The sequence below is a fragment of the Canis aureus genome, chromosome 26 (assembly GCF_053574225.1).
Source record: "Canis aureus isolate CA01 chromosome 26, VMU_Caureus_v.1.0, whole genome shotgun sequence".
In the NCBI taxonomy this organism is placed as follows: Eukaryota; Metazoa; Chordata; class Mammalia; order Carnivora; family Canidae; genus Canis; species Canis aureus.
The window spans coordinates 17080984-17141931 of NC_135636.1; the positions used below are offsets into that span (position 1 = coordinate 17080984).

The 60948-nt window shown below is 49.0% G+C and overlaps 1 protein-coding gene across 1 annotated transcript; it reads left to right on the top strand.

Annotated features, from left to right (window-relative positions):
• Positions 1 to 20333: 20333 nt before the first annotated feature.
• Positions 20334 to 56483, top strand: JAG1 (jagged canonical Notch ligand 1). The gene is made up of 26 exons (XM_077872204.1): positions 20334 to 20941; positions 21375 to 21680; positions 30319 to 30370; positions 36077 to 36331; positions 38061 to 38121; positions 41971 to 42101; positions 42396 to 42515; positions 42949 to 43062; positions 44681 to 44794; positions 45391 to 45504; positions 45923 to 45969; positions 46314 to 46487; positions 46881 to 47031; positions 47848 to 48012; positions 48488 to 48601; positions 49122 to 49235; positions 49342 to 49455; positions 49598 to 49714; positions 50212 to 50239; positions 50719 to 50804; positions 51893 to 52006; positions 52550 to 52659; positions 52761 to 52994; positions 53181 to 53312; positions 53494 to 53644; positions 54475 to 56483. Exons 1-26 carry the CDS (start codon positions 20861 to 20863, stop codon positions 54930 to 54932), a joined length of 3657 nt encoding a protein of 1218 aa, XP_077728330.1. The 5' UTR covers positions 20334 to 20860; the 3' UTR covers positions 54933 to 56483.
• Positions 56484 to 60948: the final 4465 nt, after the last annotated feature.

The following is a 60948-nucleotide window of genomic DNA, read 5'->3' on the forward strand; positions in this document are numbered from 1 at the left end:
CCAGAGTGGACTAATTATTCTGTCCACTTTATACCAAGAAAGAGAAAGGCAAAGGTGACCGCAAAAGGTAAACTAGGCAAGATTTCCAACAAGAGGCCTATCTTTTGTCCGTTGCTTTTAGTGGCTTCCAATCTGACCTATTAAAGGTATACCCCCGGCTCCAAAAAAGGGGGAAGAAACTATAGCTTTGTATTCCCAACTCATGTATCTTTGCTTGCGATCTTGCATTCAATTTCAGTGTAATATGAAGAGGCCTATTCTTTTACAAAAAGTTCCCTCTTCCCACCAGGCTTGTTTGTTATTTTATGTGTTTCTGCATCATTTGTAGACTCTGCTTTGATCTGCATTCCTCCTGGATGTGGGGTTTCCTTTTCAGCTACCAAAAGGAAAGCTGGTTTGTTTGAAAAATCTGTTTATTTGGATTTTTTGCTAGCCTAAAGTCCCTATCTTTATCAGGATGCGCAGAGCTCCGTGTCTGCCAGTCTCAGACATCACTCGTTTTCCCTAAGGAAAAAGGCAAGTTGGAAATAATACAACTTGCCCATTTGTATTTGGAATATTCTGGGAAAGAGGCTTTAGAGGTTTCAGTTTAAAGCTGAGGAGAAGTGATTCTTTCCCAGATATATTTAATCAGCGGTGGATCTTTCATGTTCAGACTGAGAAAAAAAAAGAGTTTCCTCTCATTATTTCTCAATTAGGTATTTTCTCAGCAAGTATGAGCTTACTTGTGTACACAACCAATGACATCTGCATTTACTGGTGAGAACCTGTACTTCCCACAGAGCGAAGACATCTAGGACAGTGCAGCATTCCTCTCCCTGTCTAAACCAGCCTGTGGATGTAGGAAGAAAAGAGTCCAAATCACACCAACCTGGCAATATCACTACGTCACCATATCCAGAAAGCTTTCCTTTTGAAAGAAAAGTCAGGGATCCCTGGGTGGCGCAGCGGTTTGGCGCCTGTCTTTGGCCCAGGGCGCGATCCTGGGGACCCGGGATCGAGTCCCGCGTCGGGCTCCCGGTGCATGGAGCCTGCTTCTCCCTCTGCCTGTGTCTCTGCCTCTCACTCTCTCTCTGTGACTATCCCAAATAAATAAATAAAATATTTAAAAAAAAAAAAAAAAAAAAAAAAAAAGAAAGAAAAGTCAGTGTTTGACTCAGGGACGGATAGTAGGTTGCCACTACCATCTCAGCTCTGATTAATTAGCACTGGCTTCATGAAGGACATGGGGCACATCACGGCTCCTTGGGAAAAGGCACCCATGATCATGTGACTAGGGATGCTGGCCATGGCTCGGAAGGATGTGGCACACATAGAACATCATCAGCGGATGCATCCACAGATACCCTGTGAATCTCAGATCATGGTCTCTGATGAGTATGTGTAGCGGATGGGGGAAGGGAACACTTGTTGAGGGCAGGGTCATGGGTTTCTTAAACCAATCCCATAATTTACTACTTATTACCTGTAAGCGATATTGGCTCCTGAACAGTGTTTTTTCTTAGGAGGCCTGGAATAGTCTATAGACAAAACAGAGAAAGGAAATAAAGGCTCCCTAAATGGGGAAGACAGGAGTCATTCTCCCACATCCTTCAAATGCCTCTTTGACGGAGAAACAGGATGTGTTCCCCAAGGAGCTTATGAGACCATCACCTCACGGGATGGCAGTGGCCAGGACCCTCTCTCTGGAGGGTTAACCAGCAGGATTCAATCTGGGAATCCAAACAAACTTAGGAAAACAATAGGCAGGACCAGGAAGGAATGGGAATTATTTGTCTGTTTTTAATAGAATCCTGCCTTCAAATTGCAGCTTTGCTCTAGGAAAAAAAAAAAAAAATCACAGTTTTCTTTAAAGTCACACATGAACAGTTTCTGGCTTCAAAAGATAGAGATCAAAATAAACTCCAGTTGTCGCCTAAGAACCACCTCTTTTTGCGGGGACACCAGGCCTCACTCCGTTTAGGCTGCCTTGGGACAGGTGGCAAGTCTACAAAATAAAACTAGTTAGGTAAAATGACTCCACACTGAGTTTCTCAGCTATTCAAGCAGTTACAAACCCCAAATAGGAATTAAGATGGACTGGTTTACACCAAACCGTGGGCTGATCTGATTTCTCCATGTGGCCCTCTGTAGGAAGATTTTGAGTCTCTGAGAACTAACAGAACTTTACACCCCCTTGGATGATCAAACCTCAAAAATCTACACGTTTGAAGTAACCAGAGGGCTTTGTTTTGGCAAAGCATTTAGATTAGACTTTGCTCCTAAAAAAGATGACATCAATTCACTGTAGAACTGCCCAATCCAGAAAGGGAATAATGTGGGGTCAAACTGAATTGAGGATTTCATCCTGGCAGATGAAGGAGAAACAATAGGATCCCTTCTGGAAAGTTTTGGGTTTGGGGCTCAAACTACAATGTAAGTTCAGCAGAGTAGACGCGACTGTCCAAAAGTTCATTAAGAAGGAAAGAGTGTCTTCCTCTTCAACACCCCCTCCCCAGGTGCAAAAATGTATGACATACAGATTAAATTTACAAAATTGTATAGATACATTCCCTCCCCCCACCCACCTACTCCCCCGCCCGGCACTCACCTTACACTTCTGAATCTCACATACTTAGATGGGACACAATAAGGAATGGTGACTCTCCTTGGGAAAGCTTGGATATCACACACAAAAGCTACTCTAAAAGGGCTAACATTTGAGTCCTATTAATAAACTTCCACTGAGAAGATCCATTTGAGGCCAGAGTTCCAACTAACATCCCCTAGAGAATTTACTGAAGTCTAATCCCCCCGCCCCCCAGCAGATAAGCAAAGGCATACACTCAAGACTCCTGAGGGCGGCTAGAGTAGGCTTCTTGAAGTATAAACCGACCAGCAGCTGCAGCTGGAAGCTCATTAAAAGCAGGTTCCCAGCATAGCACCCCCTCTACCCTGCACTTCCAGAATCCGAATTGCGGCTGGGAGAGGGGAGCAAATTGCTTCACAATTTTTCAAAAACGATTCTTATGTATACCTAATTGTGAGATCTTAGGGAATGGTCCAGCAGCTGGCTAAGAGGTGCACCCCTGAAGGACTTTGTAAATGCAGGAAGGACCCAGAAGACAGACAGGTAGGAGAGAGTGGGTACCCAGAACTCCAGAGTAAAAAGGGAGCTTGATGATTACTACCTGGGCCTTAGCGTGAGGCCATAAAACCAACAAGGATACACTAACTTTGATCCTTGGTGGAACACTGGACATTTCCTGCCACCCTTCTCATTTTTCCTGTGGCAGTGCAAAGGAAGAGCAGGTTCAAGGGCCAGAAAACTAAACAAACCCTCTCTGATATGAGTGGACTCTTCACCAGCCTCCTCTGTTCAGGCTCCATCTTAACTTCACCTTCCAGCTGCTCTTTCCATTCTATTGCTTATGACCTACTAACAACCTCTCAAACCCACACACCAGTATCTTCTCCACACTCATCTTGCTCCTCTTTCCTGGGTACACTCCTTCAAGCCCAGGACTCATCGCCACTGATTAGGGCCTCGCCGCCAACTCACTCTGCTGTGCTGTCATGTAGGGTCAAGCACCATCCAAAAGCTGGTATCACTGCCACCTTAGCTGCCTCCATTTCAACTCAAATCAACTCAGCAAGTTTTTCATTGGGTGATATAACCTGCCTCGCTCCTTGGTTACATGCTACCTCTGTTCCTTCTGAAGATATCAAACACAGACTTCTTCAGAGATATAAGAAGCCTCTCAGAGCTCAAATGTATCAATTATGATGTCTTTTTCAAAGAGCTCCTTTAACCTTAGCTTCTGGAATTTTTTTAGTTTCTACTCTATTTGGAAAAAAAAAAAATTTACTCATTTCTCCCTCTCCTATATTCTTTGATGGAGGCTGACCTTAGATCTCCACCTCACAGCCCATTTCATGGTGACCACAGTGATGATAATGGTAATGGCCATTAAAACCTATGGAGAGCTACCGTCTGCCAGGGGTTGAATCAAGCATTTAACACAATGTTATTCAATTTACCTAGCCACCTGGTGAGGAAAGTACTATTATTATTTCCATCCTACAGATGGGAAAACTGAGGCTTAGAGGGGTTAAGGAATTTGCCCAAGATTACAGAAATAATCCCAGAGCTGGGATTCGAACCCCAGTCTATCTCATATTCTTTACACTTTATTGCCTCTGTAGGCTTAAGGGAAAATACACGTGAAAGTAATTTTACCTTCTGAAGCACTATCTTCAAGAAACACATTCTTCTAAAGGCTCTCCCCTTCTTTTTGGCTCCTTCCTTAGCTGATTCCATTCCCCTCTTGACAACATGGCATTCTCTCAGTTTCTCTTTCACCACAATTCCAGATCCCAGTCCTGTTATGTGTCCTAAAGCTTTTCCTGATCCAACTTTCCTGTCCTGTTGTGGCCATGAGACCCCCCTCTGATGGGCCTTCTATGGAAGAGAATGTCATTGGTCTGTCATTGATTTGTCCCCTTCTTAGTACACGGTTTGTGAAGCCAGAGCTAAGTTTCAGCCTTGGCCACATGTTGGAAGATTTCAATTATTCTTAGTGCCTAAGCTGCCAAGTAGACCAATTAAAGCAGACTTTCTGGGGGTGGGGCCCAGCAGCAATCTTTTTTAAGGCTCCCCAGGTGATTCTAATGTGCAGTGAAGATTGTGAACACTGTGTCTCTGCTACTCTTCTAATTTTTTTTTTCAAGTACCTTATGACTACAAAAGCCTCCAGGCAGCCTTACATCTGTGTTTCTCTGGTAAGCCTTCTGGACCATCCTACATTTAGTAGAAGCTTAATAAATGATCCTTCTGGGGTCCTGAAACTAGCCAGAAGGAATTTATTGTTTGATGGATGGGTGAAATTCCCTTTGTTCTTTTGCTTTCCTTGTAACTGTATGAACTATGGGACTCTTATGAGGGGACTTCTCCAAGCCTGGAAAGACCTGAGAAGTTCAGGGAGCATGTTTCTCATAAGTATCAGTGAGTTCTGGAATAAAAAGAGGTTTGATGCTCATTCTGAATATATCAGTATCTTATGACCAAGTTTCTTAAAATTAAAGGACTTGGCTATAAGATCTCACATTCCTTGGTGGCAGGGGAAAGACCCAAGATGCATGGCTGTGGGGTGCCTGGCTGCCTCAGTCAGTAAAGCATACAACTCTTGATCATGAGTTTGAGTCTCACTCAAACTGCAAACGTTGGGTGCAGAGATTACTTTAAAAAAAAAAAACCTGTGGCTGTGCTTGGCAGTTGAGTAAAATTATCTTAGTTTTCTTCAGCCATGTCTAAAATAGAGTATAAAAAATTTAGTAAAGATCCTTAACAATCCATAGGTGAAAGTCTACTCAAACTCCCCTCAAACATCTCTACTTTACCTGGGTTCTTTTGCTATCTTTTCAGAAGTGAATGCATGGTTAAAAAAAAAAAATCCAAATGTTACTTTTCCTTGAAGATGTTATTTTAACCACTCTCAAACAGGGGTTATGAATAGAAGCTTCTAGGTTAGGGAAGAATCAGCTTCCTGAATAGGATGTCAAATCATGTGACATCTTTCATCTCCTTTCCAGCATAAGAATTAAGCCCAGGTTTACCTCCAGCCAGCCGCACCTCAGTGAGAGAGCGAAGAGGATTTTCAACAGGATTAAATGATATGAATAGCTTTCAGGTTTCCACTGGGGGCAGAGCCAGGGAGGGGTGGTAGTGCTACAGCAGCTGCTCCAAGTAGAGAATAAAGGATTTGCTGGAGCTTTGTGTGACTCGGTATATCTGCTGAGGATTGATCTGAGAGCCTTTCTTAGCCTCCTTTTGACAGGAGGGGGAAGGACTTCTTTTCAAAGTCACATTAGCTGGCAACAAAGCCTGGCCCAGGAGGGTGGTGTTTGGGGGACTGCACACTTGCAGGGGAGAGAGGTGGGCTCAAAGCCTCCCTCAAGGAGGTGGCACTCAGGCCTCAGCAGATGGGTCTGGAAGCTGGGAGGAGCTGGGGGAGGTGAGCCACCTTCCCTCACTGTCCCAAAGCCTCTGACCTCAGCCTTTTCTCAGGCAGCTCAGGCTACTGGCAGCTTCCTCCATAAGATCCTAAAGTGAACACTGTACTGTGTCTGGAGGCTAGGGGCAGTTTGTGGTGTGAAGCTCAGAAAGATTACTCACTGGGACACCTGGGTGGCTCAGTGGTTGAGTATCAGCCTTCGGCTTAGGGCGTGCTGCCCGGCTCCCAGGATCGAGTTCCACATCAGGCTCCCTACGAGGAGCCTGCTTCTCCCTCTGCCTATGTCTCTGCCTTTCTCTCTGTATCTCTCATGAACAAATAAATGATCTTTAAAAGAGAAAGATTACTCATCTATTGCAAGAGGCCAGTGCAAGATGGTACAGTCACTCTGGAAAACAATTTGATTCTTATAAACATATCCTTTCCAAATGACCCAGTAAACTCACTCCTAGGTCTTCACCTATGAGAAATGAAAACTTATGTTCACACAGAAACCTGTATGCAAATGTTTATAGCAGCTCTCTCCATTCATAATCACCAAGAACTGAAAAAGCCCAAAGATCTCTCACCTGGGAACAGATAAATACACTGTGGTACATTCCTACAATGGAATATCATGTAGAAAAAAAAAAAAAAAAAAAAGGATAGAACTGTTGCTACACAAGACAGCATGAATGAATCCCAAGTGCTTTTTGTTAAGTGAAAGAAGCCAGACTCAAAAGGCTGAACACTGTATGGCTCCATCTATAACATTCTAGCAAAGGCAAAGCTCTAGGACATATAGAGAGGAGATGAGTACAAAGGGGCAGCATGATGGGGTGTGCATGGTGTTGGAATATTTATATCTTGATAGTGATTACATGACTGTCTGCATTTGCCAAAACTCACAGAAGTGAGCCACCCAGGCATCCCAATAAATAAAACCTAAAAAAAAAAAAATTAAAGCCAGAGGTATTCAGCAAAAGGAGTGAATTTTACTATACGTAAGTCAAGAAAATAAATCAGGAACAGTTATGTCATGAGATGTGAAGAGACCTCTTAGATTCTTTCACTATAATTCACATTCCCTTTTCCTGTTGATAGTAACCAGGAGGGCAGAGTGGATTGTTCTAGATTCCCATCATATGCTTCTGCAGTTGGTGAACAGCTGACCCAATGCCCTTGCTGCTCCCAGGTGAGATTGTGATAGGACACAAGCAGTGGATATTCTTGTTATGAACCCAATTCCCTCCCCTCAGCTAAATACATTCTCAAGAAGAATGTATGGCCTTGGCATTCCTCCTTCAGCTCATTCTTTTAACACAGATTCCCCCTTTTGATCCCAAATTCTTCATTGACAAAATAAGAGGCAAATTGTATTGTGTCTGACATAATTAAAGGACCATTCGGGATCTCCAGTTCCTGCTGAGAGACATCTCAGACTCTGCACTGATGCCAATGGGGTTCAGAGCCTCACTTCTCCAAATGTGTTCAGGGAAGACTACAGCCTTGGCATCACCTGGGAGCTTATGAGAAATAAAGGCTCTCAGGCCTGTCCTAGACAGAATAAGGATCTGCCTTTCAACAAGATGCTCAGGGATTCACAAACATATAAGTAGCCCTGCTTTAGATTCAAGTGTTCATCCTAATGACATAATTTAGGTCCCCATTAGCTGTTATGGAAAGAATGGGGCCTTTGGTTTTGACCAATCCTGACTTTTTACTGATTTCTAGCTGTGTCCCCCAGTTGAGTGAGTAATTACAAAAGTATATAACCTTTTTGAACCTCAATTTTCTCATCTGTAAAATGGAGATATTAATGCCAACTTTATAGTGTTGCTGTGGGGGTTAAATTATGTAATACACAAAGGCAACACTACTGTGCATTTAGCACAGGTTATATAACTTGGTTGCCCCACCCCACTTCTCAATCTTCTTGGCCAATTTAGTAATTGAAGGAATTAAATGGGCTGGGGAGGGTAGATAGATGGGGGAGGGGCAGATTACCTTGGTAATTGATCACTTTCAGGCTATGCTAGGTCAGTAATTAATAGTTTGGTCCCTGCATAGCATCACCTGGGAGCTCATTAGAAATATAAATTCTAGGGGTACCTGGGTGGTACAGTTGGTTAAGCATCTGACTCCTAGTTTTGGCTCAGGTCATGATCTCAGGGTCATGAGATCTGGCCCCGCATTGGCCTCTGCACTCAGCGTAGAGTCTCCTTGAGATTCTCTCTCTCTCTCTCTCTCAGATGAATAAATAAAATCTTTTTAAAAAGGAACCTGGGCACCGAGGCTCCTTCCACAGTTTGGCTATTGTGGCCATTGCTGCTATAAACATTGGGGTGCAGGTGTCCCGGCGTTTCATTGCATCTGTATCTTTGGGTAAATCCCCAACAGTGCAATTGCTGGGTCGTAGGGCAGGTCTATTATTAACTCTTTGAGGAACCTCCACAGTTTTCCAGAGTAGCTGCACCAGTTCACATTCCCACCAACAGTGCAAGAGGGTTCCCTTTTCTCCTAACTCTGGGAAACGAACTAGGGGTGGTGGAAGGGGAGGAGGGCAGGAGGAGGGCAGGGGGTGGGGGTGAATGGGTGACGGGCACTGGGGGGGGGCACTTGACAGGATGAGCGCTGGGTGTTATTCTGTATGTTGGTAAATTGAACACCAATAAAAAATTAATTTATTTAAAAAAAATAAAAATAAATAAAGGAACCTGGGTCACTCAATCAGTTAAGCATCTACCTTCAGCTCAGGTCATGATCCCAGGGTCCTGGGATTGAACCCCAAATGGGGTTCCCGGCTCAGCAGAGTGTCTGCTTCTCCCTCTGCCCTTCCCTCCTGCTTGTTCTCTCTCTCTCTCTCTCAAATAAACTAAATCTTAAAAAAATAAATTTTAAAAAATAAAGAAATATAAATTCTAGGGTCTTACACCAGATTTACTAATTGGCAACTGTGGTAGATCCTAGCAATCTGTGATTTAACAAGTCCTCCAGGTGATTATGATACATGCTAATGGAACCTCAGGTAACACCAAAACCCCAGTTTTAGCCTTTTTCAATGACCTGGGATAAAAGAATTGATATTTAAAGAGGTTTGCTGGAAAGCTAAGCCATTCCTTCAGCTTCTAGAGTACTGATTTTCACACTCAATATTGAAATACATTGGTGTGTGGAGACATGTCTGGTTTGGTTGCGATGAATATTGTCGGCAATTTGCAACTAATTCATTCAACAAATTCATTCATCAACTAGTTCCCGTGCTCCCGTTATATGTTAGGCATTCCTCCAAGTTCTACTAACAGAATAAACCCTTAAGTGATGCAATCATGACCAATTATTGGTTAATCAAGAATATCATTTAAAGATGGAATCATAAAGCATGACACGCACAGATCATACAAATGGTTATTTCTAGCTTTTGGTCTAAGACAAAGCTTTTTAAGTGGCTGGCATTGCATCCTATTTCATCTGTAGCACCTCATTTATAATTTACAGTTTTGGTTTTCTTTAAATTGGAATGAGAGTTAAAAGACACTTGGGAATCAAGTTGTCTTTTTCACATTCATTCAACAAGAATATATTTTTAGCTACTCACATTTATTCTCATCAAGTTCTACTCAGTTTGCAAAGAAGTGACTTTTTTCTAGCACTCCTATTCACCCGTGTAAGGAATAGTGGATTAAATGATGTAGTCCAATGACAAGTATGACGGGCGTATACGGGTTTGGGAACCATCCAGATGGACTAGTACAGAGTATAACATCCCACCCCTCCTTGGGACAGGAATTAGTCTATTAAGTGCAAGAGTTCTCTGTCCTGTGGGTAGCAGTCAAGAGGGAAGGAGGACATCCCCTGATTATATTTAAGTACTTTATGGTTACAAGAGTCTCTGCCATGATCATCTTACAGGACTGTAAATAACTTATTTTTTAAGATAATTTGAGCAGAGCCAAGATTATTCCTATAATAATGCGACTTGAACTCACATGTCAGCTTCCTTTCTCAAGTGGAGACTGAAGATTTGTCGCCCCAGGCTAGGCTTAGCTAGTGGCAATTATCACTCATTTCAGGCTTGCAAACGACTTTTGTGTTTCTGTTTTCTTTAACTTTTCGCCCACAGAGGCCATATCCGTTATCTATTGCCACAATAGTGCTGCATAACAAACCAACCCCACATATACGGACTTAAAAGGCGAGTTGTTATTTCTCACTAGTCTATGAGCTGGCTGGGAGGTTCTGCTCAAATGGGTCGAGTAGGTGGATCTCACCTGGGCTTCCTGGTGTGTGTGCGCAGTCAACTGATGGGTGCTGACTGGTTAAGGAAGACCTCTGCTGGGATCACTCAGTTTTCCTCTACATTATCTCTAGTTCTCCAGCAGGTTAGCCCAGCTTGTCCGACGGCAATATCAGTCTTGAAGTAAAGAGAATATAGAAATGCGCAGGATCTCTGGGGGCCTAGGCTCTCAGCCTGCACTTGGGCACCTGTGCTTCCTTCCCTAAAGCGAGTGAGGAGGCCAGCACGGATTCCTGGGGTGGGGAAATAGGCCACACCTCCTAGGGGGAGGAGCCATAAAAATCACATCCCAAAGGGGGCATATGGATATGGGGTTTGGGGGGGGTGTTAAAGAGTTGGGGTGATTTTTTGCAATTAATCAAAGATGCATCTGTAATTATGAGAGCAGGAAAGGAAAGATGAAGAAAACTTGAAAAGTAAATTTAAACTGAAGCTAAGCTTATACGTTTATTACCTGTGGAGTACAGGTGTACCTGTGGAGTACAGAAATCAAGACATTGAAAAACTAAGTGTAGTACTTTTTGATATCAGATTAGCCATATTACCATTCTTGTAAAATTTACATTTTTGAGGAAGCTAAATGGCTTATTTCAACTCCTTCGGTGCTCATAAAAGGCTTTTTTTTTTTTTTGCAAACATAATGCTTATTTGTTTTTCTATTGTTTTTTTAATAATAAATTTATTTTCTATTCGTGTTCAATTTGCCAACATACAAAATAACACCCAGTGCTCATCCTGTCAAGTGCCCACCTCAGTGCCGGTCACCCAGTCACCCCCACCCCCCGCCCACCTCCCCTTCCACCACCCCTGGTTGGTTTCCCAGAGTTAGGAGTCTTCCATGTTCTGTCTCCCTTTCTGATATTTCCCACATAAAAGGCTTTTTGTAAGTACCCTACAAAGAAGAAAAGAAAGGGAAAGAAAAGAAAAAGAAATAAAGGAAGAAAGGAAGAAATAGAGAGAGGGCTTATAACCCAATAGCTTTACTTCCCAGAAAAAACTACTGAGTTTCATTAAATCTACACATCTATATAAGAGGGCAATTTACATAATTGTGGGGGGGAAACCTTACTGTGTTACCACCCCGCATAATCACGACCATGTAAACTGGAAGATTAGTTAGCTCAGAAAAGCTGTGCTAAAAAGGCCCATCTTGGGTTGATCTTTGGACAGGGCAATTTGTGAATGTTTTTAGAATATGAACAGTTAAATTGTTAGGAATTCATCTGTAATCATTTCTTACACATGAGAATTTACTCAGTGACTCGATAAATAGTTGCTAAGCAGTATTTTTTAAAAAACAAAACCAAAGCCACCATACTAGTTAGGAATCATGTTTGGATTAAGCAAAATTTCAGAAAGATGTATTCTTCCCTTACCCCCATCCCCACCCCACCCTGCTTTCCCTGAGCAGCACTTTGGTGTCATGCCCTCAAATTTCCAGTATACATCGTTCTCAGAAAATAGTTGTATTTCTCAGCATTCCATATATATAAGGCCCAGGCCTCCAAATATCTGTAACAATATACCCACGCATATGTGGATATTTTTCATAACAAAACGCCAAGAAAAGCTTTGCTTCACCTGAGGGACTAGCTTGTGGGTGCATGAGTAAAGTTAATCTTGTAACTGTTTTCTTGGTCAGCTTGGCTGTCAGTGAGCTCAGCATCCAATTCTCAACTCAAATAGTTAATGCTCAACCTGCTTGTCTCCGTTTATTATTTTTCCTCCCTGATCTTGGTCTTCTTTTAGCTCTATTTTCCTTGGTCCTGATATTTATTTACATGCATATTTTACCTGAAAGCCTCCTGATTTTCTTTTAAGAATATGCCAGTATAGAGGCGCTCGGGAGGCTTAGTCTGCCTTGGGCCCAGGTCAAGATCCAGGGGTCCTGCAATTGAGCCCCACGTTGGGCTCCCCAGTCAGTAGGGAGCTAGCTTCTCCCTCTGCCCCCTTCCTCCCCCAGCTTGTGCTCACTTTCTCTCTCTTTCAAATATGTAATTAAATCTTTTTAAAAAAGTATATGTATATAAACATATACTTGGATAAATAACTGTGAGGAATTCCCATTATGACACTGAGCCGGTGATGGAACAACACTCCTCCCCAGTGATACAGTATTGCAACCATTCCTGGAAAGAACATTTGATAGCTTCTGCCTAACTACATACAGATTGTTTCTATATTAGACGTAGATTAAACCTTATCGTGTATATGAATTGTCTGGGGATCCTGTGAAATTGCAGATTCTGATTCACAAGGTCTGGGGCAAGCTGAGAATCCAAATTTCTATCAAGCTCCCCGGTGATGCCAACACTGCTGGTCCTCTCATCAAAATGGCAAGGGACAGGATAATAAGGAGCCAGGGGCATGATGATCAGCTCCGCGACATTTAGGCTTAACTGATTTGCCATAACCATTTGGTAAATATGTGTGTGATTGATACTGGAGAAGTCAGTTCAGAAAGCAGATGCGTCCATGCCGTTCTCACTCCCGCACCCCAGGCTCTGCTAATCCTCAGTCAGTGGCATCAACATCACATTGGTCGAAAATTGACTCCTAGATTTTTTTTTTTTATTTATACTCCTAGATTCTCTCTGCAGTGTAGACCTGAATCGCCATACTACTCATTAGTCCTGGCATGGCCTCATAGAGATGAGGCTCCTAGGAAATCACCTGGTTCAGGCTCCCACCCAGGATGGGGAATCTCCCTGTCTGCTGCCCCTGTCCTATGGTCCCAGCAGGCTCTGTTTGATTACCTTCACTGGCAGGGACTCACGATCCCCAAGGCAGCCTATGACATTAAGGAATAGCTCTTATGAAAACAAAGCTTGTCTTTCTGCTGAGTCAAAATCAACTTTCTGGTAACCTCCACCCACTGAGCCTTGTCTGCTGCTTGCAGCATTTCAATTCGGCTCCTACCCACGTCAGACTTTCCAGTACTGCAGACAGCTGCTATGCCTCCTGTCCACGCTCCTCCAAATAGACGCTCCCAAGTCCTCCAATTGCTGGGCTGAAAGATCCAAAATGCAAATCTTCTTCTAAGCATGGCCCAGCTGTCAATATGGTTCTTAAAAACAGTGCTCAGCATGTATCCAAAATAATTGAAAGCGGGGTCTTGAAGAGATCTTTGTAGATCCACGTTCACAGCGAAATTGTTCACAATAGTCAAAGGATGGAAACAGCCCAAGTGTCCACCAGCGGATGGAGAAGCAAAATGTGGTGTGTACATACAATGGAATATTATTGAGTCTTACAAAGGAAGGAGATTCTAACACATGCTATGATATGAACACTGAGGACACTATGCTAAATGAAATGACGGTCACAAAAAGATAATTGCTGGGATTCCTGGGTGGCTCAGTCAGTTAAGCATCTGACTCTTGATTTCAGCTCCGGTCATGATCTCAGGGTCCTGGGATGGAGCCCCGCATCAGGCTCTGTGCTCAGCAGATTCTCTCTCCTTCTGCCCCTCTTCAACCTAGTCTGCGTCCCCTCCCTCTCACCAAATAAATAAATCTTAAAAAAAAGAAAAAAGGCATGATGTATGATTCTACTTATGTGAGGTAGCTAGAGTAGTCAAATTCATAGAAAGCAGGATGATGAATGATGATTGCCAGGGGTTGGGGGAAGGAAGGAATGGAGAGTTGTTTAACGGGTACAGAGTTTCAGTTTGGGAAGACGAAAAAGTTCTGGAGATCGGTTTCACAACACCATGAATATACTTTTATTGAACTGTACACTTAAAAATGGTTAAGATGGCAAATTTTTTGTTATCTCGATTTACCCCAATTTTAAAAACAATGGTGCTCAGACCTGGTCAAAACACCTCAGTTGTGTTAAGGCTAGTGTAGAATATGCTAGAGCTATGATTTTTCCTTGACTGCTAATCTACATTTCTAGTAATGCAGCCTCAGAATGTGGCCTTAGTATTTTTAGTAGGTGTGTTGCACCATTAAGGCATATTACACATGTGGTCTATTAAAACCCCCAGTCCTCTTCACATGAATTACTGCCAAACTATTCTAAGAAAATGTAAAATTGACTTCTCTAGTTGTTACCTGCCTTTGAAAAAAATATTACCACTTCCATAGATGCAATAGCCATCTTTTGGAAACGAAACTTTCTCCTTTACAGTCATTTTAAGTTTTCTATGCCTTAAGTTTATTTCCAAAAGAGAAAAGAATCTTTGGCATGTTCTGAAATCATTTTTAAATGATGCTTATAAAAATCTGTGTATGTTATGACTAATATCTAAGGATCTAGAAGTTTATAGGTAGTACTTGTGCCATATTTCTGTGCCCAAGTGAATGCTTCTTTAGCCATCCTTGAGCACTCTTGGCATAAAGACAATAATAAAAACAACTATTTACATTCCAAATGAAAAACCTAAGGATTGCAAACACCCACTTTTCATGTTCTTCATAACTTCTAATTTAGAGGAGGGCATCAGGAAAGGCACCATTGGCTTGAGAACAAAAGTGTCAAACACAGACATAGTCTTGTAATTTATTGAGAACCATTAACCCAAACATGAAATACTGTGATTGGAAAGCCCGTGGCTTTCATGCCATTGGCAGGTGTAATCACCTTCCTTTGACTCTCACATTTATGTATGTTTTGAAATTTTCTCAGATAACTAAATATATTTAGCTTTCCTTTTCCCAAGTTCCAACAACTACTTTGATTCTTACAAATCTTTTTTTTAGATCTGGAGGTAGATTTGGGTTTGTTCGTATTTGCAAAAGCTGAATGCAAACAAGATGAAAAGGTGCTCACAGAGCGAATTGTATTTTGGTAGTTTCCACATGCTACCTGCTTCTGAGAGTATAATTTCCAGAGCCATTTAGGAGATAAAAAGGTTTGTAAGAGCTCAGTCACACTTTGCAATTACAGAAAATTGTTAGTTGCATTTAGATCAGTCAACTGTACAAATGGAGCAATTTGGTTTTCTGCCTTTTGTTTTTTTAAATGCTATCCCAGAATATCTATGGGTCAAGTTGTTCAGGTGTCATTCACAGAATAGAAAACTCACTACATCATCACCACAAAAAGGAGGGCGGGTGAATCATTTATAATTGTTTTGAGTAGGCCAATTTAACAGCAATTTACACCCAAGATTTTTTCATTTTCAAAAAGGCTCTTAGCTGTAGAAGAGGGTACATTTTACAAGTAGAACTTTTTTTCCCCAGTAAACTATGAAATTATAAAACTATATAAAACTATGACAGGTCATACAGAATCGTTGGTTTTAATTCAAGGAGTAAAATGAAGAAATCAGTTCCACGGTTCCTGGATTCTGCATCTTGGATTTTTTGTGAATTTCAATGATTGGCTTGTTAAAGGGGCCGTGGACACATAACTCTGTCCTGATAGCTTTCCACCTAATGTCTGTGAGACAGCATTGGGGCAGGACAGGCAATATTATAATACCTGAGCTCATGGGCAAACCAAAACAATGTTTTAAATGAAAGCTCATACATAATTACTGTTAATAAGGCCAGAAATTCATAGTTCTTGTTTCCAAAGAAAATTAATTCATCTCTCTTGTGTATGTAAGATGAAGCTTTGAAAAAAAAAAAAAGATGCCTGGATCTACTCACTCTATGCTTAAATGTATAAACCTGTGGCCTGGTTATGGTTGCTGTGGGAGCAATAACTTTATCCTGAATTTTTAACGTCTTATTTGCTGCCCATAGGTTTGTTTTGCTCAGAACTTCTTGTGATGTGGAAGCATGAGAATAACCCATGAAGGTGATTGTATTTTCAGATGCTATGTTTCCTTGGAGAGCCTGCTGGGCAGAATTTACAGGGGCTTACATTTTCTGAGGCGGTAAGGTGGTAGAAAGAAAGAAGAGCTCATAGGACACTGAAGCATCCCTTGGTTCTGCTGCAAAGGAACAGAAAGATATCCCATCTGCTTTTCTATGGAGGAGGGCTCGTGAATTTGCCTTAACTTCTCTGCAATGTGCAAACAAAAAGGGAATATATTAAAAGATTGTTTACGTGGCTCTTTATATTTGGACCTTCCTCTCTTATTTATTGGAAAGAAGAAAGGTATTAAGGAGACAAGGAAGGGGGGAAAATAAGTACCTTCCTTTTGCTACTACAATCTCCACTATCATCATCCCTTACAGGAATGCCCTTCACTCTCTAATGTTTAAGTCCAATGCTTTTGTGTTGCCTACTATACTCTTGGCACCCTACAGAGTACCTGGCATATCGATGACTATTTTCCCGAACATCCTGTGGTGAAAAATTTCAGGCAGAGAAATTTGGAAGAATTTTATGTGAACACCAGCATGTCTCCATCTAGATCCTATCATTAATTTTTAAAAATATTTTATTTATTTATTCATGAGACACACAGAGAAAGGCAGAGACATAGGCAGAGGGAGAAGCAGGCTCCCTATAGGGAGCCTGGTGTGGAATTTGATCCCAGGACCCCAGGTTCACAACCTGAGCTGAAGGCAGATGCTCAACCACTGAGCCACCCAGGTGCCACATAGATCCTATCATTAATTAACCCTTCACTATTTTGCTTCAGCATATATCCAGCCAGCCATCCTCTCTCCATCTATAATCTCATTTTAAAAATGCATTTCTAAGCTGCAAATATCATTTCACTTCCCTCTATGTACTTCAGCACCCATATAATTAAGGTTGAGTATCACAATTTTGTTTCTTTTGAACACACGAGATGCACCAGTCTTAAGTGCACTGATGTATTTTGACAAATGCACACACCTGTGTAACACAAACGCTTATCACGGTACAGAACATTATCCCTCTTCTGGAAGAAGACTCAAGACCATCCCACTTCATCTCCATCCTTCCGTCGACATTTTACCACAAATTAGTTTTGCCTGCCCTAGAACTCTCTATAGAAACAGTTTCATACAGTATGTAGTTTTCTGTGTCAGGCTTCTTTTCATTAGTAGGACATATTTTGAGATCATCCATGTTTCTAGGTGTAGTTCTCAATAAATATTGATTTGCTGATTTTTATCACAGTGCTGAGGCATTTAAGTTGACCAAATGTATTTACATACAGTTGCTATAGCTTAAATGTCTCTTATTAAGCCTTTGGTGAGGAGGTGTTCAGGACTGCTGTTTGTTGATGAGTCAGTACAATAGGGCAAGTTCTGTGGAATAAGTGAAATAAGGCATCTTTTTAAAACTAAGGAAAGTGGGGTGCCTTGGTGGCTCAGTTGGTTGATCATCTGATTCTTGATTTTGGCTCAGGTCATGCGTGATCTCAGAGTTGTGAGATGGGGCCCCACATGGGGCTCTGTGCTCAGTGGTAGGTCTGCTTGAGATTCTCTCTCTTTCTCATTCTGCCCCTCCCCCTGCTCTCTCTCTCACTAATAAATGCATGTTTAAAATTAAAAATACCTAAGGATGGTTATGGTTTGAACACATTAGACCGTCCAGACGGTAACTGACCACAAACTTCTCCCCTTTGCACAGGTGTAGGTGTGATGGCTAAACATGGCCCTTTCCATAGAAACGTTATCTCTGGAATGTTCATTTGCTATATCCAAAGGCAGGATGTGACTTGGCCAAGGGGGAATCTGTGTGCTTAAGTTCTTTCCGCAGTAGTTCCCCATTCTCTAGAGAAAGAGACTAAGAGCTGCCTGCAAGGAAGTGGAGACCAGAGCTTCCATTTAACGTCTGTTGCGGTAAACGTGACTGGCTTTTTGGGGGAGTACCAATTAGTTGGAAGAGTCCCAAGTGAAAATTTTAGAAAGAATCCACTCTAGCCCACAACTGTCTTCTCTAAAAGTGGGTTCCCAAGTTCAGGAAGGGTGAGCGACGCTGTGCTCTTTGGCAAGAGAATTTTGTGTTTAACCCTAACAGGAATAGTGAAGTCACTAATAATCAGATGGTTTCAAACACCCCCCCCCCCCCGCAAAAAAAAATCTTTGTTCTCTTCCTTAAGAAAAAAGAGCCATGGGGGCTAAACTCAACTGTGGCCTGGAACTGACCCCAGCTTACATGCCCACCGGATTACTACCTGGAGGCACCTGAAATCTCAGGTGGCCCTTTCAGGTGTAGTCCAGGTGGCTGGATCTAAACTCTTCAACTAAAGGGCTCAGCCTCCTTCCTGAGCAGTGTGTGGGGGACGAGCCACGGGGCACAGAATTAAAACAGGTTCAGACATGGGGAACTCCAAGGAGTGTGTAATTTAAGACCTCATCAGCCTCCATGAATTGTCTGTCTTCCCCTGCACCACAAGCATTTTGCTTTTAGACCATTACTTAGCACCCCGATGGACATTTGGGAGTACAAGGGAGAAGGAGATAGACAGGAGGTAGAGGATATATATGGTTTGAAAACTTTGGTGAGAAAAGTCTGTCTAGATGCAACTACAGTTGACAACTGGATGCCTTGCATTTAGGATAATTGGATGGACCGGGGCACGTGAAAATGCTCAGGTTGCTACTGCCTATGCTGGCTGCGGATGTGTTCCGCTCTTGGATAGGTCCCTTCCAAAATATGGATTATCTCACCAATGATCAAGATGGGGCACATTACACACTGAGAAGTTACCTTTCTTAAGAGTATTTCCTGGGCTGTTAAAACGCCAAGATTGCTAAACCACCCTTGGTGACTTGGAACCAATGTAAAGAGCTCAGTTGGCTGCCTCATTCCCCGGCGTGATGAGATCTAGCACCGAAAATGTTGTCCATCTGAGCCACCCATTAAATGCGGGAAATAACCGCGATTTACCCAACCTTTTCTGCACTCATAACTCAGTATATTGCAAATTATTTTCCCTTGACCCATTGCTGCCCATCATGCCCGATAGTCCCAGGGGGCTCACTATTCCCGCAGGACCTACCCATTATAAGGGCCAAAGCTCTGTCTCCTTTATTTCAGCGGAAATAAAGAAGTCTCCTCAAACGCAGCCTCAGGTGTGCTGCGAGAGGGGTTGGCAGAGGGTCCGGCCAGCCCGCAGGTTTCCTTCGACCTTGGCTATGCCCGGGAGTGTCGCCGTTAACTGCGAGGCCCGCCTCAAGGTGGAAGGCGGCCGCGGTCTCCACTGCCCCCCCGGAAAGCCAAGAGGTGCGGCGGGCGACGGCGGCGCGCGGTCCCTTCCAGGCCGGTCTCTTGCCACCCAGAGAGCTGCTCGGAGGCCGCCTACAGGTGCGATCCCGGCACTGCGGCCTGGGCAGCGGGAGCAGCTCGGCGCGGGCTCCAGGCCGTCAGCATCTCGCCCGGCCCCTCCCCGAGCCTGAGCAGACCCCGGTGCGCCCGCCGCCCGCGCCCGGCCTCCGCCCTGCCACGGTTTGGGAAAGAAGCTGGGAACCGTCGCCCGAGACTTGGCCGACTCGGAGCCGGGAGGGGGTGGGGCGCGGCCGAGGCTTCCCCTCGAATCGGCCGCAAGACTGGCTCCGGGAAAGTCCTTCAAAGTTCCCAGCAGCGCCTGCCCAGGTCGCCTCCGCCGGGCGAGCCGACGGCTGCAAGCGCGCCAGCCTCGCCGCCCCTGCCCCTGCCGCTGCCGCCGCCGCCGCCCCTGCCGCCGCCGCCCCCGCCCCTGCAGCCGCCGCCAGCAGCGCGCTCTGGGGGCTCGCTCGCTCGCTCGCGGGAAGCGGGCCGGGCTCCCGGCGGGCAGGCCCTCCTCCAGGGGCGAGAGGCGCAGCTGACGCAGGCGGCTCGGAAGGCGGAAGCTGCCCGGCTCCGACCGCTCCGGCAGCGCCGCGGCGCCTACACCTGGGGCCGAGACCCGCCGGCCCGAGGAGCCCGAGGGGACTCCTGGCATCTACAGGGCCGCGCGTCCCTGAGCAACGGACCCTGGCGAGGTCCTCGCCGCACCCTGCCCGCCTTCCCGCCCGCCTTCCCGCCCGGCCCGGAGCTCCCGGACGCGGGGTCCGCGCTGGGCCCCGGGACGCCGACGCCTACGCCGTCCCGCGGGCCCCGGAGCCCCCGGCCCCTTCCAAGTTCCTCCCGGAACGCCCCCTCCCCAGCAACCAGGGGGAGGGGGCGTGTCCTCGCCCGGCACGCCCCCTCATGAATATTAATAGGAGCGCATGCGCCCGTCCGGCGCGCTGGGTAGAGGTGGCCAGCCCGGGCCGCGGCTCCCAGACGGGCTCTCCGAGTCCCTCTCCGAGAGCCGAGCGGGCACGCGTCATTGTGTTACCTGCGGCCGGCCCGCGCACTGGGCTCGGGTTTTTTTTTTTTTTTTTTTTTTTCCTCCCTCCCCTCCCTCTCTTCTTTCTAAGCAGCTGATCTGAAAGGGAATAAAAGGCTGCACATAATCATAATAATAAAAGAAGGGGAGCGCGAGAGAAGGAAAGAAAGCCGGGAGGTGGAAGAGGAGGGGGAGCGCCTCAAAGAAGCGATCAGAATAATAAAAGGAGGCCGGGCCCTTTGCCTTCTGGAACGCGCCGCTCTTGAAAGGGCTTTTGAAAAGTGGTGTTGTTTTCCAGTCGTGCATGCTCCAATCGGCGGAGTATATTAGAGCCGGGACGCGGCGGCCGCAGGGGCAGCGGCGACGGCAGCACCGGCGGCAGCACCGGCCGGAGCACCAGCGAGAGCAGCAGCAGCCGCGGCAGCGGCGTCCCGAGTGCCCGCGGCGCGCGGCGCAGCGATGCGGTCCCCACGGACGCGCGACCGGCCCGGGCGCCCCCTGAGCCTCCTGCTCGCCCTGCTCTGCGCCCTGCGAGCCAAGGTAGGAGCCTGCCGGGCCTCCCTCCCGGCCCGCCCTCTCCTTTCCCTCGCAGCTCCCTGGACGCCTGCGGCTGAGCGCCTCGAGCGGGCGCGGGAGCCCCCGGGCGCCCCGCTCCCCGGCTGGGTCCCCCGCGCCCGAGGGGCTGCACCTGGGCCGGGAAGTCCCGGGCCTCCTACGTGTCCCCTCCACCCTCCGGGCGGGGCCGGGGGCTGTGTTCTCTCCGCTCCTCGCCCCCGGGAGCACTCGTCGGATTTCTCCGGCACTCGTGCATTTTGTGCTCGGGAATCACGTTGAGTCCTTGCACCCAGTTTTGCAAAATCCTTTTCACTTGGCGCCGGGGGCCCGTCGGGGCGGGCGGGGAGGGAGTCGCCGCTTCCACCCTCGGAGCAAGCCCCTCTCCCCCGCGCTGACCTCCCTCCCCCCTCGCCGGCAGGTGTGCGGCGCCTCGGGCCAGTTCGAGCTGGAGATCCTGTCCATGCAGAACGTGAACGGGGAGCTGCAGAACGGGCACTGCTGCGGCGGCGTCCGGAGCCCGGGGGACCGCAAGTGCTCTCACGACGAGTGTGACACGTACTTCAAAGTGTGCCTCAAGGAGTACCAGTTCCGCGTCACGGCCGGGGGGCCCTGTAGCTTCGGGTCGGGCTCCACGCCAGTCCTCGGGGGCAACACCTTCAATCTCAAGGCCGGCCGTGGCAGCGAACGCAACCGCATCGTGCTGCCTTTCAGTTTCGCCTGGCCGGTGAGTGCGCCACGCGGGGAGGGCGGCCCGCCGGGGTCCCAGCCCGCGCCGGCGGAGCCCCGCGGCCTCGCCAGAGGGACGGCGGGTCTGGGCTGGAGCCTGCGCGCCGGCTGGCAAAGCCTTGCCGGGTGCGGCGTGAGGCGGCTGCGACCCCGGTTACGGTCTCCGCGGCCTCTTGCCTAGCGCGCGGCAGTGGGGAGCCCGCGGGGGCTCGCGGGGGCTCGCGGGGCAAAGCTCCCAGGGAGGCGGGCTTATTAAACCTGCATCTAGAAGGCCCCAGAGTGACCCTCCCCCCCCCCCTCCCCGCCCGAGCTGGGCGTATTAAACCTGCATCTAGAAGGCCCCAGAGTGACCCTCCCCCCCCCCCTCCCCGCCCGAGCTGGGCGTCTTTATGGACGATCTCTCTTTGCTTAACGAATTGAACCTGATGCGCCGTGGAAGGCGACGCGCAGTTCTGGCCTTCGAAGCCGTCCAAATGGTCACTCCCCCCTTTCTCGTGAGCTGCCGCGAGGGCGGGTGTGCCCTTCCTGGAGGGCGTGGGGGAGCCAGTTTCCCGCCGCTGCCCGGGAGACTTTGGGGCGTGCGGGGACGCGCTCCGGGCTGGACGGGAGGGTGCGGGGGCGGCCGCCGCCTGGGAGGTGGGTGGGGGTTGACTCTGGGCCGAGGCTGGAGCCGGGAGCCCGAGAGCCTCCGCCCCCTGCCGGCCCCTTCCTGCCCTCGCCCCCGCGCGGTGTAGCCCTTGTGGCCTCACTTCCAGCGGTTCCCGGGCTCTGGAACCAGCTGTGTTTGCAAACTTCCCCGGGAAGGGCGGGGGTGCGCCCTCGTCCGGCGGGCTCCGGCCCCCGCTAGCCTGCGGGGGCGTGTCAAGGCCTGGAGGGGGCGGCCCGCTGGAGGCGGCTGCGGAGAAAGTGCCAGGGCTCGGACCCCTGCCCCGGGCGCCGCTCGAGGCCCCGGGCCCGGCTGGCCCGCCCTGCAACCAGGCCCTTGCAACATCCCAAACTGGGTAGAAGGAAGATGTGTGTGATTGCAGAAGCGGAGGAAAGGGGAAAACGCTGGTGCCCTCTGCTCCGCTCCTGCCGTCCAGGAGGCGTGGCTCATCGCCAGGACTGGGGCTTGGCCCGGCCTGTGCGGCGAGGGTGGGCGGTGAGGGGGGGAGGGGGAAGCTCCGTGCCCGGGGGAATACTCTCCGCCACGTGCTCTGATGGGGTGCGCTCTGCTGCCTCCTATCCGCGGGCTGGGGCTGTGATTCGCAGGGCCGGGAGGAGAGGGAGGGGGGAGAGTGCCTCGGTGTGGGCGTGGGGGGGGGGCACGTGTGATTGTGAGTGTGTGTGTGTGTATCTTGGGGTGGCTCTCAAGCCGCACATTGACTGGAGCTGGCGTTATAAAGTGCCCTCTGCCATGGGTGAGATAAGACAGTTATCGGAAACATGCCATTAAAAGGGACTTATAAAAACCCATGGTATGTAGAGTTCTGAGAATGCAGGGCTGCGTCTGTTGTGAGATTTCAATTTTACAAAGACTGTTTATCTTGTTTGTTAATCCCCTACTAGGGAGAACTTTAAAGAGGCTGGCCACTTTGTAATCTGCCCGTGCCCAAGTTCACTGTGAATACTGCCCACCCTTGAACTTGTGTTTAGAGTTTAGGGGGGAAGGGGCCTGCAGGTGGTTCCACCCTCCTGAGGATCAGTCCGGAGCCCCTTGCTTTTCACAAGACCATAAAAGGAATCTTATTAGTGATGTGGAAAAGCTGCAGGCCTGGCTGAGGCTCACTTTGGAGAGTAGGGTCAGAGGATGGCTTGGATGAGAACAGGGAGCCTTGCTCACCAGACTGGCCCCGGAAAAGTGACCCAGAAGGTGTGTCTGTCCCTATCTAGGACTCTGCCAAATGTCAAATGGGGAATGAGCAGAAGCGGTGTGTGGGGCAGGGAGACGATTGATTTGCTGGTGCTCTTCTGTGGTTTCAGGGCCCACGGGTCACCAACCATGAAATAGACTCTCGGCTTTTCTAGAATAGGGAGACTGCTGGGGCTACACAGAGTGTAGTTCTTTTGAAGTTGGGCCAAATGCATGTATCACTCATAAATGAGTCTCCACCCTGCCCCCCCTAAAAGACCTGCTGTGAAACATAAGCTTTGCTTCCCAAGAGAAAGTGAAGTTTAGGTGTATTGTTTTAGTTTATTTTCCGAGTGTGGTTAGAGAAACACCACAGTCTGTAACTTTTAAAGAATGATTCCAGGGTGAATGTTAACCTGAAGTGAAAGCATTTAGGTATTGAAGAACATAGAACAGTCTCATTCAGTTTGGCAATAAAATATTAATAAGCACGTCTATTTAAGACTGACTTTCTTAAATAGGTAATAACTGAACTTGGTACAGAATTCAAGATGGAAGGTGATACAATTTTTTTTTCTTTTTTTTTTTTTAATCAAACCACTTGGGACTTCCATTGGAGGCCCTGGCCCTTAAACAGTCACAATTACCCTTAGCATGGGTCTTCCCAAATGTGCTGACAGTGGAAGAGCTGTGGTTCAGAGGGCACGGTAGAAGGTCAGTTTAGAAGGTGGTGTAATTCATGTCTTTTGTTTGGAATTATGACTGTAGTCAAACCAACTGTTCGTGTTATAGAGAGGAAGAAGAGGAAATGAGTGGTCACATTTGAAATCTAGTCCACATTCCAGTGTCCCTGTGGGGAGCTCTGTAGAGGTGGGTCTGCCTGTTGGATTGTATCTGATCAATGTGCCACTGGTTGTCTGCTGCCCCTGTTCCAGGCTTGTGGTTCTCATTGGTGGCTTCTAATCCCCAAACCAGGGCTGTTCACAGGGTCTTAACTGGAAGTAACTGGCCTGATTGATGACCCTCCAATCAGACGCACCCAGTGATAAGAACATATGTTATGGAAGGTAATTGAGCTCAACGGGAAGTGATTTGAGAATAACCATTTGTAAATCATTGAAATGGTTAAGTTGTACCTCTCAGAATTAGTGCTAACTCCCCATAGTACCTGCTTATTGAAAATCCATTCATGCAGTTACCACTACCAAGCCCCCAAAGCTTTTTAGGAACTCCAGGACCCCAGTTCCTGAACTGATGCTTTGCGGACCCTGCAGTGAAATGAATCTAGAGAAACTTGGGGTGGGGTGGAGGTAGTTGACTATCAGGTCTTTTGGCGTCCTATTTAAAGGCCATTGACAGTGATAAAAGGCTTGCTGGGAGCAGCTGATTTTTTTTTTTTTTTTTTTTTTTTTCAGGAAAATCCAATGAAGTGTCAGAGATTACAGAGGGATGCCAGCTTTGGCCCCTTTCACACTTAGGGCCTGATTGAGCAACTGCGGGGGCAGGGAGGGGGGGTTTGAGGAAATCCGATGCCACTAGGTTCATCACAGAATATAATTGATATGTCCTTGCCTTTATGCCCTCTGCTGTGTTTCTGGGTCCCTGTGCTTCTGTTAGGTGCGGTGTGGACACATGGATGGGGTTCTCCTCTGAACTGGCTCCTTTCTGCAGCCAGTATGTACAACCCATGTGGTCATCATGCATGCAGACAACCGCACACAGGAGTTCAAGTGCTTTGAGCACAGGCCTTTTCTCATGTGGAGAAAACCTCTTCTGTTCTCAGACCCCTGTGTCAAATGAAAGTGATGAAATGACACATCTGCGTTGCAAAACCAGGCTTGGGGGGAAAGGGGACCTGTGCTTACTTGGTGCTAAGTGTCTGTAGGATGGCTGCTCCCCACATGAAATCCCTGTTCAGATTACTTGGTTTCTAATTTTTTCTTCTCCTCAAGGTGTAAACCTCTGTGTTTTCTTCCTCCTTGTCTTGTTTCTTAGCAACTTAAACCTCCAGTACTTACATGAGTTTGCAACCCACCAACTCCACACCCATAATTCTTCAGCGACTTCAGACATTTGTAGACAACGGTGAAGCTTTTGGCATCGAGGCAGTAGGGGTAAGGAGGAGTGGCAGCCACTTAAACAGGCATGTCACTTCCCTGAAAACCAATGATCTGAATACTGCCTACAACCTTTACATCAAGGAGCAGGAAGGGGTCCCTTGGTAGAAGGCATGTGGAAAGTTTCGCATGGATGAAAAATGTTGTTCCTGAAAAACATGCAGCCAAGGCAACAAAGGAGTCTTCGTGTTCCTGATCTGAAAACAGGAAAGCAAGCAGAGGTCTTGGCTGGATTCATAGCAGCCACCAGTCCATTCTAAAGGCCCAGAACTTGGTTCCAGTGTCAGGCTTGCCATGTAGGAATGCGTCCTCTCTGGATGTGCACACAGTTAGCATGGTAGTCCTTAAGGCAAATATTCCCAAGAGTTCCCCCTTGGTAAACTTCTATAAGTGTGTTCCTTCTGAGAGAAGTGGCACATGGCTCGAGCTCTTAAATACACTTAAAAAAATAAAATAAAATAAACATAATCCACTTTTCAACTTCAGGAAGATGTATTAGGATGCATGAGAAGTGATGACTCTTGGGTTTCCTAGAACGGTGGCAGAGGTAGAACCGGGTTCTGCATTCAGAAGTGTTCTACCTTTATCTTGGCTCGTGGTGCTGGGTGGCCGGCCGTGTGGTGATTTCCTTGCTGGTTTCTGGTCACTGCGTGGACTGCCCTGCGGTGACGTTTGTCACTGGTGCAGTGCATGTTCAGGGAAGAAATTCTGCGATGTGGCTCCCAGTGGCTAAAGTGGTACATAAATAGTCAAACATTCAGAGTCCTCCACCAGCTCAGCCCAGTTTTTCTACACTTTTGGTAAATAAGTAGAAAGGCTTCTTGTTCAGGCTTGCTCTGTGTGAACCGGACGGTTGTGCTTGGCTGGCTTCTCGGTATTCTATCTATTAACCTCGCCACCCTTTTGTAACTGGTGCATTTAATTATCAGTGGGATGCTTTTCAAACAGGTAAGGGTAATGATGGGAAAGGCGGTGGGGGCATCTCATTGAGAGTCTCCATTCTGGATATGAGCTTTGGGGCCCACTTGGTGAGTCTTTGAGGTGGGCTTTCATGAGAAAATCACCCTTTGTAACCAGATCGGACTCTATTGAAATGTCAAGCCCTGCAGACTAAATTGCAGTCCACGGCCGAAGTCATGTCAGCTCGGATGCTGTGGGGCACTTGTCCTTTCTTCAGGCCTCCCCTGGCCACGACCTGGTGACACGTGAATTGTTCGTGCGAGCGTGCGTGTGCCCACACATGCGATCGCTGAAGCCTTTAATATGTTTGTGACTGGAATATTTTATACCGTGGCCACCCAGACGCAGGCAGGACAATAGTGTGGCCGAATTGACTGAAATGAGGATTACAGAGAATAATGCCGCCTCTCCAAAAATACTGCTAATACAGGGCCCGCGACAGGAAGCGCCAGTTGAGTCAGCAGAGCACAGGGCCCCAGGCAAACCCCGGGCCGACCGCCTGGCACAGTGGCCCCCCGGGCACGTCGGGCATCCCGGGGTCTGTGCTCCTCGGCCGCCCCGTCGCAGCAGCCTGGGGTTTTGGACGCCGCACGCGTGCCGCTCGGACGGCGGTTTGTTGCGTCCGTCAGCTTGGCAGGAATGGAAGCAGCCTCTTCTCGGGCTTGGTTTGGCCGCCACTGTTGCCAGGAAAAGGAAGCTCCCAGCTGCCAACACAATTACCTTTGTTTCTTACATCCCCCTTCTTAATGTGGCAATTAAGTGCTTACCACTCTGCGCGGTGCCAAGGCAACCACCGTGGAGTCGCCCGCAGCCTCCGTGCCCCGGGTGCTGGGAGGCCCCGGGGGCCTTGGGGTTTGGAGGCCGGACCCTCCTCCCCAGAGGTCACTCTGAGAGCTGGCCATTCTTCTTTCCTGCTGCCTGGGAATGGGGACCAGCTGCTGTGGCCAGATTTCCCTGGGCCTGGAGGTGGGAAGGGAGGCACAAACCCACACTGAAGTAGCTTCCCATCTACCCATCCCTCCTGCTCTGCCCCCAGGCTCTCATTCTGGGAGAGATTTAAGAAAAGAAAAAAAAAAAAAAAAGCAAGGTGACTCTTCTTCTAGTCTTACTTTTGTAGTCTGAGGCCAAGAAAGATCCAGGTATTTGCTGGTTCTGTTTCTCGTGGGTGGTATTTTTGTATGAACTTGTTAAGTTGGACACTTGCCCATCATCTGGCCTGGCACCCCCTTTCCAAGCCCTTAAGAGGGTGCCCAGGGACTTGGCCTCCGCTGGGGGACAGATTGGCAGTGACAAATTGGGGGTGACGTGATCAGAGCAGATTGCGTCCAATTCTTGGCCTGATACTGGCCTAACATGATGACACAAAGTGTGCGGTCTGGACCTCCGAGTATGGATATATATTCTGGGATGTACAGAGGTCAAGCGTGGGCCTGGGAAAAATTAAAGTTCCTAGCAACTAATAATCATTACCAAATTATCTTGATTGTTGATCTATAGTGTGGGGATGGAGTGGGAGGGAAGAGGGCCTCCTAATAGGGGCCTTGGAGGGAATCCTTTCTTCTGAAGGCTGGGTGGGAGGAATCCTCCTGCCCCAGGAGGTGAGGCCCAGAACCATCAGCACTTCTCAGAAACCAGGGACAGAGACGATCCAGGGCTTTTTATTTCTTTTGTTTATTTTTTTTGACAAGGCCTTGTTGTCAGCACTGTAGCCCCAGCCCTCACCCCGTGTCCGTCTCTGAGAAGGCAGTTCACGGAAGATTAGGACACTTGGCGTCCCGAGCTCAGTGCTGCCGGGTCGCTCTTTTCCCTCGAGGTTGGGCAGTGTCGGTCAGCACCTCCTGAGGTCTTCCCGGCAGTGGTGGAGATGAACCTGGTACACAGCTTGCTCTTCCTGGTTCTTTTGCAAGAACTGAGGGATGCCACCTTCTTTGAGCATCAAGCAGAGTTAATACTGTCATGCCAGCTCAGTCCAGGCACGCCTTCTCCTCCCGTGGGGTTTGTGGATATTACATGTTTAGTGCTTGTGCAAGTCTGTCAGAACCGCGGGTATCAATGCATTTAATCAGAGGATTAATTACAATACGGGAATGTATAGAACGTGGTCTCGACATGGCCAGCCAGCGATGGGCTTAATTATACAGAATCGGCCCCACATCGGGCCTCATTTGGACTTGGTTCTCACCTCCAATCAGTAGAGAAATGTAATTTCTTGCTGCTCTCAGGGAAGAGTCCTGTAATTTGTTGTTAAGTCCCGGGAAATTTAGTGGCTGTAAACAAGGTGTAACTTTTACTAATAAAATATTAACGATGACAACAAGGAATTGGGACCCATGGCCACCAAACAGGAGAGGGCTGGGTATGTGCCCTGGCTTGCCTGGTTTTGCTTGCTTTTCTGAGCATTTTCCCACAGTTATCAGTGAACGAAATGGAATCCTACTCTGCTTTGAGTATGAAACATATTTCGGCTGAATTCCAAGGCAGGGTCTATCACAAGATATTTTTATATTCAGAGACAACATGCTGTGTCTCTGTGCGAGCCATAAGCTTGCCTGGAGTTATGAATGAAGCTCCTTTTTTCTTTCTTTTGCTCCATGTTTGCCTTCACCTTGTAGGTCTGCCTCTTCTTGGTGACTGTGCTTCTGGCCACACGGTGCTCTTTGAGCTCCGTGCGCCACTGTGTCCAGTGCGTTGGTATCTGACAGTGACCATGCAGGGATACAGAGGAAGGCCTCATGGGCCTTTTCTCCCCACCCCCCTCAGATATATTTCTCCAGCGCCAAGATAGCAGGTTTATTTAAACTGTGGTGTTTTGTGAGACTGACCTCATTCTAAATTACAAGTGAAGATTTGAGTAAAAGCGGGAATTTGCTAATGGCTTGGATTTGGGGGGGGGGGGGAGGTGTGGAATTCTGAGATAAGCCTGGAAGATAAAAAGGTGCCTTCAGTATAATAGCTGGCATCCTGCCAGTGTCCAGGGAATTTGTTTAGTTAGTGGACTCTGATTATTCCTGGAATGTTAGATCTTATTGACAGATAAGTCCATCAATAGCTATAACCCGTGGGGGTGTGGTGGTTTCTCCCTTTTTGTGCTTTCACCCCCAGAGTCTGGCCCCCAAGCACCCCAAGTTAGGTCGCCGCCTTTGTCCTGGTCTCTTTGCACCTACCCCCCCCCCCTCCTGCTTCCTAGAGTCACCTGATACTTGTGGGAGCCGAGATGGTCTCACAGACAGGGCTTTCAAAGGGGTTCTGGAAAGGAAAGGGGGCCTCCCCAGGGGCTGCCCCACCAGGGCCCAAAGTGTAACCTTAGCAATACTCAGCCCTCCTCACTGGATGCCCTCCCCCCGCCCCCATGCAAATACCTGGTTAGGTTAGCTTAGAAGAAATTCTTTGTGTGTGTTTCTCATGCACTAGAGTTAAGGTCTGGAAAGTTTTGGAAAACTGTACTGTGTTCACATATAGGGAGGTGGTACTTCCTGATGATGACTTTGGGCAGCTTGCACAGCTGACAGTGACCAATCGTGGTGGGCCCCTGCCAGGCGGAAGGAGTCAACCTGGGGATGGGTACCAAGGAGGGGCGTTGGGGGATCTCTGCTCCACAGCAAACAAGAGTTTTCATTTTGGTTTTATGGTTCTGTTCGGTGGAGTATGTGAGGGAGCGCGAGCAAGTGTGACATGTGGGAGCTGACTCTTATTTCTGAATACTAAGTGGTGGTTTCTCTCTGTTACAGAGGTCCTACACTTTGCTGGTGGAAGCGTGGGATTCCAGTAATGACACTCTCCGTAAGTATCACAGCAACGGGCTTTACTCCAGGTGTGCCTTTCTGGAAGTGCGGTGCTTGGGGCACAGTAGTGTTGGGCTGGATCTGTCTCCTGAGTGCTGCAGAGGGCTTGTCCTACACTCCCTGCTGTCTGCCCCCATCCTGTGCCCACCCCACCATCCCCAGGGTGAACTCCCTGGAGTCTCTTCCATAACTTCCCCTAGAATGTGTCCACTTGGAACATTAAGTGGCCAGGACAGATTCCCAGTTACCTCAGTCCCTGAATATGAGACCTAGATTATCTTTGGGATAGAGATCTTAATGGTTTTACAACTTTATTTTTTTTTTAAAGATTTTATTTATTTATGAGAGAGAGAGAGAGAGAGAGGCAGAGACATAGGCAGAGGGAGAAGCAGGCTGCATGCAGGAGCCCGATGTGGGACTCGATCCCAGATCCTGGGATCATGCCCTGAGCTGAAGGCAGAACCGCTGAGCCACCCAGGCATCCCGGTTTTACAACTTTAAGACTGTGCAGACTGCTAAAGGATCAAAGTAGTGACTTTTTAAAAGTCCATTTAAACTTTAAGTTGAGCGTTTAATCTCTCATCAGAAAGATAAAGCCTGCAAAGGTGGCGCTGAGCTCTAAATCTGAAGACCTTGAATTTCACTCGGTGGGCAGGTGAGCCTCTAGCGGCTCAGGGTTTCTTTCCCACACTGTGCATGACAGACCTTTCATTGAAGTGGAATCCCAGAGCCTCACAGGCACCGCAGCTGCCTGTCCCCTTCTGAAAGATGACGGTTTCAGGGGCAGGTTGCTTTTCAGAGGTGCGAGGTGGGGAAGTCACAGGGATTGTGTCTGGAAATGGCAGCAGCCTGGCTTCTATGGTGTAGTCTTTGCTCTTTAACTTAAAAATGTTTTCCCTCCCTCGCTGAAACTCTGCACTTCCTTTTTTGCTAGCAAGATCTGGAAGGTTGTCCTGGGAAAACTTGATTCATGCTGAAATCCCTTAGTCTGCATAGGGGGAGGGTGATCCAACTCTGTCTTTGCCCTCCACCCTCTGAATGTCTCCTCCCTTCTTCCGTACCTCACTGACCCTTTCTGGTTTTGGCTACTGATAACATCTCCCCTCATCTCCTCACCATGCCATTTTCTTTTAAGCACATCTGAGGATGCTGAATGCCCAGAGTGGACATGGTGAGGGCTTGGCACTTGTGAGGAAGGCTACTTTGGGCTGTGTCTGGCTCATCGGCTCTGCCCTCCAGCCCCCCACCTCCCTACCCTCCGCCCGGGGCCGCATAATTACTGCTAAGCCCTGTAGTGTTGAAGGTTCCAGTCAATTTGGGTCACTCCTCTTGCTCTGATATCCGAAGCCCAGATCTGTGGACTCTCTGAGGGCCACCCCGTCCTGCTGTGGTGTGGTGGCAGAGGAGGGTGGTAACCAGCCTCAGTTGTGGCCCATGCCTGTCAGGGTCATTAGACACCTTTTCGTTCTCCTCCCTCATGGGCCACAAACATTGGGGATTGTGTGAGAGTTGTGTCACTGTGAACTGGTTACCATGGTAACTAAGCTTTGGGAAGATGGGGAGGGGGCAGTTAGACACTTCCGATATTCTGGTGCAGATGTGATCTTCTCCTTCCCTTCCCTGTTAGATGTTAAAACAATCTGGTAGAGTGAAGATCCTCGAGATTGATTCTGACTCATGGCAGGAGCTGGTTCAGGACACCTGTTAGGGTGTGCAGCACAGTTAGTGTCTGTAGGGCCCTTCTTGGGCCTTCCGTCACCCCACAGGTCAGCTAGCTGCGCCCCTGGGAAGCTGGTGACCATCCAGAGCTGCCTGCAGTTGTTTCCATTTCAGAGTAGCCCTGTTTTGGGGTTCTGAGGCCCCTCCTCACTGAGGAGGGGCTAAAGAAATCCCCAGAAGGGCACAAGGAAGACTTGAGGTAGGGAGAAAGAGCTTTCAGACCTCTACTCTTGAAGACAGGAGTTGCCACAAAGCCCTGAAATGCCTACTGCAGGTCGCTGAATCTCGCCGTGTGAGCCCCAAAGAGGAGGAAGTGGTTTATACACTTGTTTATTCAGCCTCTCTCTTTACAGCACTTCCAAGGGATCTTGAATTCACGTTCAGAACCATATTTGGCATCTTCTCTCTCCAAATTAGATCCTGCCTAGGGCCCTTCATGGATGACTGGCACCAGCATTTCAACACCTAGTACCATGAGCCAGAAATCTGGAAGACACCCTGTAGTACTTCCCTTTCTCTTCCCATCCATATCTAATCCACCTTCAGGTTCTGAAAATCTTATCTCTAATGCCTCACTGGAATCCTGCCACCTCCCACATGTCCCCTGCTGGTCCAAGTCACCATCTGCTAACACCTGAACCCCTATGGTAGTGGTTGAATTGGCCCATCCATATCTACTCTGGTCCACCACCAGTGCTTTTTCCATCCTCTTGCCATCCTGGTCTTTCCAGAGCCTTTCCCTTTTTTTCATTTAAAATGATTGACCTACAATATCCTCTGTTTCTGGTTTGCATCTTGATTCGATTTGATTGTCCTCTTCACTAAGAGCCACTTGGTGGCTTCCTGTTGCTCTTGGGACAGCTCTGTGTGTGGCCCCAAAGGCCTTGTACAGCTGTTTTGTTTCCTTGCTAGCTCCTAACTCCATCCTACGTGCTGCATTGTCTTCTACCATATCCAAATCCTCATCCTGTTCCACCAGTCCCCATTCTGTCCTCAAATGCATCATCACCTTCTGTCCTGCCGCAGGGCCCTTGCACATGCTGTTTGCACTGCCTGGAATGTTTTGCTTATTACTCTTTACCCTCTGTCCCTCCCATGAGGCAGTACTCCATGAGGGCAAAGCCTAAGGATGTGTAGCAACCCAGATGGAGTTGGCTGCTCTTTGGGGGCCAAACAAGTTGCCAAAATTCTGGTTTCATATGAGAGGCAGAACCCTGAGTTTTAGGACAGAGGATTCCTTCTCACCTAGGCTCTGTAGAGAGATTGGCCCCGACGAAGCCCAGGTGCTGTTTGAGTGTTAGACTGTTGCCTAAAGCCTGGCCCTCCTGGCATTAGTCCTCTTGAGACCATTTCTCTTCTCTTTCAGAACTATATAAGACCCACATTTTTCTTTTCTCCCCCAGTGCAAACGGTTTCAGTTTATGGCAGTGCTCAGTAGATCAAATAAGTGTTAGTCCAGGTTTTCCTTCTAGCTTAGGCACCTTGACTAAGCTCCTGTCCTAGGTTTGTGGGTTGGCATGGCCTCAAGGTTATGCTCAGACTCGCCTTATTACCTCTGCCTTGGCCTGCGAGGCTGTTGTGGGGGCTACGTGCTCCATCTTCACACAGCTGAAGATCACAGGAGGGTCTGCTAACATCCTCTTCCGGTCATAGAGCTGGACCCCCAGGTGAAATACCCCCTGGATACACCTCTATGCCCCAAGATGAGAGGACGTGCAATTCAGGTGGCGGCAGCTTGGAAGAAGCAGGTAGCAGAGTTGATGTCTACAACCAGATACCAGAAAGTCTGTCCTGCACCCATGACTCCCCCCCACCCCACCCCCACCACCACCTCCAGCTGCTGGGAGGAACCTGCCACACAGGTGTGAGGCTGGTTCTATGGATCTGTTAGCCATGGTGAGGATTCCAGAATGATAGTTTTCACATTTTCTAGACCTAGGTGGAAAGCCAACTGAACTGTTGAAAATGACCTGTCAGCCTGTGTCTTTAGGATTACCCTAGACTCTTGTCTGAACTGTTTGTTGTTACCTGCCCAAGAGATGCTGGAGGCCTTTGAGCCGTGTGTTTAAATAATTCCCGTATTAAGATCTCATAATCACATGGTAATAGCTCGCTACAGTTTTTAATTGAATCACGGAGCAAACACACAGTTAATGGAGGGACATTTTTGTCATTCCTTGACCTGTGTTATTTGTAAGACTTCATGTTAGTAAAGCGTTATCTGCAGGTGGTTCTGTTTGTGCTGGGGTGTAAGTCTACAGGTATGTGGGCTTGTTCGACGCTTGTCCTGCCCACACGACAGTTAAACCCAGAGGGTGAATGCTGGGGCGAAGCTGGAACTCGTGTGGATGGAGCCCCTCAGGAGCTCCTCCTCCCCTGGTCACTTGTTGGCTTTGCATAATCTTGTAGATGAGCACAGGCGCTGGTCCTAGAAAAACAGGGGTGTGGGTGGGTAAGAATCACAGACATTGTGAGTAGGTCCTAACACAGTCTCCCGAAGGTGGCCTTGCCCTTGACAAGGCAGTGAAGGCTTGGTGCTGGCAGGTTTAAGAAAACAAACACCACATCAGGCTGTGGTGCTGACTTACTGCCTTGTTTCCCTTTCCCGTCCCTCCCCTGGACTCCTGGCACCTGGCGGTTGGATTTATTTTTGAACCTGTCTCTTCTCTGACTAGATTATAAGTGACCTCAGGGCAGGGACCACTTCTTACTCCTCTCGAGTGAGAGCTGGCTGCTTGAGCTCTGGGCGTGTTCATTTTCAATAGGCACCTTTTAAAGAGCATGACTTGGCTCTGAAAAACCCCTAGTCTACCTGTCCCTAAACTGGGGTGTGTTACTTTCCCCTCTGCCTTCTGGGCAAAGGTGAAAGGTGAAGCACATCAAGTTCGTGGTACAAGTGCCAGCTGAAAAGGTGGCAAAGTTTATAAATTTTTAAAGACCTAAAACTCTACCCTTGGCTTCCAGGGAGGAGTTTAGAAGTAGACCAAGTCTTTCTAGAGCAAGACCCAAAACTAAAACCAGAAGAGGAGGATTGCTAACCTTTACCTGGAATAAGGTGCTTTCTCTAATATGTAAAAGGCTTTTGCAAATTGGTGTGGCCAGCAACGCACTAGAGCACTTGGCAAAGGAGAGAAACAGGTTACAGTTCACAGGAACAGATGCAGATGGCTTTGTAACGACGTGGAAGGGTGCTCACCATCACTTAATTAAATGCTAATTAAAGTAAGAGATGCGTCTTTACCTATCAGGCAAAGATCAGAAAGTTTGGTAACCTATACTGTGCTGGCATCGCCGTCGGGAAAGCCAGTTTCCTGTGCGGGTGGCAGGACAGGCTGACAGGCCTTTGTTCGTGGTCGTCTGTCGATGGATGTGGGTTGGGTGCACTGTCCTCTGACCCAGCGCTTCCCTTTCTAGGAGGTCTCTTACACTAGAACCACGCACATGGGCAGTCGGTTCAAGGATGTTCGTTATGGCTTTGCTCACTGGTAAAAGGTCAAAATAGCCTAAGTGCACATATATCAGGAACTAGGTGAACGCGTTTCACTGTATTCCCAGACAGGGAAATACTACACAGCCGTTTAAAAGGGTAAATAGGGCAGCCCCCGGTGGCTCAGCGGTTTAGCGCCTCCTGCAGCCCAGGGCCTGATCCTGGAGACCCGGGATCGAGTCCCACGTCGGGTTCCCCGCGTGGAGCCTGCTTCTCCCTCTGCCTGGGTCTCTGCCTCTCTCTCCCTCTCTGTGCCTCTCATGAATGAATAAATAAAACCTTTAAAAAAAATAAAAGGGTAAATAAACGTAAAGGTGGCTGCCTCTGGGGAGAGGGACAGACTTTTCACTTTTCTGCCTGTTTGTAGTGTTTGAATTTTGTACTATGTGCGTTTGTTTTCATTGTTAAAAATAGGCAAAATGGTCAGGGGAGAAGCTTCTGGTGCAAATGTTAATACAAATCAATACTTTTTTTTTTCTTTTTTTGTTTTGTCTCTAGAGCCCGACAGCATTATTGAAAAGGCCTCTCACTCAGGCATGATCAACCCCAGCAGGCAGTGGCAGACACTGAAGCAGAACACAGGGGTTGCCCACTTTGAGTATCAGATCCGTGTCACCTGTGATGACTATTACTATGGCTTTGGCTGCAACAAGTTCTGCCGACCCAGAGATGACTTCTTTGGACACTATGCCTGTGACCAGAATGGCAACAAAACTTGCATGGAGGGCTGGATGGGCCCAGAATGTAACAAAGGTGTGTGGGCAGGCGTGTGCTGGGTGGGTTAACCAGCTCTGAGTGGCTGGCACTGTTGGTGTCAGGTTCTCTCCCCACCCCCACCCAGTCAAGTGGCTATCTCACATGGGGGGATATTTGGGCTGTTTTCTAGGCCTGAAGCACAAAGATGCTGAAGATGCTGTTGGTACTCCCCTTTCCCCCAGCTGCTGAGTGTTGGCTGCTAACGGCTCACAGCTGTTCCTTCTCTAGAGCCTTGTCCTTGGCCAAACAGCCACTCCATGCCTCTTCCCTCCAGCTCACAGTCTGCGAATGACTGGATGGGGGTACAAAGGCCAGCCACCACCCCCACCACTCCCCACCCCCCGTTGGCCTTGCACTCTGTGCTACAGTTCACACGCCAGGGCTTCCCCTGGGATCACGTTAAAGCCAGATTCCAGCTGAGACCTCTGCTTGGCTCCTTCCCCACCCCATCTGCTGCCTTCAACTCCTTTCTCCTGTACCCAAACCCCTGTCTCAGGCTCTGCTTCTAAGGAACCTGACCTAAAGCAGATGCTAATTGGGACAGGGTTAGCTCAGTGCCTGAATATGTGATCCTGCAGCAAATGACAGCCCCTAGTTCACAGCCATCTGCTGGCAAGCTTTTACGAGGTGTTTTCGGGGGCTGTGGTGTTGAGGGGGATGGGGTGAGTGGTGAACCAGAGCTTTAACACTTGCATAGAGTCGAACCCATCACCGCAGCATAAGCTCTCAGATGTGCTGTCTGTTGTCCCAGCCTTCTCCTGGGATTCAGGGAGTTAACTGCATAGTCACAGATGTTCACAGAATTATCTGTGCTTTGTACCTTTACAAAGCTTCTAATTCATAGCAAGTGGGTAATTCTAGTTGACCAGTGTAGGCCCTCACGAACATTAGTGTACTCTGCTTATTTCACCTAATTTGGTAAATTCTTTCAAGATACACTCAAATTTAGAAAGGGAGGTTTTGAATTGACTGAAGGGCAAGACACAGAGGAATTTGCAGGTCTCCTGAGCTTTTCTTAAATCACTAGAGTTTTAAAGGGATGGCATTTCCGGGATCCAAATGAAAGAATTAGCAAACGTACTTAAAGTAGTTGGTGTTCTGAAAATAAGTAATGATTACTGGGATACCATGTTGAGTATTTTTTTTATCTGTTTTTTTTTTTTTTTTTAATGAAAGGAAAAAGAATTCCTTTGCAAGGATACTTTGCAGAAGTACCACCAGATCTGGCCTCTGGATTAGCCTGCCAAATGAGGCCTGCCTCATTGGCTTTGTTAGTCCCATGGGATTTTTGGGACATTGGGCATTCTAGGGGGTGGGGATAAGGGGGTTAAGGATGCTGGGGCTCATCTTGAATGTGCCCTCATGGGACAGGGTGGTGAGATGAGGAAGGATCACAGCTCCTGTTCTTTTGGAGAGGGTGGGAATCAGGGAGCTCGCTAGCTATTGTGGAGAGCCTCAGAATGAAGATCCCCCTCCCCCATTTAGTCCCTGAGTAGTATCATGTTTTGAAGAGCTGCTAGCATGGCCTTGAAGTTTAAAGCTGGATTTGCTATTTGGGCACCTCCCATCTTCCTTCCCTTACAATGGACTTGACATGAGATCTCTTAAAGTCATGGATTTTGAGGCTTAATGTACTGGGCCATTCTCGTGGTGGTGGTGGTGGTGGTGGTGCAAGAAACCATGTGCTTGACTCATCTTTGTGTGTGTTTTGTTGTTGTTTTTATAGCTATTTGCCGACAGGGCTGTAGTCCCAAGCATGGATCTTGCAAACTCCCAGGTGACTGCAGGTAAATGACTAAACTTTTTTTTTTTTTTTTTAATCCTTTAATGCAAGAGGGGGACTGAATTTATTGTGAACATGCCTCTTTTCCTTTGGAGGACAAGAAAGCTTAAAAAAAAAAAAACCAAATAGGCACATCCGAAGCTTATTAAATTATACCAGCTGTCTGGTGGAATGTGCACACTTCTCTCTTGGAAGGAAAAAAAAAAAAAACTCTTATGGGCATAGTCGGTGACTTCATGTATTAACTGTTCTGTAAATTGATAACACGTTTTTATAATCTTCCCCTTAAAGTGCTAATGGATGAGATGGAGGGATGTGGGTTTCTTTGAGTCTGTCTCCTCCCCCAACCTGGTTTTCGGTCTCCCAACCCTCCCCCACTTTTCCCATCACTAGGGGACAGCCGAGCATTCTTTAGAATGGGATTAGTACAATCTCCTGGCCCCTTTGCAGGCGGGAGCCAGGCCGGTGCTGAGAGGTTAATGGCTGCGCTGGAATCTTGTCAGTTGAGCCTGATGAATGTAGACTTTTGCTGCTGGCCTTTGAAGTCTGTTCTTTTATGGTCCCGGACAATGCAGAAGCCAAACAGAGACCCACCCCAACTGCTTCATGATTACAGTTTTTGGAACCTTCTTGAAATGTACATTATGCCAATTTGGGAAAGACTTGCTTCAGGAAATGGTGTTGGTGCCTGTGACATTCTGACACAGTCTCACTTGCCTCCCCCTCCTCTCAGATCTGAAGGATTAGCAGATTTAGTGACACTGAGAGGATCCTTGGGGCCCAGCAGTTTTCCCCCAGGAGCTACCCTGGTTGAGCCCGGAGGCAAACAAAACACACTAAACCAGCACATCTCAAGTGGACTCTCTTCCACCTCTCTGGTTACCATGCAGGGTCTGATCCCATAGGTCTGGGGGGACCTGAATGTGCATTTCCAATAAGTGGCCCGTCCCCCCGCCCGGTGATGCCCATGTCGCTGGCAGGACCATACTTTGAGAATCACTGCCCCAAACCTCAGTGTTCACGTCCGCAGTTCCCTGAATGAACTGGGGACTTGGACATGCAGATTCCCGGGTGCTGCACCGCACCCACTGAATCCCAGGCCAGGGTTCGGCCCAGGAATCTGCATCTTGACGAAGCCCACCGAGCGATCTTGCTGTTCTCTGTGTTTGGGGGACTGCCACTTTGCAGGGAATTCTCTGGTCTTTACTTTGCGGCCCCGCCGGCGCACGTCTCTTCCCCTCCTCTGCAGCGGGGAGCACTGCTCTGAGGCTTGATGCCAAAGTGAGAACTGAGGCAGCTGGAAGCAAACTCAAACCAGGTTGACCGGGCATTGTCTCTTCCTCCATGTCAGGTTTATTTTCTGGAAGGCCGTGGGTGGTGGCATGCTAAGCCCCATTGGTGGCAGCTGAGCATTGGAGTTGACAGCATTGCTGTCAAAGTGTGAGCAGGAATCCACCTACCTTCGCCCCTCTTAAGGGTGTTCTAGAGAAAGTCAGATGAGCAGCGCTGTTCGCCACTCTGGGCCTGCTCTGCTCAGATGGGTGTCGGGAGGCCGCGATTTCCGATTTCTGCTACTGTCATCAGAACGGCTGCGCAGGGGAGGGCCCTCCCAGCCAGAACAACAGGCTTTGTTTCCAGAACGGAGCCCTTTCTCTTTCGAAGTCTCCCCTCCCACTCCCTGCCCAGACATGCACCGGTGCCTTTATTTACTTAAGGTGTGACTTTCCCACACGTCATTTGCATAGTCTCCCAGCCTGTCCTGTTCTGCCTACCTTGAAGGAAAATCAAAACAGAACCTTCTAGCTGAGGAAGCTCAGGTTGTGTCCTGCTCCAGAAATAGTTGAATGGCCAGTTACCTGTAAGTTGTCCTATGGATTATGTATTACAGAGGTGGTGTTTTTTTGTTGTTTGGTTTGTTTTTGCTGCCTTTTTTTTTTTTTTTTTTAATCCCCGCATGAGAAAACTTCACTGGTTTTGTTGTTCCCAAGTAGACTCAGATTCCTTTTCCTGGGTGCACATGCTTGCTTTATTGCAAGCCTGCCAATAATATCAAACTTAATGATGAATCATTGTAGGAGGAAAGTCACTTCAAATTCTCATGAGAACCTTAATCATGTATTATTAAACTGGGATAACTTTGTAGATGCCTCTTTTAGGGTCAGTATTTTTATTTGTTTTCTTTTGAAGTCATCCATGGCCTCTTGTGGTTTCTTCTTTATGCTTGGGGATCCAGCTCTTAATTAAGAGGTGAGGTTGGGTCCTCAGCTGCCTCTTCTTTTATTAGGCAAAGTGAAGAGGTGTCGCCATCCATATTTTGGAAGGAAGAGAAGACAGTAAGGATACTGCTATTTCCGAATCAGTTTCCTCTTAATAGCTCTCAAGCTAAGATGATCTTTTCCTGAATGAAACCCCCTCCCCCAACTCCCACTAACTTGAGTGTCCACTTTAAAAAAAAAAAAATTTCTACCAGATTTTTTTTTTTCTTACTGCTCTGAATGGTCACGGTCATTTAGACTGCTGTTCTGTTATACACGAAGCCAAACCCTCTGTCTGATTAATTTTAAACCACGCATTCTGGTGGTTCTTTGAATTGGGGTGTGGATGGCTTGTTTGTGGAAGTTAGGAAGTGGTTAGTCAGTGTTCTCAGGGGTTAAGTTGACTCTTGGCCGTGGGTGATTAGCTATTAGCTGGATCCCTATAATTTTCCCATGATAAGGATTTGCTAGCCTGCCTCCGGCTCTCTGGAAACGGAAAGCCTTTCCTTCTTGGGGGTGCTTGTTTTCCAGAGTTACAGCTGAGTGGCTGGGGGTGGGGGAGGGCGCTGGTCGTTCTTACTGTGGCTTTTCCCAGGTCCAGTTCCATGCTCGCCCCACCTTCTCTGGGCTTTCTCCTGTTTACTAAAGCTTGAGTTTTAAGAGGGCAGTTAAAGTTTCTGAGGGCTTAAAACTTGAGGGGAGAGTGACTGAGACCCTGCCCTCTCTCCCACCCCAGGTGAAGGTTTATGTTTGTGTTTCTGTTTGGGGATCAAAGGCACCGTTGGCCTCTAAAGAGTCCGATTAATGAGACGCTTATGAAGGAAACTTGACTCTGTTTCCCAATACTAGATAAACCGAGTTGACCTCTTCCTCCCCCCCCCCCCCCACCCCGAGTGAGAAATCACTATAAAATGAATTAGCTTAAGCAGCCCCGGTAGTGGGCCATAAATTATCTGTGGGATTGGTTCCAAGTGCTGCGGCTCCGCTACCTGTCCTGCAGAAGTGGGTTCCGAGATCTTTGCCTCCTCTTGGCCAGAGGAGGGTGCCCCCCCCCTTTGATTTCCTAAAGCCTCCCAGGGAGGTGGCTTCCTGCCTCACTGGGTGTCTCGTTGCGTTTCTGTGCACTGGTGACTTGCTGTTTAGACAAAGAACCAGGCCTCCGTGGCAAAGTGGCCGACGGTGCCGTGGTTGCGACGACTTTCACTGGCTCTTGTCACCCGAGAGTCCTTCCTGCGCCTCCGCAGCCGCTCGCCGGGGCCCTGGACTGGTTTATTCCACGCCCCCACCGTCGCGCAGCCCTGTGAGCCTGAGAAGAGAGTGGCTTTGTGAGGTCAGCCCCCGCCGGCCTCTCCCCAGACAGCCCTGCTTTTGTCGGCAGCCGCCTGGGAGGGGACCTCGGCCCAAGGACCGAAAATGTTTGTTTAGCCGGAGCCCCCGCCGGAGCCCCCGCACAAGCCTTCCTTGCGAGTCCACTGTCCTGTCACCAGAAATGAAACAAGGCAGGAAAGGCCTGGACTTCTTAGCCTTGCACTTAAATGGTGCAGATCGCCCCGAATGTTCTAAGCACTAAAGGGGGGGTGCGTGCTGTCCGTCCCCAGGTGCCAGTACGGCTGGCAAGGCCTGTACTGCGACAAGTGCATCCCGCACCCCGGGTGTGTCCACGGCACCTGTAACGAGCCCTGGCAGTGCCTCTGCGAGACCAACTGGGGCGGCCAGCTCTGCGACAAAGGTAGGCTCCGGGGGGTGGGACCCTGGGCGGGACGGGGCCTCGGGGTTCACGGGAGAGTTAAGGAGTGCGGCCGCTGTCGTGGGGCTTTCACTTTTATTTATTTTATTTTTATTTCTAGGGACTTAATTCTGAATCTGTTCGAATTTGCCTTTAAGGCCGTGGCTTGGGGTCTTTTTTTCTGGTTTTAGTCTTTAAAGAGGAACGGTGGGGGTTGGGGCCCCCCCGCTAGAAACGTGGCAGCCGAGCAGCCTGTGCCGCCTGCGAGCCACTGACCCCGCGCCGTCTCTCCGGCAGATCTCAACTACTGCGGGACCCGGCAGCCCTGCCTCAACGGGGGCACCTGCAGCAACACGGGCCCTGACAAGTACCAGTGCTCCTGCCCCGAGGGCTACTCAGGCCCCAACTGTGAGATCGGTGAGCGGTCCGGGGGGACCGAGAGCCCTCGGCTTAATTTTTTTTTTTTTTTTCTTTTGGTACTCTGAGTTTACAAAAAAATAACAATACCCTTAAGGCCTCATAAAAGGACGAAAATATCCTCCAAAGTGAAGACCTGTTACCCCAGCGGTTCTGTGGGTCCCCTAAACTTCCTTCAGGGTGATGCCGCCCACGCGGGGGGCGTGACCCCGGCTCTGAGGCTCTGAGCCGCCTTGGAATGTGGCTGGGGACACTTAGGCCGAAAGCCGGCTTCCTGCCTTCCCTGGACACAGCGGGCCTATAGCCCGGGCTCGCTCCCGCTTGTCCGAGGCGAGCTTGAGCTGCGGCCCAGGCGTGGGGCTGGCTGCGGGGAGAGAGGACGTAGGTCGAAACACGCGGGTGCCCCTTGCTCACTGCCCTCCGGGTTTCGCAGCGGAGCACGCCTGCCTGTCCGACCCCTGCCACAACAGAGGCAGCTGCAGGGAGACCTCGCTGGGCTTCGAGTGTGAGTGCTCTCCGGGCTGGACGGGCCCCACGTGTTCCACAAGTAAGTCTGGGGTTGGGCCCGTGTCTTTTCCAGAGGATCACTGCGTTGAGGTGGGGCTTGGGGGCAGGTCTCAGTGAGGAGTCTTGTCTCGGTGGGAGGGGGGAGGTGCCATCAGCAGTCTGATCGGGAGTCTGGCTTGGGCTTCCAGCCCTTGCACCCGAAGTCTCTGGGCACCCTCCTCCTACCAAGCCAAGTTTGCATGGTGTGGCTGCTACCAGAAGGGACTTCTCCGCGGGATACCCCCGTCCTCTGTGAGTGCTCCCTGGAGCTCTGCTGCCTCCAAATCAAGTCCTAGCTCTTCTCCTTGGAGCCATGGAGAGGCTGCCGGCAAGGGAGGTAGCCACTCCTCAATTTGGTCATGGGTGGAGGGTGGCCCCAAAAGAGAGACCCAGGCCACAGAGTGGTCCTGGCTCTGAGGCCTGGCTGCGCATCAGAACCCCCAAAGTGCTGGACAGTGCAGATGAGGGGGTCCTCACAATTCCCCTCAGGACTGGGGAGTCCACATTCTTTCGCGAGCACCTGGGTCTCTCAGGTGCAACCTGGCCTAAGAACCACTGTCCTCAGCACCCTGAAAGTAGAGCATGCCTGGTTAAGAATGTGGGTTCTGGGGTTGGGTCACAGGGGCTGGCACCCTGGCCCCACCTGCCTCTTGTAGGACCACTCGTTACCTCTCTGTGCCCTGTTGAACGGGACAGTGGCAATGCCCGTCTCTTAGGGTTGTGTAGAATCAATGAGCAGATCACAAGAGAGCCTGGTACTTCCTAAGTGGGCAGCAGAGGAAGAGGCCACTAGAGACAAGTGCAGAAGTGGGATGTGGGGCCCCCAGCTATGTGGTTTTGGGAAAACTCTGAGAAAATTAGAAGAATGAAGTTTTCTACCAGAAAAGAGTCAGTTTTCCTTACCTCTTCTTAGCTACCTCTGAGCCACGCTGAAACTTCGCTTTAAAAATAAAGAGTAGGGGGATCCCTGGGTGGCGCAGCGGTTTGGCGCCTGCCTTTGGCCCAGGGCGTGATCCTGGAGACCCGGGATCGAATCCCACATCGGGCTCCCGGTGCATGGAGCCTGCTTCTCCCTCTGCTTGTGTCTCTGCCTCTCTCTCTCTCTGTGACTATCATGAATAAATAAATAAAATCTTAAAAAATAAATAAATAAATAAATAAATAAATAAAAATAAAGAGTAGGTAGGGTGCCCAGGTGGCTCAGTCAGCCTTTGGCTCGGGTCATGATCCTGGAGATCCAGGATCAGCTGCATCGGGCTCCCTGCTCTGCGGGGAGTCTGCTTCTCCCTCTACTCCTAAACACCCTCCTCCCATGCGCTTTCTCTCTCAAATAAAATCTTTAAAAATAGAGAGTAGACAGAGCTAGAGGTCCCATGTTAGCAGTGTGGTGATGCTCTTGGGGATCCAGCTGGCTTTTCCTGCTGCTTAGATGGGGGATTAAATGAACTGGGGCAGTGGAGGATTTAAAGCTAAAATCAGGCCTTATCGTCATAGCAGTCACTTAGAGCAGGTGTCTGGCTCTTAAGTGAAGGCCCCTCATGTGAGGGTTGGCATTCAATTATCTAATTGTCAAACGGACTGAGATTAAATTGCCAACCCTCTTCCCTTTTGTCCAACAGACATTGATGACTGTTCTCCAAATAACTGTTCCCACGGGGGCACCTGCCAGGACTTGGTTAATGGATTCAAGTGCGTGTGCCCACCCCAGTGGACTGGCAAAACGTGCCAGTTAGGTAAGGAAGTTCGGGCACCTAGGTTGGCCCTTATGGATCCGAGTTGTTACTGGAGATGAGCCTGTGGCTAGTGGTGTGAGTTTGCACACCATCATACTAAAAAGTAATTTATTGTCAGGAGTCCAGCGGGCCTGGGAGAGGGTACTTGAATGCTAATGGCCTAGCTCTTTAGGCCCTGTGGGAAAGTCGTGGGATTCCTTGAACCATGTCAATCGTCTGTCCGAGGAGTGTTCAGCTGGGTTCCACGGGGATGGTCTCATGAGGAATGAGCTGTCTGCATTCTTCCTGCCACATTTAAATCCCAGCAACTAGGCTGCGCCGCACTCGCACAGCAATGCCTGGTGGCTTTTTGCTCTCCTGTTGGGGGCCAGTTGTTAACCACCAGCCAGAAAGTTATCAATTAGCATTCCTTATTGGGTAATGGCTAGGGAGAGGGATCAGCTGTTCCAAATAGTGGGAACCTAGCCTCTGATTTAGCGAGGTTATTAAAACGTCTCCTAGTTCAGACTAACTATTGATAGGGTGTGTTTGGGCGGGGGTGGGGGAGTGGGGGGTAAATCTCCCATTTCTCAATGCCCCTCCACATTTTCTTTCAGATGCAAATGAATGTGAGGCCAAACCTTGTGTAAATGCCAAGTCCTGTAAGAACCTGATTGCGAGCTACTACTGTGATTGCCTCCCTGGCTGGACGGGTCAGAATTGTGACATAAGTGAGTCCCTTTGTTTCGATTTTGATTTTTGTTGAAACTTGGGTATTAAAGGCTTTCCTCAGCCTCTATGTCAGCTCCAGCTCTAAGACTTGAGCGGTAAAAGGAAAACCTCAGAGAGGGAATGTTTTTGGGGAGGGAGCGGTCAGTGCAGAAATGAAAACATGCACTTTATCAGCTCATTAGCCGGTAAAACAGCCGTATGCTGATAAGGTGGCTAAAACAATGATGTGAAGTTTCACTCGCTCAGTCTGGAGGACTGAGGGAGGGTTCCCACCCAGTGTAATAACCGCATGTCAAGAGAAGCACACAGGACATCTGATTTGAGGCTTTTATCTGTCCTGAGCGGAGAACGCTTTTCAATTAAGCCCAATTTCAATGTAAATTGCCTCTTTAATACGACAACCTGTTTATTTTTCAGATATTAATGACTGCCTTGGCCAGTGTCAGAATGATGCCTCCTGTCGGGTATGTGAATCTTTGCTTAAGTGAAAACCTTACTGATTGACACAAATCTGTTAAGATACATGTGACCCTGGGAGAGCTTGATCCCTCTGAGATTCTAAAAATGCAGGTGAAAAGTGATTCTCCGCAAGTTTCAGTTGGGCTCCTGTTACCTTCCCAGCCCCCTGGGAGCCATCTCGAAGGCATGCCTATAGAAATTCCTCTCTCACGTTGCGAGAGGCTGGGCATTTAGCGATGTCAGGGATTCAGTGGAAGGGCAGCGGGTGTGCTAGACTGCCAAGGCCCCATGTTTGTGGAATACAGAGGAAAAAGCATGTGTTTCTCCCCCCCTCCTTCTCCTCTTCCAGGATTTGGTTAATGGTTATCGCTGTATCTGTCCACCTGGCTATGCAGGCGATCACTGTGAGAGAGACATCGATGAATGCGCCAGCAACCCCTGTTTGAATGGGGGTCACTGTCAGAATGAAATCAACAGATTCCAGTGTCTGTGTCCCACTGGTTTCTCTGGAAACCTCTGTCAGGTGAGTGGGGCTAGAACCTCCAAAGGCCAAGTTTCTACAGCAGAGCAGCTCCCCACCCCTGCCCAGTTCCCTCCTGATCTCTGGACTTGCCATGAAATCTGTTACCATCCAGTGACCAGGGACTTCTGCTCGGTGAACACAGGTGGAAGGACACCAAGGAGTGGGTTTTGTTCACAGTGTCGGCAGCCTGTCCATTTGTGCCCCCAACTCCGTGCTCTCCCACTCTGCCCTGTTTTGCCGTGCATCCCTGGACAGTCTCTAGGACATAACTGTCTATTATGTAGGGTGTTCTCCAAATGGAAGGAGGTGAAAGGGTCAGATTCCAGCAACTGCTGCCCCAGAGCACTTCTAATCCCACCTCTGTTTCCTCTCCCCCTTCCCTGCTCCTGGCAGCTGGACATAGATTATTGTGAGCCCAATCCCTGCCAGAACGGTGCCCAGTGCTACAACCGTGCCAGCGACTATTTCTGCAAGTGTCCCGAGGACTACGAAGGCAAGAACTGCTCCCACCTCAAAGACCATTGCCGCACGACTCCCTGCGAAGGTACCTGCCCCACCTGTGGTCCCGGCTGGCCTCCGAGGCTCACTCCTCTACCCCTATTTGTCAGTACCCCCCAATATTCTCAGCAGCTGGCTGGGTGAGACGGTAACGCCCTAACCTGCCTCGCTAGGGGAGCCAGAACACGTGGAAACCCTCTGTCCGGGCCTGCCAGTGGGAGAACCTTGTCCACACGTAGCATTCCTGTTCTGGGGTGGGCTGATTTGCAACCCTGAGACCTTCCCCAAAGCAGTGCTGCCGGAAGAACTGTCTGCAGCACTGGAGATGTGTGCTGTCTGCACTGTCGGGTGTGCTAGCCACAGGAGCATTTAGTGTGACCGCTACGACTGGAAACTTCCTTGACTCCAGTTCATTCAAATCTAAATAGCCCCACGTGTCTCATGGTCGTTGTATTAGGTGGCCTGGCTCTGCGGGTTCTCTGTCCTTCCTGCTTGCTTAGGTAGGAAGTAAAGCTCCTCCTCCCTGTAGCAAGCTTCTGCCCGACTGAGGAGATGTCAGAGGTAGGAGGAGAGGAGCCCACAGACCCAGAGGCTTCTTAGCCACGTAGGGCGAAAATGCCTTAAAAAAAAAAAAAAAAAAAAAAAACTTCTGTCTGTCTGGAGTCTCGGCTTTGCCTGTCACAGTGTGACGTGGCACATCGCCAGAGTCTTGGCCCCAGGGTGCCTCTTGATTTCTTACCCTCATTAGCCAAAGGGTGCCTGTTTCCAGGAAAGCGAGCTTGGGCGGAGGTCCTCAGCTTAGGAATGCCATCCATGCCTTATGGGTCTGTGGCCCTGATCTGACCCCGAGTCTGCCTTCTAGTGATTGACAGCTGCACAGTGGCCATGGCTTCCAACGACACACCTGAGGGGGTGCGGTACATCTCCTCGAACGTCTGTGGTCCCCATGGGAAGTGCAAGAGTCAGTCGGGAGGCAAATTCACCTGTGACTGTAACAAAGGCTTCACTGGAACGTACTGCCATGAAAGTAAGAGCCCTCTTCGGGGAATGGGGTGTGGTGCCCCCCACCCCTCCTCTGCCCAGTTCAAGGGAGCATTTGAGCTTGATTCGTTTCAGTCGAGACCAGTGACGGTTTACCATTACATCTAAGATCTAAGACCGAGTTGTGTTTAATTTATTGAGATCACAGACACCTCTGACCCCTTCAGCACGTTTATGTTCTGGAATCTTACTAGTTTGGGTGGTCCTGCTTTCTGTAGGCTTTTCTTCCCTACTCCATCCGAGTAGCTTAGCCTCCAAGGCATTAAATAAAACAGACAACGTATCCTCTGGAGGCTTCTGCCTGGTAAGCTGCTTGCTGAAGTCGGAAAAACCTTCCTGATGGAGTTGAGGATATTGAGGTGCCTGGCTGCCCATTTTCTCAGGAGGTGGCCTTTGGGCCAGTGCCTGGCTATGGCATCGGTTGTCCTTTACTTACCAGCTTTTTTGTCTTCGTTTCACAGATATTAATGACTGCGAGAGCAATCCCTGTAAAAACGGCGGCACTTGCATCGATGGGGTCAACTCCTACAAATGCATCTGCAGTGACGGCTGGGAGGGGGCCTACTGTGAAACCAGTGAGTGTGTGGTCTCCCTGGGCCAGACAGCTCTGGGATGCTGGGGTAGGAGGTATCATCAGGGAAGCTTGCCTTTTCAATGGGAATTAGATAGTAAGACCCCAACCGTTCCTGTCCTGGGACAGCATTGCCTGTGTCCCGTCTGTATTTGTGAATGCTGAGGACGGCCAAAGGGGAGGAACTTCTGCTGAGGAGCTGTGGAAACAGACTGTCATCAGGCTAAATATCCCTGCTTGCAGAGAAAGTAGTCTTCTTTCTGTTTTAATAGTAATTTGTGCCTGTCCTGATTTTTAACTTCCATGGGAGTGACAGAGGCCTGCCCTTGTCTTGCCACCTTGTGGGGTTTAACCCAGCTGAGGAGAAGAGAAGGTGTTTAAGTCCCAGGATGGATGGCTCAGCTGGTCTCGGACCTTAGAGTGGAAAGCTGTGGGTGGAAGTGGCCATAGGAAGGGTGTGGCTCTGACACGCCGTGGATGGCCCTAGAAGCTTCTGGAGCTGGGTGTCTCCTCTTTGATTCTAGACATTAACGACTGCAGCCAGAATCCCTGCCACAATGGTGGCTCATGTCGTGACCTCGTCAACGACTTCTACTGTGACTGTAAAAACGGGTGGAAAGGAAAGACCTGCCATTCGCGTAAGTGGTAGCTGGCTGGGGCCCCCTCTCCGCATCCCCTTCCCACCACCCTGTCTTCTGTGAAGGGGGCTGGCCGGGGCCTCACATGGAGATCCCCCTCCTCCAGGTGACAGCCAGTGTGATGAGGCCACGTGCAACAACGGTGGCACCTGCTATGACGAAGGGGATGCTTTCAAGTGCATGTGTCCTGGAGGCTGGGAAGGGACGACCTGCAACATAGGTAGCTTTCTGCCCCACATGGGGTCGGCAGTGGGTGTGGCCATCTCAACACCTAGGACCGCTTTCCTGGCGGTCTGCTGCTCGGCTCTCCTACTCTCTTTGGATCCTCAGGGAGGGTGGTCCTGTCTTGTCTTGTCTTACAGCCCGAAATAGTAGCTGCCTACCCAACCCTTGCCACAACGGGGGCACCTGTGTGGTCAACGGGGACTCCTTCACGTGTGTCTGCAAAGAAGGCTGGGAGGGGCCGATCTGCGCTCAGAGTGAGTGTCCCCTGCCCCACCCGCCTTGAACTCCACAGAGGGCTGCAGGAGTTCATCCTGACACCCTCAGGGACTCGCGATGGAAACCAGAAGCAGGGCTGTTTGATGTCTGCTTCTGCATCACCTGGGTCTGTTCTAATGCACTTGATGGACCGCAGCCCTGACCTGGGCATGAGAAAGTCGCCGATGAGATAAGTGGAGACAGATGGTGTCTCTGTTCCCAGCGTGGGTCTGACCAGCAGCCTGTCTCCTTCCATTCTCACAGCCCCCTTCCCGCCCTGAGCGGGGCCTCTTCCTGTGTAATGTCCCACGGCACACAGAACAAAGTGTGGTGCAGGCCTGGTTCCAATTGAGCAGAGGTCTTAAGCGCATTTTGCCGGTGTAAACTACAGTGTGATCATTCGGGTATTAATGGAAATAAGTGGTGCTTCTACTTAGGGTTAAAACTGCTTTGCCCGGTGAAGGCCTCGCTGTTAAGTCGTCTTTTTACTTTGCAGATACCAATGACTGCAGTCCTCATCCTTGGTAAGCATGAGCGCCTTGGAAGCCAGCCCTTGCTGGCTACGATGTGCATGTGCATCACCTGGGGGTCCTGTCTAAGATGCAGGTTCTGAGGCAGGAGGTCTGGGTGGGGCTGCAGACCCTTCCTGTCTAACAAGCTCCCAGGTCCTGCTGGTCCGTGGACCACACTCTGATTAGCCAGGTCATGTCTTGGTTGGGGGCTGTGATTATTCTCAACGATTCTCAACCTTGGCTGTGCATAAGAATCACCTGGGGAGCTTTTAGGAGTCCCAATGCCTGGATTGCAGCACAGCCCCATGAAATGAGACTCTCTGGGGTTGGGACCCAGGCACCATTATTTTGAAATCTCCCCAGGCTACAGGGGTGTGTGGCCAGGGGTGAGAGCTGCTGAATGGAACTGGCGTGGCCGCCTGTGGTCAACTGGCTGGTGGAGTCGTGGATCAGGAGGTCGGTAACTGAGGCCGTCTTTGCTTTCTTCTTAGTTACAACAGTGGCACGTGCGTGGATGGAGACAACTGGTACCGGTGTGAGTGTGCCCCTGGTTTTGCTGGACCCGACTGCAGAATAAGTAAGGACCAGCCCTGGTTGGTTTCCCCAGTGGCCTTCTTCCCCCTGATTCAGCCCTCAGCCTGAGACTTTTCATCTTGAAAAGTTAAGGTTACTGCTCTCTGTAGCTCTGAGAGGCACAGAACCTCCCACCTCCAGCTGGGATTAGGATAGCCTGGCTGGAATGTCCCAGGTCCTTGCTGTCCCTTCCCCAGGGGACACAGCCCTCTTCCAAGGGAGAGAGGAGCAGCCACAGGATCTGATGATTAATCTGTTCTGAGGCCCCAAGGAAAGGGTGCTTTTCCTCATGACTACCTGAAATTAGGGGCGAGTGGACATTTGCCACAGAGGACCGAGCTAAGGACAGTGGCCAGGACTAGGGTTGTGGTTCCCAAAGGATTGATCCGGCCCTAGTGAAATTAAAATGGGAGACAGGCAGGGTGCCTAAAGTCTATTTTGAGCCTTTTCCTACTTTCTTATATGCCTTTTAGTTTGGGAGGAGGGAGTGATACTTGTATTTTTTGTTATTCTCATCCCCAAATTATTTGGAATTTTACTAGTGTTTGAGATCCCCCAAGTCTGGGGCTGACTGGTGTTCACCAAAATGGGGTACATTTGGTCTATCCCATGTTTCTAAATTGTGTTGGCAAACTGTAGCCTTGGCCCACTGCCTGTTTTTGTAAATAAAGTTTTATTGGCACACAGCTACTCTTTTATATACTATCTAAAGCTGCTTTCATGCTATAACAAGGGTAGTCATGACAAAGCCTACAAGGCCTGCAAGGGTTAAAATATTTGACCTTTCCCAAGAACTTTACCCTTGCTCTTAAGTTGTAGTATCTGATGAAAAGGAACTTACTTAATTAAAAAGTGCCGCCTCCTGAAATGATTCTCAGCAGCTTGAAGTCAGGCTAATGATGATCTTTGGGAGGAAGGGACTAGTGGAAATTTGGGGGCTACTGATCGGTTTATTTGGGTGTTGGTTACAGAATTCATCAAGCTTATACCTAGGGTTTACACGCTCTTCTATCTGTATGTTAGATTAGTAAAAACTTAGAAGAATGTCATTGCTTCCCATTGGAGCCTAAAGTTGGTCTCCATTTCTCCTAGACATCAATGAATGCCAGTCCTCACCGTGTGCCTTTGGGGCAACCTGTGTGGATGAGATTAATGGCTACCGGTGCGTCTGCCCCCCAGGGCACAGCGGTGCCAAGTGCCAGGAAGGTATGTGTGGGTCAGGCTGCAGCTGCCCATGTGTCTTGTGGGGGCAGTGGGCACTGCAGTCACCACGGTTACCCTTTGACTGTTCCTGAGTAGGCAAAGGAGAACATGGTGGGGATATGCACAGGGGGCCACAGGGTCGGGGAAACTTAGGGGGTCCCCTACAAACAGGATAGCTGTTACTAGTCAACTCCCGAAGTTTTGCCGTGTGACAAACCACCCCCAAACCTGCGGCTTACAGCAGGCTTTTATTTGCATTGCTCATGGGCACGCAGGCTGGGCTCAGTTCTGTTCTGTGTGCTTCGTCACCCTCCTTGGGCCAGCGGCCATATCTCAACTGCGAGAGGCTACCCACATCACATCCCCTAATGCTGCACAGGCCCCACAGGTCCTGAGGCCACGTGCAAAGGCAGCAGGTGAGGGAAGAACACCTATTGCCCCGTGGCACAGGGCAAAGGTACAGCCCTTCCCTGACAGGGAGGGAGTGAAGAATAGAACGGTCAATAGAAAAGGAAATCTGTTCCACTCATGCGCTCTACCTTCCAGTTTCAGGGAAACCTTGCATCACTATGGGAAGTGTGATCCCAGATGGGGCCAAGTGGGACGATGACTGCAATACCTGCCAGTGCCTGAACGGAAGGATCGCCTGCTCCAAGGTACAGCATGAGGGCCCTCTGCCTCTCACCTGGGTTCTAGATTGCTGCTGGGTGTTTTCTCCTGAGCTGCCCGCTCCATCTCCTCTCCCCCTGCTCCCCAGGTCTGGTGCGGCCCTCGACCTTGCCTGCTCCACAAAGGGCACAGCGAGTGCCCCAGCGGGCAGAGCTGCATCCCTATCCTGGAGGACCAGTGTTTCGTCCGCCCCTGCACGGGCGTGGGCGAGTGTCGGTCTTCCAGTCTCCAGCCGGTGAAGACCAAGTGTACCTCTGACCCCTACTACCAGGATAACTGTGCCAACATCACATTCACCTTCAACAAAGAGATGATGTCACCGGTACGAATAACTTCTCATTCAGTTTGGGCTGGCGGTGTGTGTCTGCTGGTTCCAAAGCAGGAGCATTGCAAGCTAGGATCTTCCCCTTAGCTTAAATTCCTAACTTGCAAGGAAACGTCAGCCTTTTTTATTTTTTTCCTGTTCCTCGCAATATCTTACATGTGTGGTTTTTACATGTGTTTCTAGGGTCTAACCACAGAGCATATCTGCAGCGAATTGAGGAATCTGAATATCTTGAAGAACGTTTCTGCTGAATATTCAATCTACATAGCTTGTGAGCCTTCCCCTTCTGCGAACAACGAAATACATGTGGCCATTGTAAGTATGAGACCCAGTCACGCCTCATGACTCGACTGCAGGGTAGTTCTCAAAGTCCAGTTAGCCGGTGTCCAGACAGAGCAAGGACACTGAAACAGCTTGGCACACGGGCTAAGTCACTTTCAGTGATGGCTGCTGTGTAGTGTTGCCCTGATCCCACATCTGGCCCTTCTTTTTCCAGTCTGCTGAAGACATACGGGACGATGGAAACCCTATCAAGGAAATCACTGACAAAATCATAGACCTCGTTAGTAAACGTGACGGGAATAGCTCGCTGATCGCTGCTGTGGCGGAAGTGCGAGTACAGAGGCGGCCTCTGAAGAACAGAACAGGTAGGTGGCAGGTGGGGACAGTCCTTTCGCGTGAGGACTGTCCGACGGATCTCGGCTCACCGTTCAGGGAGGGCATTAGCTGACAGCTTCTCTCAAGGAAACTCCCCACCCCCCCCACCCCCATTTAACTGGTGGAAAAACTGGGACCAGCTGCCATGACCAAGGTCCCGTGGTGATGGGCAGAAGTACCGTTTTTTCCTGCTGCCAGGCTGTGCTCTGGGAAGCAGGCACCCCTGCGGAGCATGCATTGTTTGCAGACCCCCTGCAAAGCCCTAGGGCAGAGCATTGCTGCGCCTCGAGCTGGTGGCATCCTGGTGTCGTGGGATCACCCGGCCTAAGCACTGAGAGACCCGGGTTTGATAGGCAGCTGTATGGCCCTGCAGGGGAGCCACACCTTTAGACCACCATTATTCTAGCTAGGTGAGAACCGGGGTGCCTGGGAGCACGGCCCATCGGAGCTATGCACGCTCAGATCGGGTTTCTGGTAATGCTGAAAACCAGCTCCTCTAATGAGCTGCCGCCTGAGTAGCCAGACTTCCCTTGCGTGAACCAGATGCTCCTCTCCACACGGGAGTCAGGAGCCTGCAGGAGCTGCTGCTGTGCCCGGTCCCTGGAGACCAGCACATCACGGTCCCCACGGGCCCTGGTCCTGTGCTTATCAAGCTGTGAAGTGACAATATGTGGTTGTGAAAAGGGACTTGTCCCCATGGCACCCCTTTCAGGAATTAAGGACAGGAGCACCACTGTTGGTATTCTTTTGTTCGTGTGATGGCTTTTTTTTTTTTCCCCTTCTTCTTTGAGAGTTAATTGGTTTTGTGCCCGCCTTACAGATTTCCTGGTCCCTCTGCTGAGCTCTGTCTTAACGGTGGCTTGGATCTGTTGCCTGGTGACGGCCTTCTACTGGTGCGTGCGGAAGCGGCGGAAGCCCAGCAGCCACGCGCGCTCGGCCTCCGAGGACAACACCACCAACAACGTGCGGGAGCAGCTGAACCAGATCAAGAACCCCATCGAGAAGCATGGGGCCAACACGGTCCCCGTCAAGGACTACGAGAACAAAAACTCCAAAATGTCAAAAATAAGGACACACAACTCAGAGGTGGAGGAGGACGACATGGATAAGCACCAGCAGAAAGCCCGGTTTGCCAAGCAGCCCGCATACACGCTGGTAGACCGAGAGGAGAAGCCTCCCAACGGCACGCCAGCCAAACACCCAAACTGGACAAACAAACAGGACAACAGAGACCTGGAAAGTGCCCAGAGCCTAAACCGGATGGAGTACATCGTATAGCGGACAGCAGGCGCTGCCGCTAGGTAGAGTCGGAGGGTGCTGGGGGCTTGTAGTTCAGTTCTTCAGCTGTCCTGTCCTCTTCCAGTCTGAGGCTGTCGTTGACTTAGAATCCTGTGTTAATTTAAGTTTTTGACAAGCTGGCTTACACTGGCAATGGTAGTTTCTGTGGTTGGCTGGGAAATCCAATGCTGCAGCTCACAGCTATGCAAAAACCAGTCCAAAGTGCCCCCGCCCCCACCGCCGCCCCTGCCCCACAGCTGACACCTCTTGGACCAGGCTCCCAGGAGAATGCCCGGCCCCGGGGCCTTGAGCTTCCACCTCTGCCAGATGTCCCGATGGTGATGCAGTCTTAGGATCATAGTTTTTATTTATATTTATTGACTCTTGAGTTGTTTTTGTATATTGGTTTTATGATGACGTACAAGTAGTTCTGTATTTGAAAGTGCCTTTTGCAGCTCAGAACCACAGCAACTATCACAAATGAGTTTATTATTTATTTTTTTTATTGTATTTTGTTGTTGGGGGAGGGGGGACCTTGATGTCAGCAGTTGCTGGTAAAATGAAGAATTTAAAGAGGAAAAATGTGTCAAAAGTAGAATTTTGTATAGTTATGTAAATAATTCTTTTTTATTAATCACTGTGTATATTTGATTTATTAACTTAATAATCAAGAGCCTTAAAACATCATTCCTTTTTATTTATATGTACGTGTTTAGAATTGAAGGTTTTTGATAGCATTGTTAAGTGTATGGCTTTATTTTTTTGAACTTATTTTCTTATTACGTGTTGCCTATAAGCCAAAACTAAGGTGTTTGAAAATAGTTTAAAACAATAGGATGGGCTTCAGTGCCTGGAATACTGGTGGAATTTTTTTTTTTTTTTTTTTTTTGTACGACGTCAGATGTTTAAAACACCTTCTATAGCATCACTTTAAAACACGTTTTAAGGACTGAGGCAGTTTGAAAATTAGTCTAGAAAAGCAGGTGGTTTTTTTGTTTTTTTGTTTTTTTATGCTTTAGACTTGAAAAGAGACAGGCAGGTGATCGGCTACACAGCAGTTTAAGAGAACATGTTGAGCTTCAACTTAACGTAGCCAAAATGTGAGTGGTTGAATATCATTAAAAATATCAAATTGTGTGAAGTTGGAAGCACACCAATCTTATTTTGTAAATTTCTGATTTCTTTTCACCATTCGTATGTAATACTGAACCACTTGTAGATTTTTTTTGTTTGTTATCTACTGCATTTAGGGAGTATTCTTATAAGCTAGTTGAATACTTGAACCTTAAAATGTCCAGTAAGATCACTGTTTAGATTTGCCATAGAATACACTGCCTGCCTTAAGTGAGGAAATAAAAATGCTATTTACAAAGTTGAAGATCAAAACGGCTTCTAAAACAGTTCACGTCGTCGGCTCACTACGGAGACCGTGAAGATACTCTGTATTGTCCTATTAGTGTTATGAACATAAAAATGCATCTTCGATGTGTTGTTCCTGGCAATAAATTTTGAAAAGTACTATTTATTAAATTTTTTGTATGAAACCTGGAACAGTGTGGCCTCTTCTGAGCTTCTGTAGTTTTGCTTGGCTCTACCTTGTGCCTTTGCCACCCCACCGAGGCCGTTCTGGTAATCAGGGTGTGCTAAACAGGCTGTGCTTGACAGGGGTGCTGAGGAAGACTGAAAGCCTTTTCAGCCACAAAATTTCAGCTGAAGTTCTCAAAAAACCATGGGCTGCTGTGAAGCCAGAGCTGTGAGAGCCCCAGCTCGGGGGTCCTGGATTCCCTTGTTATTCAACAGCAAGTGTGAATACTGCTTGAATAAACACCACTGGATTAATGGCCTGTAGTGTGGAGGTGAATTGTTTGTGAGCACTCACGGGAAATGCCCACCGCACTAAAAGGGGTTTTAAAAAGCTTGGAATTAGTGTTGGGGGAGGAAGAGGGAGATTTGGTGCTTTCGATCTTTTTTTTTTTTTTTTTCCCCTGGCTGCTTGGATTAATATTAATGTCCTGCCATCATTTTAGACCACACCTTCGTGGCTTCTGTGCACGCTTACGCCTCCAGGGCGGTTTCCTCGCTGCACAGGAGGTGGTAGTTACAAGCTTCTGGGGTTAGAGCCATGTACTCATCACCTTGTTCCAAGGGAATCCGTGCGGCTGTGGGGTGCCAGGTATCTGGCCTTCCTGGAGGTTCCAGAGGCCAACCATCGCCACCTGTTCAGGACAGGTGAACTGTGGTTCTCCTTGTGGCTGCTGGTGCCAGAGGCCAGAATGGCCCTGCCCGCACATCACGGGTGGGGCTGGGAAAGCTTTGCCTCTGGCACCTCAGTAGTCAGAGATGAGCCAGAGTGACGGGCACATGGATGGCTTCCAGCAGCTTCATGGAGTTGCCAGGAGTTCCCTGCTTCTGATGAGTGAGCCAAAGCCTAACCTCCCTGGAGCTGTCCCCTAGCGCTGCACATTCAGGCCATCCGTCCACCTCTGATTTTCATAGTATGCTTTTACTCTTTCTTGGGAAAATTCTCTTCTACTGGACTAGGAACTGTGTTCTCTGATGGGCATCTGCTTAAGAATGGGCAATGGGCTTTAAAAATATCCCAAGTTTCCTGTGCATGAGCAGAGTACTGAGGAGTCAGAATCCCTAACTATGCGTTCGGGCTTGCTGGGAAAGCAGCCCGAAGGACCTGGAATCCCGTGACGACTCCCTGCCCTGGTGTAGCAATACTTTCTGTCCCTAATCTCTGCTGTGGGACAGCTGGTTTCTGCAAGGTGGGGTCACAGGGAGAAGTGCTCTGGTACAGACCCAGGGAGCCAGGACACAGTCCGATTTAGCAGCACTCAAACACCATCCCGAGGCAATATCTTGCTCCGGTGGTTTGTGAACTTGGATTCTTCAGGACCCCAGAATTCCTTGGGTAGTTGCCAAGTGCTTGCTTTTGTGCCAAGAGGAAAAAAAAAAAAAGTTTAACGAGCCTCTGCAATTCTTGATTCCAGGGGGGAAGTGATCTTGAGATTCACATTTGTTGTTTTAAGAAGCCATCTCAGCAGTGAGAAGGCAGAGATCAGGCTCCTCTGGGCATGGCTCAAAGCCAGGACCTTAATCATAATGGGCAGTTCCCCTCTTTTCCAGGTAGAGGGAATCCGGCAAGGGAGCCCTGGTTATCGTGGGAACAAGCTGGAAAAGAAGGGACTCCATACCTTTCCCATTCCCCAGCAATGTTCTGAGCCCTCGTTTAAGCAGACCCTGGAAGAGAAAGAATTTTTAGGACAGAAACCTGATCAATTCAAACCCCAGCATTAGGCAGTACCGTGAAACTCCAGTAAGGAATTAACTCGAAGCTGACTGTGCTGAGATTCTAGACTTCTATAATATAAAATCAGAAAAGGGGTGGTGGTGGGGCGGGGGGGGGGGGGGGGCTCTACCTTAACTGACTCCAAGGCAACACTCAAGCATAACTTGCCAGCAGGTTTCTCTTAATGCAGATTCCCAGGCCCAGTCCAAGAGTGGGGCCAAGGCATCTGTATTTTCAGCAAGTTCTCCCCTCCTCCCCTTCCTCTCCAGCTTCTGTATAGTAAAATTTAAGAACAACTCTCAAGTACTAAAGGATAAGCTCTTCATTAATTACAATGTTTTTCCTCCTTGTTAAACTGAATTAAGTAGCCTGCAAGCCGGTTTGTTGCTAAATTGCCACCTGACATCATTTTTAAGTAAAATAATTATACTGCCCCTTAAGCAAGTTGTGGTCTAAGTGCTTCATGTTTATTGACTGATCTGAGGGGTCAGGGAGTCAAAATTAACTTATTTGGTAATATTTCTTAGGTACCCAAGAGCCAAAGGAACAAGTATGGGTTTCCCACCTTCCTAAACAGTGTATACCTATCTATCCAAAAGTGAGCGAGTGTGTAGCTAAAAACCAGTTGCCTTTAAAAAATAAAAAAGTCCTACGGACCTACAGAAACTTGCAACTTGGCCTGGGCAATGTTCTATCATTTCCGCTTCGGCTGCGGCTCCTTCTTGCCTCTACTGGGAATGAGAAGCAGGAGTTCAGAGGTTCCTGGTCTGGGAAGACACACAAGCACTGGGTTATGGGAAGCCTCCTCCTGCTAATGTGTATTTATACTTTGTGAGCTCTGATTCATCCTAGCATTGGAACAGAAATCTGCTTCCTGAGGTTCTGTTTTTAAATAGATAGTTTGCAAAAACAACAATTATTTTTCTTAACATTTTTTTTTTCCACCCCACAAGCAGCTAAACATCCCGGCCTGGGCTTTGTCAGTCTCCCAACAGTGCCAGCAGACAGCTTGCTCACTAGAGACAGAAGGGTGCCCCCAGGCAGTTCTGTGGGGTGCTGGCCCCAGAAGTGTTAAAAACAAAGGTCAGAAACCATTAGGGCAATCTCGTTGTTGCATCACTTTCAAATCCATAAGATATTTTTGGTCCTATTAAAAATAACGAATTTCCCAGTTGCCTTCCGATGGTTGTTAAAAGTAGGGGCAAGTGGGGGGTGATGCTTGCAGGGCCCCGAGTCCCACTGCCTGCAGCAGAGGAGCCTGCACACCTGCATGGCACCCTTTGAGATCGTGTCAAAAGGGCGCGGCTCCCTTGCTTTGGACATAAATTCTACCTGTATTACTTGCTCTTGCATGCCGGGCACAACCTTCCTGGCTTAAGAGTGTGTTTCTTTCAAGTCCCAGGCAGCTTTTACAAGTCTTAAATTATGTATCATTATGCATGGGTCTGGAATTAACCTGTGATACGCACAAGTCAAGTCGGGAAAATTAACCTGGAGAAGAGCAAAGGCTCTTAAACCAGTAAGGACCTGGAACCGAGGCCTACCAGCTGCTTCTCTGACCCGGCCCCATCCCCTTCCCTGGCAGTATCCACACCAGGGCACCCAAGGGTTGAATTACCCGGAGAGGAGAGCAAAGGCAGATGCCAGCAACATGAAAGTAACAGCTTTGTTTTAAAGAGAAGCTCTCCGGGCAGGGCCAGTGGGGCTCCACCTCTGCCCCAGAGGGGAATACAAGTTTGCAGCTGGCTTCCTAATGACTACTCAGGCAAGCAAACGGCTTGGCTCCCACTCTGCACCTGAAGAGTGCAAAGCTGCTCTATTTCATCAGTGCTGAGAAATGCGCAGTTGCAAAGCCTTGGTCTCAGACCTGCTGGATATGAATGCAACTGGAGGCCTTACCTGTCAAAGGATCCAAGTCACATTCTTTCCCAGGAGGGGAAACTGAGGCCTACGGGGCTTGGAGGGCTTGTCTCAGGCCACACAGGTTAGCAACAGCCGGGACGAGAACCCCGGGCTCCTGCTGCTCGGGCTGCTGCAGGTTCTGGGAATTTGCCAGAATTAGGTCTGGACCCTGCCTTTGGTGTGAATTTCAAAGGTAAAGAATTGGGAGATGAGTGATTAACAAAAAAAATGGGCTGCAGAGCCTCAAGGGAGGCTGCAGAGAGCTGCCACAGAGACACTGTCACCAATCTGAGCGGGGCCTAGAAAGTGACATCTTTATAAGCTGATAGCAACAGGTATTTTCTGAACCAAAGGCTGACTAAGCCCCGTCCCTTGGTAGGTGGTTCCTTTGTTCTTGGGCAGCTTCAGATTTCCTCTTGAGTTTCTGCTTCACAGAACCAGAGCGTAAGACTGCGGGGAGAGAGATCCAGAAAGGCACTGGACAGTCCCGCTCACTATGGCCTGCTCCTGTGCATGCGCACAGCCCGCAGGCGCTCACCTTGCACCTTTCTGGACGTTTGTGCTGCTCCCGGTGTGGGAAAGGCAGCTGGGACGGTCCTGCCAGTGTCAGGCGAGGGCAACTGTAATTAGGTCTCATCCCACATTCCCTAACGCTCCTGCTTCCCCTAGCAGGCTACGTGATGGGGAAATTACCTGAGCCTTTAAAAATACGAAAATCCAAGGAGCCTGAATGCGATTAGGTTGGCCGTGGGCCGCTGGGCGGACACGGTAGATAGGGGAGTTCCTGGACCAGCCTGTGGGCAGCAATCCTTCCTCCAC

Bases quoted from the DNA above. Each gene is read 5' to 3' on its own strand.
- JAG1 (XM_077872204.1), top strand. From the start codon at position 20,861: ATGCGGTCCCCACGGACGCGCGACCGGCCCGGGCGCCCCCTGAGCCTC. The intron at 44,795-45,390 runs GTAAGGAAGTTC...ATTTTCTTTCAG, and splicing joins TGGCAAAACGTGCCAGTTAG to ATGCAAATGAATGTGAGGCC. The intron at 49,715-50,211 runs GTGAGTGTCCCC...TTTACTTTGCAG, and splicing joins GGGGCCGATCTGCGCTCAGA to ATACCAATGACTGCAGTCCT.